General features: G+C 49.3%; 3 protein-coding genes and 1 pseudogene across 14 annotated transcripts in view; 2 read left to right on the top strand and 2 right to left on the bottom strand.

Moving 5' to 3' along the window:
* Positions 1–3,242, top strand: part of TINAGL1 (tubulointerstitial nephritis antigen like 1) — an 11,399-nt gene extending 8,157 nt beyond the window's left edge. For all 4 annotated transcript variants that reach the window (XM_074012894.1, XM_045376070.2, XM_074012889.1 and 1 more), the window contains 7 exons: positions 269–392; positions 477–627; positions 742–931; positions 1,031–1,076; positions 1,300–1,423; positions 2,261–2,306; positions 2,390–3,242. In XM_074012894.1, the coding sequence (XP_073868995.1) occupies positions 269–392; positions 477–627; positions 742–931; positions 1,031–1,076; positions 1,300–1,423; positions 2,261–2,306; positions 2,390–2,530 (822 nt within the window). In that variant the 3' untranslated portion in view covers positions 2,531–3,242. The remainder of the gene's footprint in view (positions 1–268; positions 393–476; positions 628–741; positions 932–1,030; positions 1,077–1,299; positions 1,424–2,260; positions 2,307–2,389) is intronic.
* Positions 3,243–17,362: 14,120 nt separating this feature from the next.
* On the bottom strand, positions 17,363–18,509 carry LOC102139935 (dnaJ homolog subfamily C member 8 pseudogene; annotated as a pseudogene).
* Positions 18,510–38,119: 19,610 nt separating this feature from the next.
* HCRTR1 (hypocretin receptor 1) lies at positions 38,120–50,104 on the top strand. Of its 2 annotated transcripts, XM_045376030.3 has the most exons (10): positions 38,120–38,303; positions 39,177–39,237; positions 39,461–39,801; positions 39,951–40,129; positions 41,261–41,504; positions 41,895–42,010; positions 44,246–44,472; positions 45,707–45,828; positions 47,511–48,599; positions 48,705–50,104. In XM_045376030.3, exons 3-9 carry the CDS (start codon positions 39,603–39,605, stop codon positions 47,699–47,701), a joined length of 1,278 nt encoding a protein of 425 aa, XP_045231965.1. In that variant the 5' UTR covers positions 38,120–38,303; positions 39,177–39,237; positions 39,461–39,602; the 3' UTR covers positions 47,702–48,599; positions 48,705–50,104. The 2 variants fall into 2 exon arrangements, with proteins under 2 accessions (XP_045231965.1, XP_073868932.1); XM_074012831.1 differs by lacking the exons at positions 47,511–48,599; positions 48,705–50,104 and adding an exon at positions 45,953–46,065.
* Positions 50,105–50,598: 494 nt separating this feature from the next.
* Positions 50,599–65,555, bottom strand: PEF1 (penta-EF-hand domain containing 1). 8 transcript variants are annotated; one of them, XM_065525923.2, is made up of 5 exons: positions 64,872–65,555; positions 55,929–56,226; positions 53,879–54,034; positions 53,222–53,365; positions 50,599–51,574 (listed from the first exon to the last, which is right to left on the bottom strand). In XM_065525923.2, exons 2-5 carry the CDS (start codon positions 56,041–56,043, stop codon positions 51,345–51,347), a joined length of 645 nt encoding a protein of 214 aa, XP_065381995.1. In that variant the 5' UTR covers positions 56,044–56,226; positions 64,872–65,555; the 3' UTR covers positions 50,599–51,344. The 8 variants fall into 8 exon arrangements, with proteins under 8 accessions (XP_065381995.1, XP_005544201.1, XP_045231976.1 ...); XM_005544144.5 differs by having other exon boundaries at positions 65,520–65,555; XM_045376041.3 differs by having other exon boundaries at positions 64,805–65,302.
* Between the last annotated feature and the right edge of the window lie 4,197 nt (positions 65,556–69,752).

The raw sequence follows: 69,752 nt of genomic DNA, 5'->3' as shown, positions 1-69,752 counted from the left end.
GGCCTGGCCACTTCCCTGTGCCTGGCCTCAGCTGCCTCATCTGGGAAGCAGGACTAGTCAACTCCACCTGATACCTGGGAGGCACTAAATGGTGCTTGGTTCTTCAACACAAGTCAAAGTTGGAGGCAGCTGGAATCCTGCAGCAGCAGGAGGGCTCAAGATTAAACTGCAGAAGGCCCTGGACTTGGTGGCCCTCCAGTGCCAATGGGCACCTGAGGGGCAGGCCAGGGCAGAGCAGGAGGCAGACAGGGCAACCTTTATCTTGCAGACAGTGCTGAACCCAGGGGAGGTGCTTCCCACGGCCTTTGAGGCCTCTGAGAAGTGGCCCAACCTGATTCATGAGCCTCTTGACCAGGGCAACTGTGCAGGCTCCTGGGCCTTTTCCACAGCAGGTAAGCCAAGGGCAAGGGCTGGCGCCTGGGAGAGGAAGGCCAAATCCTGAGACTCCTGACAGCCCCTCTGCCTCACCCTACCAGCTGTGGCATCCGATCGTGTCTCAATCCATTCTCTGGGACACATGACGCCTGTCCTGTCACCCCAGAACCTGCTGTCTTGTGACACCCACCAGCAGCAGGGCTGCCGCGGTGGGCGTCTCGATGGTGCCTGGTGGTTCCTGCGTCGCCGAGGGTATGCAGCAACAGGGGATGTGGGCAGAGAAGAGGGCGAGGGGCTCCGTGGGCATGGCCTGGGCCATGATGCACTGAGTCTTTCTGCCTTTGCTCCCTCTTGCTGCCTCTGCAGGGTGGTGTCTGACCACTGCTACCCCTTCTCGGGCCGCGAGCGAGACGAGGCTGGCCCCGCACCGCCCTGTATGATGCACAGCCGAGCCATGGGTCGGGGCAAGCGCCAGGCCACTGCCCGCTGCCCCAACAGCCATGTTAATAACAATGACATCTACCAGGTCACTCCTGTCTACCGTCTCGGCTCCAATGTAAGTCAGCACTTGGGTGAGGGCACCAAGGCAGGAGGGTTGTGAAAGCCTGTAGTCTCACCCCTGACAGATGCTGTCTGTCCATCCCCTGCCCTCCAGGACAAGGAGATCATGAAGGAGCTGATGGAGAATGGTCCTGTCCAAGGTAAACACCCCTCATCCAGCACCCTGGTTCCAGAAGCTTGTGCCTGCTTGAGACTGGGCACAATGGCACAGAAGGGACCTCCCCTCCCACAGGCAGCGCCTGGAGGGAGCACTTAGAGCTTTGGTACGGAGGGACCCTGGTGCCTGGGCACACCTCAATAGACTCAGGCACCAGTGCCTGTGCCAATGAGCTGAGCGGACCCAACCTTGACATCTGCCCACAGCCCTCATGGAGGTGCATGAAGACTTCTTCCTATACAAGGGAGGCATCTACAGCCACACGCCAGTGAGCCTTGGGAGGCCAGAGAGATACCGCCGACATGGGACCCACTCAGTCAAGATCACAGGGTGAGGCGCGTGTGGGCAGAGACGGCTGGGGACAGCAGGGTTTGTGCTAGGGGCTCTGGAGCCTGCCTTGGGTTCTTACAACCTCTCTAAAGAGCCAGGACTACTCATCATTTCAATAGGGGGAAAACTGAGACTCAGAAAGAGAAAGGACTTGCCCTGGGTCGAACTGGAGGTTGGGAGCCTCTGAAGGCTTTTTGGGAACTGTTCCTTCCTGACATTGGGATAAAATAACCCCAATGAAATATGAAGAGAGCCTCAAGAGTTTCTCAACCTCTCCCCACCTCAACACCTGTCCCAGCTCTGCCTGACCCACCGAGTGACCTGTGAGGTCGCTCCCCTGGCCTCAGTTTCCCTATCCAATTTAGGGAATATAGATGTCAGGGTCACTGACTTCAATGAACTCAGTGAAATGTGCTTTACGGTGGGAGTTGGGGGTCTCTAAGATACTCATATATTCTCAGAGTGTCTTCCTTCTGGCCCTTGGCACCTACACCTCCCTGGATCCCCAAGTGAGGGAGGGCAGGTGGATATGTGGTTCCACAGAACTGGCCCCCAGGAGGTGGGTCTCTGGAGGACCCAGGTTCCCTCCTCTTCTGCTCACCTCGCCTCCACTTGTACCCTTGGTGCCCCACCCCCTCCCATGCTGGGCCTGGGTGCACCGACCTACAGATGTGAGAGTGAGGGAGATGCAGAGAGGTACAGAGACCTGCCTGAGCCCTAAGGGTGTACCCAACCCTCCAAAGGCAACTGGGGGCTGGATGGGGCAGGTTTCCGGGATTGGAGCTCCTGAGAGCAGGTAGACCCAGCGCCCTTCCCCTTCCGCTGCTCTGCCCACAGATGGGGAGAGGAGACGTTGCCAGATGGAAGGACGCTCAAATACTGGGTGAGGCCGCTGACCCTTTCCCCGCCCCCTCTTCCCCTCGCCCCACTCCCATTCCCCTTCTCACCACCCCTCCTTATTCCCAGACTGCGGCCAACTCCTGGGGCCCAGCCTGGGGCGAGAGAGGCCACTTCCGCATCGTGCGCGGCGTCAATGAGTGCGACATCGAGAGCTTCGTGCTGGGCGTCTGGGGCCGCGTGGGCATGGAGGACATGGGTCATCACTGAGGCTGTGGGCACCACGTGGGGTCTGGCCTGGGATCCAGGCTGAGGGCCGGCGGAAGAGGCCCCTATGGGGCGGTGACCCCAGCCTCCCCCAACAGAGCCGGGGCGCAGGCCGGCGCCAGGGCGCTAATCCCGGCGCGGGTTCCGCTGACGCAGCGCCCCGCCTGGGAGCCGCGGGCAGGCCAGGCTGGCGGAGCCCCCAGACCTCCCAGTGGGGACAGGGAAGGGCCTGGCCTGGGAAGAGCACAGCCGCAGATCCCAGGCCCCTGGCCCCCCACTCAAGACTACCAAAGCCAGGACACCTCAAGTCTCCAAGTCTCCAGCCCCACTACCTACCCCACCCCACTCCTGTATTCTTTTGTTTTTTAGACAGGGTTTTGCTTCCTTGCCCAGGCTGGAGTGCAGTGGCCCATCAGGGCTTACTGTAACCCCCTACTCCTGGGTTCAAGTGACCCTCCCACCTCAGCCTCCTGAGTAGCTGGGACTACAGGTGCACCACCACACCTGGCTAATTTTTGTATTTTTCATAAAGAGAGGGATCTCACTATGTTGCCCAGGCTGGTCTTGAACTCCTGGGCTCAAGCGATCCACCTGCCTCCGCCTCCCAAAGTGCTGGGATTGCAGGCATGAGCCACCGCACCCAGTCCTGTATTCTTATTCTTCAGATATTTATTTTTCTTTTCACTGTTTTGAAATAAAACCAAAGTATTGATAACTACAGTGTCATGGAACCTCTGGGAGTGGAAAGTCAAGCCAAAGTTGGGGTGGCTGTGGTTAGACAGCAGAAAGGACTGCCTGAGGCATTGCTGGTTGACAGGGGTGGGGGGACTGGAAATCCTAACTGCCATTCAGCCCTAATTGTCGATGCCCTGGGCACTGACCCACTTGGGGGAGGGGCATGGATGGCATGGCCTTTGGCCCTAGAGAGAAACCTGAACCGTGGGAACCACCTTTCAGACGCTGAGTCAGCTGCTGCCTGAAGGGGGAGCCCTGCCCTCCTATCAGCTGAACCCGTGCCAGTGCCCAGCAGGCAAGGGGGGCACAGCCCACAGAAGCTGGAGCCTCTGTCTCTGTAGATCAGTCTCTCCAAGCCACCCAGACAAGGGGGGCCTCTCCTCCCCCTGCTCTTGGGCCAAGCTGAGCCTGCTTCTCATCCTACCTCCCCAGGTTCCCAGTGCCAGCACAATAAGCCAGGCCTCAGCCTGGCTCCAAGGCCATCAGAACCCACCCGCCCAACCTCGTCACCAGCTCCTTGCTGCCTCTCAAATGCCCGGTACACATGCAGACTGCCAGGCATTTGCTCATGCTGCTCCCCGGGCCAGATGCCCTTCCATGCCACCCACCCCTTGTCCCGCTCCAGGGTTCCTTCTCCCAGACAGTGCCTGTGAAGGGCCACTGATGTGCCAGAGGCTGTGCAAGGAGCCCAGGCCACCCCACCCCCATCTGGCGTGGGTTAGACCCTCCCTCAAATCGTCTGCACTCTGCCCTTCACCCAATATTTCAGGTATCTGGGATCTATTGACCTTCCCCATTGTGCTGGAAATTCCTAGAGGGGCAGGGATGGTCTGTTTCATTAGTGGGTCCTGGTACCCACACCGAAACCCTGGTATAGGGTGACCCTCCAGTGTATGGAATGACTGAGTGGATAAGGCCCATTCTTTCACCTCCACGCCCCTCCCGAGCCTCCACTGCGTCCTTCTGGGCACAGATGCCAGGCTGGTTCTCCTTCCTTTTTGGGAGCCCAAGAGCCTGTGCCTGGGAGGGGGATCCCCGAGCGCAAGGAATCCTCCCTGCCGCCACCTCCAGCCAGCGGGGAGTCAGGGGCACCCTGAGTCGCCGAGGGACTGCGGCGGGGAGGTCCCCCGGGGCCCCTGGCAGCCCCTCAGGACCGCCGCGTTCCCCGGGCCTCACGGGCATCACCTGAAAGGAATGCGGGCGCCCGATAAGCAGCCGCCTTTGTCTCGCTTCCTGTTTGCCAGGACGTCCAGAGCCCAGCTCCCGCGGCCCTCCCGCCCGTCCCCAGGGAACCAAGGCCGGCGGGGAGCCCCGAAGGGGCGGCGGCCCCTTCGCACCCCCTCCGTGGTCCCCGGACCCGCCCCGTCGGAAAAACCCCGTTCGGAGGCCCCGCAAGGCTGGAATTTTCTATGGGGACCTTCCAAGGAAGCTCTGGGGCGCGGGGACGGGTGGGCGCGGCCCGCCGGGTCTCAAGGCTGAGGCTAAGACTCTGGCTCCAGCTCCATCCGCCCTGGCGCTGCTGATCCGTGTTGTTACCAGAAAGGGGTCCAGATCCAGACCCCCAAGAGGAGAGTTCTTGGATCTCATGCAAGAAAGAATTAGAGGTGAATCCCTGCAGTAAAGTGAACACAAGTTTATTAGGAAAGTAAAGGCATAAAATAATAGCTACTCCGGCAGGGCGCGGTGGTTCACGCCTGTAATCCAAGCACTTTGGGAGGCTCAGGCAGGGTGCGGTGGTTCACGCCCGTAATGCAAGCACTTTGGGAGGCTGCACTCCAGCCTGGGCAACATAGCGAGACTCCATCTCAAAAAAAAAAAAAGGAAGGAAGGAAGGAAAGAAAGAAAGAAAGAAAGGCTACTCCATAGAGCAGCCCCGAGGGCTGCTGGTGTCCCATATTTATGGTTATTTCTTGATTATCTGCTAAACAAGGGGTGGATTATTCATGCTTCCCCTTTTTAGAGCATATAGGGTCACTTACTGACATTGCCATGACGTTTGTAAACTGTCATGGCACTGGTGGGAGTGCAGCAGTGAGGACGACCAGAGGTCACTCTCGTGCCATCTTGTTTTTGGTGGGTTTTGGCCGACTTCTTTTTCTTTTTTTTTTTTTTTTTGAGACGGAGTCTTGCTATGTTGCCCAGGCTGGAGTGCAGTGGCACGATTTCAGCTCACTGCAAGCTCTGCCTTCCGGGTTCACGCCATTCTCCTGCCTCAGCCTCCCTAGTAGCTGGGACTACAGGCGCCCGCCACCACGCCCGGCTAATTTTTTTGTGTTTTTAGTAGAGACAGGGTTTCACCGTGTTAACCAGGGTGGTCTCAATCTCCTCACCTCGTGATCCACCCGCCTCGGCCTCCCAAAGTGAGGTGTGAGCCACCGCGCATGTTGGCCGGCTTCTTTCCACATCCTGTTTTATCAGCAAGATCTTTATGACTTGTATCTTTTGCTGACCTCCTATCTCATCCTGTGACTTAGAATGCCTAGGTGTCTGAGAATGCAGCCCAGTGGGTCTCAGCCTTATTTTATCCAGCCCCTATTCAAGATGGAATTGCTGTGGTTCAGACGTCTCTGACGGTGGGGGGTCAGCCTGGCCCATCCTTAGCCTTGTTCCTGGGGCCATCGAGCCCAGGCCCACCTGGGCCAGTCCTGCAGTGGACGAGGGTGCAAATGGGGCTGGAGATGCCCTAGCCAGGGCCTCAGCAACCTCCACCAGCCACCCCTGCTCCTCCGATGTTGGGCATGGGTGTGTTGTTATAAAGAGCGAGGCTTACCTCAAGTGCCCCAAACCCGATTACTGCCCCTGAATCTGCCCCTAAAGAAACCCTGGCCCTGCAGCCCCTTGCTGTGTGTCCTGGGGCCAGTCTTTCCCTTTCCTAGGGCCAAGGGTGTGGGATATTAAGACAGAGCTGGGTTTGAACCTCTACTCTGTTCGGCTATGTGTATTATTGGACAGGTCTTTCCAACTTAAATGGGGGACAGTAGTACTCACCTACCTCCTGGAGTTGGTGGGAGGATTAAATGAGACAAACATGCTAAGCATTCAGCTCAGTGCTTGGAATTCATTAAGGGCTTAATAAATGGTAACAGCAACTGTGATGATCATTGTAAGAGATTAGACCTGATAATGTAAAGGCTTTTTATAATGAGCTAAACATTCATTGAGTGCTTAACCATAGGTTTCTGCCAGCGTGTTGTTCTCAATGCTTTACGTACATTGTCTCATTTAAGCCCCCCCAACCCCAAAAAAAAAAAACAAAACAAAAAACTATTTCCAGAAGCATAGAGAATAGCAAGTAAGTTGCTAAATGTCGTACAATTAATAATTGCGGCAGGATTCAAACCCAGGTCACCTAAATCCTCATACTCATTAGGTCTGTATTAAGATTAATAGTGATATTCCAGTGTCCTTCCCCAAGCCCTTTCCCTGTCTGGCAAGCTCTTATTCATCCTTCAAAACCCAGCTCAAACGTCCCCCTTCCGGAAAGCCTTTCCTGGCACCCATCCTCTGGATCTCCAGGGACCCCTCCATACACACCTGGCACAGAGGAAGCACCTGTCAACAACTTCTCCTCCTACAGAGGGATGGGGCGGCGATTTTTTTTCTTTTTCAGCTCCATCCTTTCCTGGCCACCAAATATTTCACTTGGGCATTCATTCTGGTCCCCCATGGGACTCTGCAGGGGTCCCTAGGCACCTGACTCTAATCTCTCAGGGGCTGCTAAGTTACATCCATTTCACAAGTGCTGATGCCTCACATCTTCTTGGGATCTTGCCAAACCCCCATGCCTGCCTGGTGCCCATTAAGGGAAAGGAATTCGTGCCTACCGAGCCTGCGTGAGCCACGCTTTGGGCTATGTGCTTCACTCACTTTAGCTCCTTCGATCCTACCCACATCCCTAGGAGGAAGTGTATCCCTAGACACCCAGTGCCAACCAGTGAGACAACTCCCAGGCTCCATGAGAGGGGTAAACCTCCAAATCGTGGGGAGGGCAAGTGGGTCCAGGCATAGCTGGAACCAGGGACCCAAAAACGGCCGGGACACACCCTCTCTGTCTCTGTCTCACTCTGCCTCTCTTTTCTCTGCTTTTCTAACTCTGCCATGAGGAAGGATTTGTGGCCAATGACAACTCCTGAGCCTCCCAACCCACAGCCATGTTCTCAGTTCTGATTCAAAATAGAGAAGTCTTTTGATTGGCCAGGCTCCAGTCAGGTGTCCACCTGTGGGACAGTCACCTGTGGCCGAGGGACAAGGTCATGGAAATCATGACAGCCCTTGCCGAACCAGTGTTTAGGGGAGGAGATCCTCAAAGAAGGAGGATCCAAGGGAAAGGAGGAATGCCAAACAGATTGAGGTAGGAGGGGAGACTTAATTCCAGGGATGGGGCCTCAATGATTACTACCCCTTCCCTAGAAATTTCTGCATAAACTGCCCCTTAATCTTCATACAATTAAAGGTGGGTATAAATGTGACTGCAAAACTGCCCTGAACTGCTACTCTTTGCCTACGGGGTAGCCCTACTCTGCAGGAGCAGTCACGGAGCTGTGACACTGCCTCCTCAATAAAGCCATTTTCTTCTACCTCTGGCTTGCCCTTGAATTCTTTCCTGGGCAAAGCCAAGAACTCAGTGGGCTAAGCCCCACTTTGGGGCTTGCCTCCCCTGCATCAAAATGACAGAAATGGGTCCACAACAGCTAGGGACTATTCTTACCTCCATTTGACAGAGATGGAAGCTCAGGGAGGGGACGTGACTTGTCAAGTCACACTGCTGGTAGGCGCCGGAGCTAGATGCAGACCTCACTGCATGAAAATCCGGGGCTCTGACACCAACACTCGAGCCAGTATCTTCCCAAAGTAAAACAAGCCTGAGTCTGAAGAGGACTTCTAGGGAAGCGTCCTGCTTCCTGCTCCAGGGGGCTACAGGCTGGTTCCCACCATGGGATGGGATGAGATGGTAAACCGAATATGCCAGTGGGCACAGCAGAGAGGTGGGTGCCAGGGGAGCCATACTGAAGATACTCACTGTAGGTAAGGGTTGCTATTACCTCCTTTTTACAGGGAGGAGACTGAGGCTGGGGTGGGGGAAGGTGAAGTGACGTGCCAGAGGACACATTGCTAGGAAGTCGTGGGGAACCTCATTTGTCAGACTCCAAAGCCCTTTTTCTAAGCCGTGTCTGGGTGTATACACAGTCACTCTTCATCTTGTACCCAAGCAGGCTCTTTGGCTTCCAGTTCTGTACACAAACGGCCTGGATCTGAAGTTTGGAGCTTGCAGAACTTGGTGATCAAGATGCAACTGAGGGGAGGGGCAGTGGTGGAGGTTATGTAACACTCAGGTGGGCTTGGTCTGGGGCTGCAGGGACGTGCTAGGGTCTGCAGAGTGCAAGCCGAATCACTGCTCCTCATCTTGTCAAGTTCAAAAGCCTCCTCCTCTGAGAAGCTGGGGTTTTTTTGTTTGTTTGTTTGTTTGTTTGTTTGTTTTTAGAGAGAGAGTCTCGCTGTTGCCCAGGCTGGAGTACAGTGGCAGGATCATGGCTCACTGCAGCCTCGACTTCCTAGGCTCAAGCAATCCTCCCACCTCAGCCTCCCAAGTAGCTGGGACTACAGGCATACCACCACACCTGGCTAATTTAAACAATAAAAAAAAAATTTTTTTTTAGAGATGGGGTCTCACTATGTTGCCCAGGCTGGTCTAGAGCTCCTGGCTCAAGTGATCCTCCTGCTTCTACCTCCCAAAGTGCTGGGATTGAGAAGCCTTTTTGACTCCCCAGGACAGCCCTCATCCATCACCCAGACTCCACTCTCACACCACTTCCTCCATCATAGTCCAGCATGGGAGCTGTCCACACCCTTCCTGACACGGGCCTCTGAGAGCAGGGCTGTGCCTCACCCTCTCTGCTGTCAGTGTGGCCTAAAACTATACTGGGCATGGAAGAAACACCAGACCCATTTGCTGGAGGATGGAGGAAGCCTGCGAATGTGGATGCCCACTCGGCGGCGCCTATCCCGGCAGTGTCAACCTCCACAGCAACCCTGCCCCCTGGTGGCTGAGTCCACACCTCCCCCTTGCTGCAGCCTAGAGAAGTAGTGGAGAGAAGCCACCTGTGCAGAATTTCAGACCTGAGCCCCTGCTATGAGTTCGTGTCTTACTCTTTGGAGCCAAAACTGTTCTGTGAGACCTGGAGACTGGCACAGGGGGACAAAGAAGGACTGGACAGAGCTGGGAATGGATCTCAGTCAGCCCGACTCCAGAGGCCAACTCATTGCTGTGGCCCCACGTGTCACCTCTCACCCAGATGTTGTGCTCCAGACTGTCCAGGAGAGAGTCTGAGTCTGGCTCTTTTTTTAAAAAGACAGGGCCTTGCTTTGTTGCCCAGGCTGGAGTGCTGGAATGCAGTAGCGTGATCGTGGCTTGTTGCAACCTTGACCTTCCAGGCTCAAGCAGTCCTCCTGCCTCAGCCTCTCAAAGTGTTGAGATTACAGGCCATGTCACCATGCCCAGCCCCAGGTTAGACTTTGAGGCACCCTAACCTTGTGGCAGTGTCCTCCACTCGGGCCTCCTTTCAGGTTCCTCATCTCCCCCAGCACACATACCTCCCTCAGCCTCTCACTCAGAACCAGGCAGACCCAGATTCAAGTTCCGCTGGATTCCCTGGAGTTCATTTTCCACTCTAAACCTTTGAATCTCTGTTCCCCAGTCTTTCTTTGTTTACATATTTATTTATTTTTGAGACAGGGTCTTATTCTATTGCCTAGGCTGGAGTGCAGTGGTGCAATCACAGCTCACTGCAGCCTCAACCTCCCATGCTCTGGTGAGTCTCCCACCTTGGCCTTCCAGGTAGCTGGGACCACAGGTGTGAGCCACCACCCCTGGCTAATTTTTTGTAATTTTTGTAGAGACGGGTTTCACCATGTTGCCCAGGCTGGTCTCAAACTCCTGAGCTTAAGCAATATGCCCGCTTCGGTCTCCCAAAGTGCTGGAATTACAGTTGTGAGCCACTGCACCCTGCTCTGTTTCCCAGTCTTTAAAAGGAGAATAGTGATTTCCGTTATTTCTGTGTGGGAGCTGCCCTTGATTGGGAAATTTTAAGAATAAGGAAATGCCGGCCGGGCGTGGTGGCTCACACCTGTAATCCCAGCACTTTAGGAGGCTGAGGCGGGTGGATCACAAGGTCAGGTGTTCAAGACCAGCCTGATCAATATGGTGAAACCCTGTCTCTACGGAAAATACAAAAAATTAGCTGGGTGTGGTGGCAGGCACCTGTAATCCTAGCCACTTGAGGAGGCTGAGGCAGGAGAATTGCTTGAACCCGGGAGGCGGAGCTTGCAGTGAGCTAAGACCACCCCACAGCACTCCAGCCTGGACAACAGAGTGAGACTCTGTCTCAAAACTAAAAATAAAATAAAAATTAAAAAAATAAGAAAATGGGAGAAACAAGCTTGCCCACTGAGAGCTGGACTGAAGAAATCAGTATCTAGGCCGGGCGCAGCAGCTCACGCCTGTAATCCCAGCACTTTGGGAGGCCCAGGCAGGCGGATCACAAGGTCAGGAGTTCAAGACAAGCCTGGCCAATATGGCAAAACCCTGTCTCTACTGAAAATGCAAAAATTAGCCGGGCGTGGTGGTGGTCACCTGAAACCCCAGCTAGTCAGGAGGCTGAGGCAGGAGAATCGCTTGAACCCAGGAGGTGGAGGTTGCTGAGATCACACCACTGCCCTCCAGCCTGGGCAACAGAGTGACACTTTGTCTCACACACACACACAAAAAGAAAGAAATCGGTATCTAATGAATGACAACAGGGATGTGCAGAGTCACCTTAAAAGGCCAGGCTACCTCTAACTCCCGAGAAAGATTCTTTGCTTGGCCAAACTTATTCAGGCTCTTGAATCTTCTCCTAAACTCATCTGAGCATTTCCTTGTAAAATTGGGTTTTAGCTAAAGAACCCCACTTAATCCCTTTAGGCAGAATACCTCATCTTCTCCACCTGATCATCCTTGATATCTGATCAGGTTCCTCGTCTTCCACCCTTCCGTAGGTGATGTCTGGTCACCCCGGCCTGTCTTCAGCAAGAATCCTGTTAGGTCAATTTACTCAGAATCCCCCTTAGTCCTGCTGTTTCTTCTTAGTAATTTTTCCATCCACTGGCCCCCACCGTCCTCCATGACTAAACTCCCACTTGCCCATTCTGTATTCAGAATCGAACCCACTCTCTCTCCCCCACTGCAAGACCCCTGTTGCCGTGGTCCCTAATACCTCTCAAAATGGTCCTGAATAAAATCTTCCTTATCATGTTTTCACAGGTATCACTGAATAATTTTTCCTTTAATGGTCCTACAGAAGTTGGCAGGCACCATGGTGGAAATATCGACTCAACTAAAATAGATGAGTCTCCGTGATCCCAAGATGCTGCGTGTTGTTCAGGGAGGGTCGGCTTGGCCATCGCACCAGTGACCAAGCTGAGCCTTGTGTTCGAATGGACGGGGGGTGTTCCTGATGGACTCTGAGGATGGTCCTTTCCCCATGGCAGGCTGGTGCTCTGGAGACCTAGGTGTGGTGGGTTTTCTTAGCCTGGGGCCATAAACTCAGGGTTTCAGCCTCTAATGCCGTTGGGACTTGGCAGATGCATGAGGAAGCCAGGAGTGTCAGAGAATAGGGAGTAACGGGGTCTGTGTCCAGCATGTATTGGAGAGTGTACGTGTGCCTAAATGCATTCAGAATCAATGACTTTTAAAAACATGATGCCATCCTGACTCACACAGGGTCTCCACAGGAAACAGATGGTGAACTCTAATTAGGAGAATTGGGGTAGAGTTTATTTTCAAAAGGATGAATGACAAAGAAGGGTCTAGGGAGGTCATCAGAGAGAGTGCAGAACTCTGGGTCTAGCGGTGACCTGGCTGTCACTTCCCCTAGGCCTACAAGGCCAAGGGGTAAGAGAGGTCACCAGAACTCTGAAGGAGTCATTTAAAGTAGAGGTGGCCTGCCAGCGAGGAAGCTGGGGAACAAACCCCTCAGCCTGGCTCTCCCCTCCCTCTCATCGGCTAGGCTCTGCACTTACCAAATCCCATGAGAAGCTAGAAGGCAAGGAATCACGGCTGTGGACTTTTACATGAACAAGAAATTAACTTCTGCCTTATTTAGACCTCTCTTTTCCAGGGTCTTTTGTAACATCAGCTGAACCCGTAACCTAACAAATATACTCATAACAGGAAACATCTGCCAAAAAGATATGATAATCATGAACTTACACATATCTCGCAGAACATGTTTATTTTGGTGAAACATATAAAGCAAATCTGGCAGAACTGCAAGAAGTTTATAGACAAAGTGGAATTGTAGACAAATTTATAGATAAAGTGGAAAATTTTAATTGAACTTTCTTAAAACCAATGGATCAAGTAGCAAAACATTAGTAAGGCTACAGAAGTTTGTACAATATAATTAAAGATCTCCAGCTACTAGATAAACAAGTTTTACACCCCCACCCACAGAATACCCATTGTTTTCAAGCTCATGTGGAACATTTTTCTAAAAATGCTGCCTACTTGGCAACAAAGAAAGTCTAAAATTTGTTCAAGGAATCAGTATCGTCAGTCACATTTTCTCATCCCAATATAATAAAATTAGAAATCAATAATAAAACGTTGGCCAAGAAAATCCAATATGTTCAGGAACTTAATGACTCATTTCTAAGTAATTCACAGGCTAGGAAGAAAATTATTAATATAATAGAAATTACAAGATATTTAAAACTGAATAACAATAAGCTAAAGTGAAACTTGGAGGGAAAACATGTTTATTAAAAACAGGAAGAATTGGAAACAAATGAATTAAGCATCCAACTCAAGACCCCAGGAAGAGATACCAGAAAACCCCAAGAGAATAAAATAAAGGAAATAATAAAGATAAAGCAGAAAAGGATGATACGGAAAACAACCTAAAGTTGAGATGAGACTTTTTAAAACCTTAATAAAATAAATAAATCATTAGCACAAAATAGACAATATTAGGAACAAAAAGAAGGCTATGGCTAGAGACGCAATCAAGGTTTTTAAAAAATCACAAGAAAACACCATGGGGACCTCCAGTTCTGGCAAGATATCAGACTAAGTTAATATGGAAAATCTAGGAGATAAACTCAGAAGGAAGAAGTGGTTTGTAAGAAGAAGTAGAGAATTAAAAAAATCGTTAAGTGTTGACAATTCAAACAAGCAGAAACTTCATAAAAAAATTTAAAAGACTGATTAAAAAGAAAAAGAAGGCGTGGCCAAAAAAAACCAAACAAACTGGGAAAACAATATAGTGACAGACAGGACACTATGATCAGAGTTCAAAAGCATTCTAAGGTTGTGCTAGAGGTGGAAATTGATTAACTTCAGACTTTAAAACTGAAGTATACATGTTAAAAATTTACGGATGACTGACCGGGCATGGTGGCTCATGCCTATAATCCCAACACTTTGGAAGGCTGAGTTGGGAGGATTGCTTGAGGCCAGGAGCTTGAGACCCACCTGGGCAACATTGCAAGGCCCCGTCTCTACAAAAACTAAGGAAGTTAGCCAGGCATGTGACGCACACCTGTATTCTTAGCTACTGGAGAGGCTGAGGCAGGAGGATCACTTGAGCCCAGCAGTTTGAGGTTGCAGTGAGCTACGATTGTGCCACCGCACTCCAGTCTTGATAGCAGAGTGAGATCCTGTCTCAAGAAAATAAAAATAAAAACAAAAACAAAACAACAACAAAAATACCTCAGTACCTCAGTTTGTTTCAGTCGCTGTAGTTGGCCTTTGTTTCTTGCAGCTAAATGCATCGGGCAAATACTAAGCAACAGAAAGCTGGTGTCACTTTATAAATATCAAACAACCTGAATACAAAGGTTTTTTTTTTTTTTCTTGAGACAGTCTTTCTCTGTTGCCAGGCTGGAGATCTCAGCTCACTGAAACTTCTGCCTTCCGGGTTCAAGCGATTCTCCTGCCTCAGCCTCCCGAGCAGCTAGGACTACAGGCTCACGTCACCCCTCACCAGCTAATTTTTGTATTTTTAGTAGAGATGGGGGTTTCACCATGTTGGCCAGGATACTCTCCACCTCTTGACCTTGTGATCTGCCTGCCTTGGCCTCCCAAAGTGCTGGATAAAGGTTTGAATATAGCTAAAGCAATCCTTGAGGGACTATGTGTGTTTACTCTTAAGTACATACATTTGATAAGAATAAAGATGACACATTAATGATTCAGTATCCAATTTAGGAAATCAGAAAAAGACAACATAATAACAGCACCCCATCCCCCACCAAATAGCAGGAAATAATAAAGAGAGAAATCAATAAAACAGAAAACAAAGAAACAATAGAGATGGTCAAAACAAGTGACTAATAAAATAGATCTATTTCTAGCAAGTCTGAGAAAGAAAAAAAGAAGGCCCAAATAATATTGGAAATGAAAAGGGGAGGACATGTGCAGTAATGTCTGTAATCCCAGAACTTTGGGAGGCTGAGGTGGATCACTTGAGGCCAGGAGTTCAAGACCATCCTGGCCAACATGGTGAAACCCTATCTCTACTAAAAATACAAAAATTAGCCAGGCGTGGTGGTGCATGCCTGTAAGTCCAGTTACTAGGGAGGCTGAGGCGGGAGAATCTCTTCAACCCAGGAGGCAGAGGCTGCAGTGAGCTGAGACTGTGCCATTGCACTCCAGCCTGGGCAACAGAGAGAGACTCTGTCTCAAAAAATAAATAAATAAATAAATAAATAAACAAACAAATAAATAAATAAATAATAAAATAAAATAAAAGAAAGAAAAAAGAAATGAAAAGGGGAATTTAAGTACAGATAATTTCAATCATAAGAAACAATATCATGGCCGGGCTTGGTGGCTCACACCTGTTATCCCAGCCCTTTGGGAGGCTGAGGCGGGTGGATCCCAAGGTCAGGAGATCCAGACCACCCTGGCTAACACAGTGAAACCTCGTCTCTACTGAAAATACAAAAAATTAGCCAGGCGTGGTAGCGGGCGCCTGTAGTCCCAGCTACTCAGGAGGCTGAGGCAGGAGAATGGCGTGAACCTGGGAGGCGGAGTTTGCAGTGAGCCGAGATCGCGCCACTGCACTCCAGCCTGGGTGACAGAGTGAGACTCCATCTCAAAAAAAAAGAAGAAGAAGAAGAAGAAAAAAGAAACAATATTACACAAATAAATTTGAAAATGCAATGTAATGGGTGTCTGTCAAATGTAACGTCAAACCTGATTTAAGAAATGGAAAAGTGGCCGGGCATGGTGGCTCACACCTGTAATCCCAACACTTTGGGAGGTCAAGGTGGGCCGATCGCTTGAGGTCAGGAGTTTGAGACCAGCCTGGCCGATATGATGAAACTCTGTCTCTACTAAAAATATAAAAATTAGCCCGGTGTGGTGGCATGCTCTTGTAGTCCCAGTTACTCCAGAGGCTGAGGCAGGAGAATCGCTTGAACCCAAGAGGCGGAGGTTGCAGTGAGCCAAGATTGTGCCACTGCACTCCTGTCTGGGGAAAGAGCAAGACTCTGTCTCAAAAAATAAAAAGAAAAAAGAAATGGAGGCCGGGCACGGTGACTCATGCCTGTAATCCCAGCACTTTGGGAGGCCGAGGCACATGGATCAAGACCAGCCTGACCAACATGGTGAAACCCTGTCTCTACTAAAAATACAAAAATTAGCCAGGCATGGTGGCGCACACCTATAATCCCAGCTACTCAGGAGGCTGAGGCAGGAGAATCACTTGAACCCGGGAGGCAGAGGTTGCAGTGAGTCAATATACCACCGCACTCCAGCCTGGGTGACAGAGCGAGACTCCATGTCAAAAAAAAAAAAAAAAAAAAAAAAGAAAAAGAAAGAAATGGAAATGAGAAATAATAACATTAAAGAAATAGTTGTTCAGATCATTCTGTTTTTATCTTTTCAATCTCTCCTGGACCTGTAGTTATCATATCATTTGCATTCTTAGTATTTATTAATTTGTGCCTTTCCTTTTAGAAGAAATCAGCCTTGGACGTTTGACTATTTTTTTAAATCTTCTCAAAGAACCGACTTTTGGCTCATTAATCCTCTTTGTTTTCTGTTTTATTAATTTTTGCTCTGATCATTTCCTTTGTTCTGCTTTCACTAGGTTTATTCTGTTGTTCTTTTTTATTTCCTAAGTTAGAGCAATATATAGAATATTTTCATAATTCCAGTCATAACCTCCCCCATATCCCCCAGAGGTAACCACTACTTCAACTTCTATCTCCATAGATTAGTTCTGGTCCCTTTTGAATTTCATACAAATGGAATTAGAGGGTATCTGCTCTTTCTGGCTTCTTTCACTCAAAATTAGGTCTGTGAGGTTCATCCCTATTGTTGCCCGTTTCAGTGGTTGTGTGTGTGTGCTTGTGTGTGATGTGTTTTGGTGTATAGCATTCCATTGTACAAATATATTACAATTTATTTTTTATTTTTTATTTTATTTTTTGGGGGGTATAAAAATTTATTATACATGCCGGGCGCGGTGGCTCACACCTGTAATCCCAGCACTTTGGGAGGCCGAGGCGGGCGGATCACAACGTCAGGAGATCGGACCACGGTGAAACCCCGTTTCTACTAAAAATACAAAAAATTAGCCGGGCGCGGTGGCGGGCGCCTGTAGTCCCAGCTACTCAGGAGGCTGAGGCAGGAGAATGGCGTGAACCCGGGAGGAGGAGCTTGCAGTGAGCCGAGATTGCGCCACTGCACTCCAGCCTGGGCGACAGAGCGAGACTCTGTCTCAAAAAAAAAAAAAAAAAAAAAAAAAAATTATTATACATAAAGAATATTACCACTAACAAATGCAGACAGGCTAGGACATGGTACTGGGTGGAGGACGGCTAGCTCTTTGGAAAGTGAAAGGTTTGGGTGGCGTGGACCTCATGCCACGCTGATTGGTCAGTAGATGGGGGCACATGCCAAACACCACAGGGCATCAGGGCATCAGATGCCGCTCTGTGTGCCCTGTCTCATCTGGGCCTTCGAAGGGAGCACACCCAGAAGCGAGCAACTGAAGCGAAGGGGCATCCTAAGGTGCCCCTTCCAGGCTTGTCTCTGAAGTCACAGCAACACCATTTTAAGCAATATGTTTAATCGGATGATTTCCACAAACTATCCACGAAGTTTCTAACCATCACAATTCAGTGAAGTACAAAACACTGAGTGACAGGCTGTGGGAAGAGAAGGCAGCACCAGTGGTGGCACCTTCCAATCCTGGTTGTTCTAGGGGCAGGGAGAGGGGAAGGTCTTTTTTTTAACCAAGCCCTTCATTTCAATGTACAAAAGAATTACTCTGATCAATATTAAATTGTATTGAAAACAAAATGGACTAAAAAGCAAATTCTACTCTATGTTGGGGTGGAAGTGGGAGGAAAGAATGAGTCCTTCGAAGCAGGAAGGGAGATAGCAGGAGGAAGGTTCTGTGCCTGTGACCTGGGTGGTCACTCACGCTGCTCCATTTTTACTTTTGGTGGTCTCAGGAAGGTCCGATTTTTCTTCTCTTTCTTCCCCTTTGTATTGGCTTGGAAGTTTCGCCAGCTGTCCACACGACCATCTCGACTTTCCTCAAAGTTTTTCTGCCACTCTCTTTCCCATTTGGCTTTTTCTTGAGCTTCAATCTCTTCTTCCCTTTGTTGTTTCCTTTCATGCATCTCTTTGGCTTCTCTCTCTTTCCTTTTAATTTCCAGCTCAGCAAAGAGTTTCATTGTCTGTTTATATACAGCTTGTTTGAACAGTTCAGGATCATCATATACAATTGTAGGTTTTCCTTCCTTCTTTAACTGTTTTTTTCGCTCTTTCTCAGTGTGTTCCACGTATTCTTTTCCTGCCTGAATTACATCCAGGGCCCTCTTCTTTTGCTCCTGATCCAGTAGCAACTTGTAAGCTTTGTCCACAGCTTCAAAATCCTTTTGTGCTCTGTCAGCATCATCTTGATTTTTGTCAGGATGCACCAAGATGGATAACTGCCGAAACCTCTTTTTTATTTCCTCATCTGTAACTTCAGGATCTATCTGAAGAACCTCAAATGGGTTCAAATTGAAGTAAGAGGAACCAGGACGGGTCAGTCTTTCAATCTGATTTTTCGATGTCAGAACCGAGTCTCTCTTCTCTATTTGTTTCACCTCACTGTAGAAGGTCATAAAGTCTTCCTCGGTGCTGCCTCCGCTGCCCGAAGTCCCGCTCTCTCCTGAAGCCGCCATTTCCCCGGCCCAGCCACCACGTCTATTTTTTTTTTTTTTTTGAGACGGAGTCTCGCTCTGTCACCCAGGCGGGGGTGCGGTGGCACAATCTCGGCTCACTGCAAGCTCCGCCTCCTGGGTTCACGCCATTCTCCTGCCTCAGCCTCCCGAGTAGCTGGAACTACAGGCGCCCGCCACCTCACCCGGGTAATTTTTTGTATTTTTAGTAGAGACGGGGTTTCACCGTGTTAGCCAGGATGGTCTCAATCTTCTGACCTCGTGGTCCACCTGCCTTGGCCTCCCAAAGTGCTGGGATTACAGGCGTGAGCCACCACGCCCAGTCCTACAGTTTATTGATTTATTCAACTGTTGATATACATTTGGGTTGTTTCCAGAAGTGTGTTTTTAAATTTCCAAACATGTGGGTATTATTTCTCTCTCTGTCACCAACTCTTAATGGTATTTTGACCAGAGAATGTGATGTGTATCACTGTGACTCTTGAAATTAAGACTTGCTTTATGGCCTGGCATGTAGTCCACGTCTGTAAATGCCCCATGTGTACTTGAGAAAAATAAGCATTGGGTGTTGGGTTCTCTTGTGTCACTAAATCGAGCTTGTTAATTGTGTTGTCCAAATCTTATACCTTTACTAATTTTTTTTACTGATTAGTCAATCAATAATGAAAAGAGCTGTTTTGAAGCATCTCACTTCTTTTTTGTTTGTTTGTTTGAGATGGAGTCTCGCTCTGCCGCCCAGGCTGGAGTGCAGTGGCCGGATCTCAGCTCACTGCAAGCTCCGCCTCCCGGGTTCACGCCATTCTCCTGCCTCAGCCTCCCGAGTAGCTGGGATTACAGGCGCCCGCCACCTCGCCCGGCTAATTTTTTGTATTTTTTTTTTAGTAGAGACGGGGTTTCACCGTGTCAGCCAGGATGGTCTCGATCTCCTGACCTCGTGATCCGCCCGTCTCGGCCTCCCAAAGTGCTGGGATTACAGGCTTGAGCCACCGCGCCCGGCCTGCATCTCACTTCTAAGAGTGTATTGTCAGTGTGTTATTTTTGGCTTGTCTCTACCATGTTGCTTTTTTGTTTTCAATTTGTCCCACTTTGCGGTTGCCTTCTTGCCTTTTTGAAAAGCAGACTGAGCTTTTGTTTGTTTTCTTACTTCACTTTTCTGTCTACTGGTTTGGAAATTATTGACTCTATTCCTATTCCTAGAGTGGTTCCCCTTAAATTTTTGCACTGCACACTTAACAAAGCCTAAATTTAATATTTCAACCCTACTTCCAAATAATACAAGGACCTTGGAAAACTCCAACTCCAATGGCCATCCCCTTCCTCCTTACATTCAAATTTCGTTTTAGTCCTGGCCTTTTTGTTTTCAGCCCCCCAAATTGCCATCATGATTATCATTATACTATACAATGTTTGTTTAGATTTATCTCCATGTTCATCATTTTTATTTCCTCAAAACTTGTTCTTGTATCTCAGGCATTTTTTCGATCATTTTTTCCTTTCTGAAATATATGTTTACACATTCTTTTACTGTAAGTCTGTTGGTAGATTTTATTTATTTTTTTTTTTGAGATGGAATTTCGCTCTGTCACACAGACTAGAGTGCAGTGGCTCGATCTCGGCTCACTGCAAGCTCCGCCTCCTGGATTCACGCCATTCTCCTACCTCGGCCTCCCGAGTAGCTGGGACTACAGGTGCCTGCCAATTTTTTGTATTGGCAAATACAAAAAAAATACACGCCCAGCTAATTTTTTGTATTTTTAGTAGATATGGGGTTTCACCGTGTTAGCCAGGATGGTCTTGATCTCCTGCCCTTGTGATCCGCCTGCCTCGGCCTCCCAAAGGGCTGGGATTACAGGCGTCAGCCACCGCGCCAGGCCATCTGTTGGTAGTTTTTTTTAAAACTTCATTTTGAGATCATTGTAGATTGACATGCTGTTGTAAGAAATAATACAAAGATTCCTTATACCTCACATCCCCTTTCCCTCAATGGTAACATTTTGCATAAATATAGTGCAATAGCACAGCCAAGAAAATGACATTGATGCAATCTACTGATCTTATTTAGGTTTTACCAGTTTTATATGCATGTGTGTGTGTGTGTGTGTGTGTGTGTGTGTGTGTGTAGTTCCATGCAATTTTAGCAAATGTAAACTTGTGTGACTGTCATCACAGTCAAAATACAAACTGTTCCATCATCAGAACTGGTTACCCTTTTATAGCCACTACTACTTCCCTCCCTCCAACATCCCAACCCCTGGCAACCAGTAATCTGTTCTCTATCTCTACAATTTTTTTATAACGAGAATGTTATATTACTGGAATCATAGTACATATAACCTTTTGGGACTGTCTTTTGGCTTTTTCTCACCCCTGCACAATTCCCTTGAGATCCATCCACATTGTTATGTGTACTGACAGCTCTTTCTTTTTCATTGCTGAGTAGTATTCCATGGTATGAATGTACCATAGTTTAACCATTCATATACTGAAACACTGGGTTGTTCCCAGTATTCCATGGTATGAATGTACCATAGTTTAACCATTCATATACTGAAACACTGGGTTGTTCCCAGTTTTGGGCTATTACAAAGAAGGCTGCTATGAACATTCATGTGCAAGTTTTATGTGAACAAAATGTTTCATTTCTCTGGAATAAGCACCCCAGACTGCACTCACTGGATCGTAGCCCTGTGCTTTCTAAATTTGCAAATGACTTTAATCCTCATTCTTGAATCATAGTCTTTACTGGGTTCATGTTTCTGAATCAACAGTTTTTTTCTCTAGGAATTTTGAAAAAATCATTCTTCTGACTTCTATCTTTAATGGCTATTGTTGCAAAATCTGCTGTCTGCCTAATTGCAGTTCCTTTGCACATAATCTATTTTTCCTCTCTGGCTGTCAATAGTTTTTATTCAGCTTTGGCATTTTCCAGTTTCAATTCAATATATCCAGGTAAAAATGTCTATTATTCTTGTCTTTCAGCAGTCCTCCATGCTTTCTATTCCCTCTTTCTGGAAATTTGCTTAGTAACATGTTAGATCCTATTATTTTTTTCCCCATATCACTTTCTTTTCTATTCTCCATCACCTTGTCTCTCTCTATTGAATTCTGGTTAATTTTTTCATATCTGTCTTTCAGCTTTCTCTTCAGCTATATCTAACCTACTGTGCTTTTCAAAACTTTTTTGTTTTGTTTTGTTTTTTTAAGGCAGACTCCCTCTTTCACCCAGGCTGGAGTGCAGTGGCACGATCTCAGCACGCCACAACCTCTGCCTCCCCGGTTCAAGTGATTATCTGCCTCAGCCTTCCGAGTAGCTGGGATTACAGATGCCTGCTACCACACGCGGCTAGTTTTTGTACTTTTAGTAGAGACTGAGTTTCACCATGTTGGCCAGGCTGATCTCAAACTCCCGACCTCAAGTGATCCACCCATCTCGGCCTCCCAAAGTGCTGGGATTACAGGCACGAGCCACCGTGCCCAGCCTCAAATTTTTTAAATTGTGAAATATAACACAATATGGAAAGGCATATCAAATACAATTGCACAGCTTAAACAATAATTATAAAGCAAACATCTACGTAATCCTCATGAAGTAGAAGATGATAGGCAATCCTAAAAGCTCCCTGTATACATCCCATCACAATCCCTTACTTTCTCTCTTAAAGGAAACCATTACCCTCACCTTATGGTAATTACTGTCTTGCTTACTTTTTCTAGCTTTGTCCTCTCTGCATGCCTAAAGATGTGTTTTAACCTGTTTTTGGATTTTATATAAATGGAATCTTACAGTGTGTATTATTTTTGTCATACTTTTTTATTCTACATTGTGTTTTTAAAGATTCATTCTTTTTGTTATGAATAGCTATCATATGTTTAGTTTCACCACTGTATACTATTCCATTATATGAATATACCACAACTTACTCATACATACTTTTGTTGATAAATACCTGATTGTTTCCACCTTGTGGCTACTATAATGTTGTTTCTCACCTGATACCTAGCCCAGACATCAGGTTTTCTTTCTTTTTTTAAATGTCAGCATCTCGGCCGGGCGCGGTGGCTCAAGCCTGTAATCCCAGCACTTTGGGAGGCCGAGACGGGCGGATCACAAGGTCAGGAGATCGAGATTAGCCTGGCTAATACGGTGAAACCCCGTCTCTACTAAAAAATACAAAAAACTAGCCGGGTGAGGTGGCGGGCGCCTGTAGTCCCAGCTACTCGGGAGGCTGAGGCAGGAGAATGGCGTAGACCCGGGAGGCGGAGCTTGCAGTGAGCTGAGATGCGGCCACTGCACTCCAACCTGGGCGACAGAGCGAGACTCCGTCTCAAAAAAAAAACAAAAAACAAAAAACAATAATGTCAGCATCTCATTTTCCTTTGTAGTGTCTCTATTTAGTTGTTTTTTCCACATCTGCCTCATCACTTTTTTTTTTTTTTTGAGACAGTGTCTCTGTCTGTTGCCCAGACTGGAGTGCAGTGGCATGATCATGGCTCACTGCAACCTCTACCGCCTGGGCTCAAGCAATTCTCCCACCTCAGCTTCCTGAGTGGCTGGGACCACAGATGTGTGCCGCCATGCCCAACTAATTTTTTTTTATTATTATTTGTAGACACTAGGTCTCGCTATGTTGCTCAGGCTGATCTCAAACTCCTGGGCTCAAGCAATCCTCCGGCCTTGGCCTCCCAAAGTGCTGAGATTACAGGTGTGAGCCACCATGCCCAGCCTGCATGATCATTTTTTAGAGTATCTTTTTGCTTCTTCATTTTTGTAATTTGATGTTATATTTACTAAAATATTTTATTCACAATTATGGTGTTTTATGTTCCATGTTTGATAAATCCAATATCAGAAGTCTTTGGGGTCTAAGTTTATTATTTATGGTTTCCAGCTGGCTCTCAGTCATGGTGACTTGATTCCTTGGGATTTTTGTTAACAGTGTGATACAGGTATGTATTTATCTTTCTTCCACATGGAAAACTAGTTTTCCCACCACCATGTATTGGAGGGAATTTATTTAAATGCCAACTCTGACATAGGTTGAACTTCCAGTTTGCATAGCTCTGTTTCTGAGCTTTCAATTCCATCCCAACCGTTTATTTGTACATCCCTCTACCAATATACCTTCCTACCTTAATGACTTTCATTGTATACATCTTGATATGTGGAGGGTGATTCTCCTCATTTTGTTAATTTTCTTCAAAATTACCTTGGCTACTCTTACCTATTTGTTCTTTCATATGACCTTAGGATAAGCTTGACATGTTTCCCAAGATATTAATTTTTAAAAACTCTTCTTTGAACCTCTTATTGAAAGTAAAATAAATTTATAGGTTAATTTAAAAATAACATTTTACAATTAAGTATTTTCTTCTATGAGCAAGTTATACTTCTCCATTTATCTGGGTCTCTTGAATGACCATCAAGAAAGTTTTAGGCCAGGCATGGTGGCTCACGCCTGTAATCTCAGTACTTTGGGAGGCCAAGGTGGACAGATTGCTTGAAGTCAGGAGTTCGAGACCAGCCAGGCCAACATGGTGAAACCCCGTCTCTACTAAAAATACAAAAATTAGCTGGGTGTGGTGGCGGGCTCCTGTAGTCCCAGCTACTTGGAAGGCTGAGGCACAGGAATCTCTTGAACCCGGGAGGCGGAGGATGCAGTGAGCCAAGATCGCATCACTGCACTCCAGCCTGGGTGACAGAGCAAGACTCTGTCTCAAAAAGGGAAAGAAAAAGAAAGTATAATTTTCTCCATAAAAATTTTGCATATCTCTTAGGTTTATTCCTAGGCATCCCATAGTTTTTTTATGCTTTTATAAATGGTGTCTTTTATAAATAGCATTTTATGTTTGTTGCTCAACAACTGGGATGTGTTCCGAGAGAGGATTTTATTTGTTGTGTGAACATCACAGAGTGTACTTACCCACACTTAGATGAGATAGCCTACTACATATACACCTAGACTATATGGTACAGCCTGTTGCTCCTAGGATACAAACCTGTACAGCATGTTATTATACTGGTTACTATAGGCAATGCAATGGTGAGTATCTGTGTATCTAAATATATTTAAACATAGAGAGGTTACAATAAAAATATATTATGAAAGATTTTTAAATGGTACACCTGTATAGGGCACTTGCTATGAGTGAAGGTTGCAGAACTGGAAGTTGCTTGCTATACACTACTATAGACTTTATAAACTGTACACTTAGGCTACACTAAATATATTTTTAAATTTTTCTTTAAAAATAAATTAACCTTCACTTCAGTCACTTTTTAAATTTATTAAAACTTTTTAATTGCTAAAAACTTTTTGCCAAGCACGGTGGCTCATGCCTGTAATCCCAACACTTTGGGAGGCCGAGGTGGGAGGAGGCCAGCCCAGACCCTTAGCTGTCACAGTATTGTGGATGCTGGCAGAAGACTTGAGAGTCTTGGGTCAGAGACAAAGGACTTTATTACTCATGGCCCAGGAAGCAGCATCAGCTTCATGTCTGAGTCAATAGTTTCACTTGCCCCCAAGTCCCACAGTGATGCTGAGGGCAGTGGGGGTGGTATAGACGGATGACGCACATGCAATGAGTTTGCATAATAGCAGAGGAACCCTGAGTTTAGGAAACGGAAATCCCTGACCTTTGCAACTGTAAAAGTTATCAGAATCAAAATGGAGTCACTAATATGTTAAAAGTGACAAATAGAGCTGGAGAAGGTCATGAAGAGACAGCTCTCATGTACAAGTTGCCTGATCACAAGAACTATCCCAATTAGCCAGGCGTGATGGTGCATGCCTGTAGATCCAGATACCTGGCAGGCTGAGGTGAAAGGATCACTTGAGCTCGGGAAGCAGAGGTTGCAGTGAGCTGTGATGAAGCCGCTGCACTCCAGCTTGGGCAACAGAGGGATACCCTGCCTAAAAAACAACAACAACAACAAACCCTATCCCAAAAGACTGCAACAACCATCACAATCTTACACACAAAATACTGCAAGGCTATCTGCCCAGAAATTGCCTGTCCATCCTCAGACTAGTGCCACCCTTATTATTGATCCTTGTAGCCAAGGATAATTATCTTGAACAATGATGGATTCCTCCTCATTTTTCCCTCAAAATCTTTTGCCTTTACCTTCATGAATATGCATATGGTTTACTATGGCACACATATTCCCATTGCAATGCCTATTCCCAAATGGATATCATTTTCTTTTAGAGAGCCTCTTTCTCTGTTTTTTAGGTTGACATCACAAAGGGAGACATTATTAGGCTGGACAGTAATCAGTCTCCTGTTCAAGAAGGAGACACTAACTATATGTTCCAAAGATGGTTAATATACCAACATCCTTGAAAAGACAGACCAGAACAAAAGAGCAGTTAGTGCCTCTGTGTGCAGGGCATCCAGAAATGAACCAGATCCATGGAAAATTCTCTCTCAACATGAACCTTCTCAACAGTTTTAATAGTTTGCCTGTAGAATCTCTTAGATTTTCTATGTAGATGATCACATGATCTATAAATATAGAATGACCATTTTATTTCTTTCTTTCCAGTGGTTTATACCATTTATTCCTTTTTTTTTTTTTTTTTTTTTTTTTTTTTTTTTTTTTTTAAGACGGAAGCTTGCTGTGTCACCCAGGCTGGAATGCAATGGCGTGATCTCAGCTCACTGCAATCTCCATCTCCTGGGTTCAAGCAATTCTCCCGCCTCAGCCTCCCTAGTAGCTGGGATTACAGATGCACGCCACCACATCCGGCTAATGTTGTATTTTTAGTAGAGATGGGGTTTCACCATGTTGGTCAGGCTGGTCTCAAACTTCTGACCTCAGGTGATTCACCCACCTCATCCTCCCAAAGTTCTGGGATTACAGGTGTGAGGCACCGCGCCCTTCTGATGACCAAGGTTTTCTGGGCCAAGCTCTCAGGTTCCTGCTCCTTGGTCCATAAGAAAAATTCTCTCTTCCAGTAGTCTCTTCAGCTCCTGCAAAAACTCAGGCCACTCTGCCAATGAGGTCAGAGATACCGGGACTCCAGGAGTGGTCAGGAGAGGCATGACCGAGGCTGCGAGCCCATGACATGGGGCATGGAGTCAAGTCATGCTTGTTAGTAGGTAGTGAGGCTGTGATGAAGTTCAACTGGGAGGACTCTAGCTCTTGCCCTCCACTAAGGACCCCACTTTATATCATCAACAATAAAAGGGATATTGTTCTTCCATAATCAGTCTTTTGCTTTCTTTCCCAGCATGTCGGAATCTGGGTGAGGAGGAAAAGGACTATTTAAAGGAGACCCCCTTGAAAACTGGATATCCATATGCAGAAGAATGAAACTAGACCCTTATCTCTCACCATATACAAAAATCCAACCAAATGGGTTAAAAACTTAAATCTAAGACCTCAAACTATGAAACTGCTACAAGAAAATTCCCCAGGACATTGGACTAGGAAAAGATTTCTTGAATTAAATCCCACAAGCACTGGCAACCAAAGCAAAAATGGGCAAATGGGAACACATCAACTTAAAATGATTCTGCACAGCAAAGGAAACAATCAACAAAGTGAAGATACAACCCACAGAACAGGAGAAAATATCTGCAAACTATCCATCCAACAAGGGATTAATAAGAAGAATATATAAGGAGCTCAGCCTGGCGCGGTGGCTCACACCTATAGTCCTAGCACTTTAGGAGGCCGAGGCAGGTGGATCGCCTGAGCTCAGGAGTTCGAGACCAGCCTGGGCAACACGGTGAAACCCGCCTCTACTAAAATACAAAAGAAATTAGCCGAGTATGTCATCTTGCGCCTGTAGTCCCAGCTACTAGGGAGGCTGAGGCAGGAGAATAGTGTGAACCCAGGAGGCAGAGGTTGCAGTGAGCCAAGATCAGCCACTGCACTCCGCCTGGGTGACAGAGCGAGACTCCTTCTCTATTAAAAACAAACAAACAAACAAAAAGGAATATATAAGGAGCTCAAGCAACTCTATACATCTAATAATCTGATTAAAAATGGGCAAAATACCTGAATAGACATTTCTCAAAAGAAGACATACAAATGGCAAACAGGCATATGAAAAGTTTCTCAACATCAGCAAACAAAGTTATCCCATCTTCATTCCACCTGCCTTGTTCTAGCTGCTGGCAGCCGACAGGATGGCGTTCACCCACACTGAGGGTGGGTCTTCCTCTCCAGTCCACCGATTCAAACATCAGTCTCCTCTGCCCACACCCTCACAAACACACCCAGAAACAACACCAGCCATCTAGGCATCCCTTTATCCAATCAAGTTGACACCTAATATTAACCATCATATCATACATAAGTACATAACAATAAAGTAGCAAGAAGATGCTACAAAAATTGAGATGTGGTATAAGATAACAAAAGTTTAGAAAATACTCAAGTAAAAGCCTATTTAGTGAGTAACAAACCAGTATTCGCCATCAACACCCCACCCCCTAACAAATGCAGACATCTGGAACATACAAGGAGGGGAGAGATTTTTAAAGAGAGGGAACTGCTTTCTGAAAAAAATTAAGTGATCTTCGACAGTCACGATGGTTCACACTTGTAATCCCAGCACTTTGGGAAGCCAAGACAGGCAGATCACCTGAGGTCAGTAGCTCAAGACCAGCCTGGCCAACATGACAAAACCTCGTCTCTACTAAAAATACAAAAATTAACCAGGCATGGTGGCACGTGCCTGTAGTCCCAGCTACTCAGGAGGCTGAGGCAGGAGAATCGCTTGAACCTGGGAGGTGGAGGTTGCAGTGAGCTGAGATCGCACCACTGCACTCCAGCCTGGGCGACAGAGTGAGACTCCGTCTCAAAAAAAGAAAAAAAAAGTGAGTGATATTTTTCATAAGGACTAGAGTGCCTACAGGGAGTGTTGATGTCTAGAGTAAATCCTTCCTTATGTGGCCCAGGGTGGAGGCTGGAGTGTCTGTTTGCGTGTCTGCCCCCCTGCCACGTACCCTAAGCCTGCTGGTTCATCCTCCCTTACTCAGTCCGTGAAAGGACAACCTAATGACATTTTCAGACATGCAAAGATTCAGAAAGCTTTCCTTCCATGTACCCCTTTTTAAAATGCTATTTGAAAATATACTTCAGATAAAGGGACATAATTCGAGAAAGAGAGACATAGTGGATTCACAAAACAGTGGAATTAACCCAGTAGCACAGTGAATAGAAATACCAGAGGTCCATAAAGCCATCCGTCAAAATTAGAACAGGAAGTCAGAAGGTTTGGAGAAGAACGTCTTTAGGAAGAAAATGGGCTCCATTCAACAAATAATGTAATTAAGAAGCTGGAAGATTTTAATGACTTGACTTAAAAGGCATATGTTTCTTGTCTCAAGGAGAAAAGAGGAAAGCAATTACAAACTCCACGAGAACAAGAAATTGTGTAAGAAAGTCATGGTCCAAATATGAAGTGAGTTAAAATGTCATATGACTCTGAATAGCTGAGGGATTGGAGGAGAATAACTTCAGCTTGAAGCCTGGAGCGTTTCCCTTTGAGTAGCATTTAAACCATAAGATTATAGTTCCTTCTCTATGTGTCCCAGGATTCTATTTGGCTCTGTAGAGAATAATGTTTATAGAATCATCATATTATTTAAGAACACGTTATTGATTTTCAATATTTGAAATTCAGAGATAGACAATACACAAAACTAGAACATTTCAGTTATGGATATAGAACTACATGCAAATGTAGCGGTTTAGCAAAAGGAATTAGGAGAGAAAGCAAGAGTGATGTCTCATCTTACACAGTGGGGAGTTAACAGATAGCTCATGAAATTAACGGCACAAGAAAAAAGAGCTGGAAATACTTGTATCTAACCAAACTCTGGAGGGAAGTTACCTTTGCTAAATTCATCTCATCTTTCTTTTCTTTCTTTTTATTTTTCCTTTCTTTTTTTTTTTTTTTTTTTTTCAGGCAGGGTCTTGCTCTGATGCCCAGGCTGGAGTGCAGTGGTGCAATCACAGCTCACTGCAGCCTCAATCTCCTGGGCTCAGATGATCCTCCCACCTCAGCCTCCCAAGTAGCTGGGACTACAGGCACCTGCCACCAAGTCCAGCTAATTTTTTGTATTTTTTGCAGAGATGGGGTTTTCCCATGTTGCCCAGGCTGGTCTTGAACTTCTAGGCTCAAGTGATCTGCCAGTCTTGGCCTCCCAAAGTGCTGGGATTACAGGCATGGGCATTACCGGTGGGAGCCACAACACCTGGCCATAAACTCATCTTTCATAGTAGGAATTGTTTCAGACGCTGTTAGTTCTTCAATAACCACCCCTTCCTCTACCTTTAGTCACAGAACCCTTACATCTCAGCTGGACACCACCTGACATGGCTACCCAGACAAAAATTATATTTCCCAGCCTCCATTGCAGCTACATGTGATCAGTTGACCAAATTCAGGTCAAGTTGATGTTAGCAGAAGTGATGCGCCTTTCCGCTTAGTTGAATTATGGACGTGACCAGCCATCTCTGACCTAGGTCGAGAGTTTTTAAATTTTTGTGACAGAGTCTTGCTGTGTCACCTAGGCTGGAGTGCAGTGGCATGATCTTGGCTCACTGCAACCTCTGCCTCCCAAGATTCAAGTGATTCTTATGCCTCAGCCTCCTGAATAGCTGGTCTTACAGGTGTGTACCACCACACCTGGCTAATCTTTGCATTTTTTTTGTTTTTGTTTTTGTTTTTGTTTTTTGAGACGGAGTCTCGCTCTGTCGCCCAGGCTGGAGTGCAGTGGCGCGATCTCGGCTCATTGCAAGCTCCGCCTCCTGGGTTTACGCCATTCTCCTGCCTCAGCCTCCTGAGTAGCTGGGACTACAGGCGCCCGCCACCGCGCCTGGCTAATTTTTTGTATTTTTAGTAGAGACGGGGTTTCACCGTGGTCTCGATCTCCTGACGTTGTGATCCGCCCGCCTCGGCCTCCCAAAGTGCTGGGATTACAGGCGTGAGCCACTGCGCCCGGCCAATTTTAATAGAGACAGGGTTTCACCATGTTGGCCAGGCTGGTCTCAAACTCCTGACTTCAAGTGATCCACCCACCTTGGCCTCCCAAAGTACTGGGATTACAGGTGTCAGCCACTCCACCCAGCCTAGGCCAAGAGTTTTGTCATAAATATTATAGTAGCTAACAGTTACATACATGCTAAGTACCCATGGGGCACCTTTCAAAGTGTTTTGCATGTATTAACTCATTTAACTCAATGGGGATGTGTAGTCACTTCCTATTGCTGCTGTAACAAATTAACCACAAACTTAGTGGCTTAAAGCAACACAAAGTTATTCTCCTACAGTTCTGGAGGTCAGACATCTAAAATCAGTATTTCTTTCCTTCTGAACACACAGGAAAATCCATTTCCTTGCCGCCTTCATCTTCTACAGGTTACCTGCATTCCTTGGCTTGTGGGCCTTTCCTCTTATCACCACAACCGCTTGCTTCCATCCTCACATCTCGTATCACTACTCTGACCTCTTGCCTCCTCTTATAAGGACCCTTGGATTTCATGGAGCCCACCCAGATAATCCAGGTTAACACCCCCAACTCAAAATATTTAGCGTAATCTCTTCTGCAAAGTCCTTTTTGCCGCATAAGGTAACATTCAAAGATTCTAGAGATTAGGACTCGGACATCTTTGGGGAAATATTATTCTCCCTACCACAGATGGGTGCTATATCATCCGCTTTTAGAGATTATGAAACTCAATGTTTCATGCCCAGGATCACATAGCTAGTAAGTGGCAGATCCATGGTTTAAACCCATACAATATGGTCCTAGAATCTGTTCATGTAACCACCATACTCTTCTATCCTGGCAGAATTCTGGCTTTCTGATGACCGTGGAGTCGCCCGAGCAGCCCTGGATATCCTGCAGAGAGAAATACACTTTTTTTTTTTAAGACCAAGTCTCATTCTGTCGCCCAGCTGGAGTGCAATGGCACGATCTCGGCTCACTGCAACCTCCGTCCCCTAGGTTCAAGCGATTCTCCTGCCTCAGCCTCCCGAGTAGCTGGGCTTACAGGCGCCCACCACCACACCTAGTTAATTTTTGTATTTTTAGTAGAAATTTTTTTAGTAGAAAAATTTAGAAGAATTTTTTTATTTTTGTACTTTTAGTTTCACCATGTCGAGACCAGGCTGGTCTCAAACTCCTGACCTCAAGTGATCGACCCGCCTTGGCCTCCCAGAGTGCTGGGATTACAGGTGTGAGACACCTCACCCAGCCAATAAAAACACTTTCAACTTTTGAAGCCACTGTCATTTGGTGGGGCTCTTTGTTACAGTCGCTATATTCAAATACAGGAGTTAATAGGTAATCCACAGAAATAAAAACAATGCTTTTCATTTTTTCTGAATGGTTTGAATATTTTACAAGGAAAATGTGTTATTAATTTCAAATAACACAAATTTTAAAATCAAATCTGCTTAAGTTGTGGGACAAAACTGCCGACCTGTCTACGTCGCACCTGGGTTAAACCCTCCCAACATCTTTGGGATAGATTGAGTTCAAGCACCTCAGCCTGCCCTGGAGGCCAGCGTTTCACCCATCTTTTTATTTCTCATTGCTCCTCTTCATGGGAAGACTCTCAGGCCAAACTAGTATTTGTTGCATACTAGTTTGCAACAGGCCTTTCACCATGCCCACTCCTTGCCTGTGCTCATGCTGTCCCCTCTACTGGGAATACTGCCCCTTCTTCCTCTCCCACTCCTGTCTAGCATGTCTCATTCAAAGCCTAGCTGTGAGCTCCTATTCATCCCTCAATACCTAGCCCAAATTGCCTCTGGAAATTTTTTCTGTTTATCTTGGTCTTTCTCTGCCCTGCTAAATATTTTCCCCAAATGTCTGGTGATCCAGGTTATAGTTTGAAACCCCAGCTCCCCACCTTTCCCACCATACACACACACACACACACACACACACACACACACACACACCCCTCCCAGGAAGAACCGGCCCCTCCTTCTTTGCCTTCCCCCACTTGTGTGTCCCTGTGTCAAAATAATCACACCAGCACACATTTACTATGACCATTGTTTATTATTAATATTATTTATTATTTTAGGATTTAGATCTTTAGCAGCTCCCAGGACCAATACATGGCTCAAAACAATACCAAATGTCTACTTATGTCATGATGTCTGACAAATGATGACCACTCTGACTTCTTAAAATGTTAAATTATTTTTAAATATGTGCATGTGTATGATTATGTCTGTCTCTGCCCTGCTGGTGCCGCAGCTCCTGATGCCCTGCACACCTATCTGGTCTCAGAGAATCCTTACAAACTCTGTATGGCAAAGGTCCTTGTTAGTTTCCTCTTATAACCAGCAAAGTGAGGTACAGAGAAGCTGTTAGTTTTCTATTGCTGCTGTAACAGATTACTACAAATTTCGCAGCTTCAAACAACACAAAGCCGGGCACAATAGCTCACGCCTGTAATCACAACACTTTGGAAGGTCAAGGAAGGTGGATGGTTTGAGCTCAGGAGTTCGAGACCAGCCTGGGCAACATAGCGAAACCCTATCTCTACAAAGAATACAGAAATTAGCCAGGTGTGGTGGTGTGTGCCTGTGGTCCTGGCTACTTGGGAGGCTGAAGCAGGAGGATTGCTTGAGCTGGGGAAGTCGAGGCTGCAGTAAGCCATGATTGCTCCACTGCTCTCCAGCCTGGGTGACAGAGTGAGGCTCTGTCTCAAAAAAAAAAAAAAAAAAGGCCGGGCGCGGTGGCTCAAGCCTGTAATCCCAGCACTTTGGGAGGCCGAGACGGGCGGATCATGAGGTCAGGAGATCGAGACCATCCTGGCTAACACGGTGAAACCCCGTCTCTACTAAAAAAAATACAAAAAACTAGCCGGGCGAGGTGGCGGGCGCTTGTAGTCCCAGCTACTCGGGAGGCTGAGGCAGGAGAATGGCGTAAACCCGGGAGGCGGAGCTTGCAGTGAGCTGAGGTCCGGCCACTGCACTCCAGCCTGGGTGACAGAGCGAGACTCTGTCTCAAAAAAAAAAAAAAAAAAAAAAAATATATATATATATATATATATATACACACACACACACACACGTGTATACATTATATGTATATATATATGTGTATATATACACAAATAAAAACAACATAAGTTTATTCTCTTATGGCACTAGAAGTCAGAAGTCCAAAATGAGTCTTGTGGGGCTAAAATCCAGGGGTTGGCAGGGCTGCATTTCCTCTTCATCATCTTGTCTTCTCTTTCGGACCCTCCCGGCTCCCTCTTATAAGGACCATGTGATCACACTGGGCCCACCTGCATAATCCAGGATAAACTCCTCATCTCAAGACCCTTAATTTAGCCACATCTGCAAAGCCGCTTTTGCCATGGAACATAGCCACAGGTTCTGGGGTTTAGGACGTGGACATCTTTGGGGGCCATTATTCAGCCTATCACAGAGATGAAGGAAGTGACCAGCCCAAGATCACCCAGTAGTAAGCAGCAGAGTGGCGGTCTAATCCCAGTCTTCCTGACCCCAAATCCTGGCTCCTGACCTCCCCTCAACACCAGGGGCGGGGTGGGGGCGGGTGGGTGGAGATGTATTTTCTGTGGTTTCCACGCACTGTTGTTTGTGCTGTCCCATTCCGCCCCCACCCTGCCTCCACAAGCTCCATCCTGATGCATTTCACACCACCCCTGTCCACTCGTCTCCATGAGGGTCTCCCTAGCCTAACCAGGAGAGTCTCCGTCTCTGCAGCCTACCCAGTCTCCAAGTTTGTTGAGTGAGTATGTGGGTAAGGGGACAGACAGAAGGCTGCCGGCTCCAGTCCCTTCTCCCTGGCTCCTGCCACTGACTTGAAGATGTTCTCTAGGCCGGGAGCGGTGGCTCACACCTGTAATCCCAGCACTTTGGGAGGCCAAAGCAGGAGAATCACTTGAGCCCAGGAGGTGGAGGTTGCAGTGAGTCATGATCATGCCATTGCACTCCAGCTTGGGTGACAGAGCAAGACTCTGTCTCAAAAAACAAAACAAAACAAAAAGGGAAAATGATCTCTAGCTTTGGGAGTCACAGAGAAAGCCTGACTCTGGGTCCCGGGCTCCTCCTCTCCTAGTGGCTGCCTGTCTCCTTCAAGTCACCCAGACCCTGAAGGAGGGGGCCCATCCAGAGGAGAAGAGGCACAAAGGCTGAGGACCTGGATATGGGGAACAGGAGGTCTCTGTGTCCCTTCCTGGGCATGAGCTCCCAGAGGCCACTGCTGTTGGCCAAAGACCAAAACACTGCAGCTGCTCAGTGGTCTCCCTAGGCTCCGCCCTCAGAATCCCCCTTTCCCACAGCACAGCCCATCTCTGCTGGCCTCCCCTCACCCACCCCACACCTCGGCCTGCGCCTGATCTTTGCTCTTCTACAAAGCACCTCTGCCTTCTCCAGAGTTTTCCTATCCACGTTCCCAGGTCTGTAGCGGCATTAGCAAGAGGAAACCCAATTACATTCCAATTACTCTAGTCTTAGCCAGACAGAGGTTACTGTAAGTCACAGCAGGATTGGGAAGGAGGAGGAGGTAGCACCTGGGGCCAGTGCCTAGGGTGACACTTGAAGATGGATATGACAGGGACCTGTGGCTCAGAGGCTCAGGATTAGATCAACAAGGCTGAGGCTGGCTGGTTCCAGGAAAGAGGTCGTGTGGGCCCCTGTTGACAGACAGCTCAAGCACAGCAAAGCCTTGAGGCCAGTCCTCCCTGGGCAGAGGAGGCGCCAGGGCTGGGAGCCCAGCCTGGACATGGAGGACCTGAGGTCCCTGGGGCCCTCCCTTAGACATGGGCATTTTGCCAGAGTTCCCAGAGCCCAGTGCTGTTGTGCTGAGGACCAAAATCCAGCAGCTTCTTGTAGGTCTTCTAGAGCACTGCTGGTTCCCACTGCCCTGCCCCCAGGATTTTCTCTGAGCATACACCCACTCTCTCTCATGCCCATCTAGGCCAAATAACTGGTCTCTCCCACCCTTAGGCTGTGGCGAAATAGGCCAGATTCAGGACCAGAGGGGCTGCGAGGCCTAGTGCCTCCAGGCCACAGCCCTGGCTCCTGCTGCTGACTTGAAAATGCCTGGCCAGGGTCTGCTAGGGGAGACAGGGAGATCTGTTGCTTGTGATGGCAGGAATCTCTCAGGATCCCTTGACCTGGGGAGCAGCCATCTTCGGGGTACCAAGGGATAAAGGGTGGGGGAAGGTTAGCAATTGAGATCCCTCTTAAGTGGAGATGGGACTGACTCTGTGAAATTGTATATTGGGGGGAATTCCCAGCTATGATTTCCTCCCTACATAGACATGCACCACCCTGTATCATGACTTGGGAGAACCTGGCGAGCCCCTTGCCCACTCCAACCCGTGGTATCTGTGAAGCCCTGAAATATGGAGATCTGCACTCTGGGCTAGGTTCTAAGCCTGGGCTGTGCTGGGCTTGGCCGGTGCCTACCGCCCGCACAGAAAAACATGAATCTGTACCTTCCACACCGCTGGCTGCACCTTGTTTGCCGCAGCTGTCATTGGAGTGTCCCCACACGATCTGCCTCCCATCCCCCCCACGTGCTGCAGCCCCCTCTTCAGCCCCTACATAGCAAACAGTCACAGCTCCAGGTTGGGGGGAGAATGTGGGGGATAAGATGAGTCACTGCTGTAGGAACAGATGTACGAAGTTCCACATACGCACACTCACATAGCCTTGCACACAAAGGCATGGCCACACTCACATTCCCTCACTCACAGGGAAACACACTGGGGGGCCAGTGCTAGTCAAAGCCACAGTTGAACATTCAGATCCACACTGAGAAACAGACATCTCCTCACACATACACATTCCTCACAGACACCAAAACACAGAGACAGATCAAGACCCAGACAGACACATCCCACCCAGGGTGACCTCCAGTCATCAACCCAGAGCCCATCCCCTGCTCATATGCACAGTCAGACACAAACACACTGGATTCCCTAGACACACACCACTGCCCTTACTTGAATTCAAGACTCAAACACAAACACACACGCATGCATACATATGCAGACATGCACGCACACACACACACACACACACACACACACACACACACACACACACCCGCCCCTCTTCTGAGTCTCTTCACTCATTCTCCTACCTTGGCCAGCACCTAGGGCAGGCAGGATATCACCCACCATGCAGATGCCATACCTGCCCAAGGACAAAGTTCTGCCTTGAGTTTAGCTTCAGTCCATCCTCCTGTTCTGCAGAGGTGAAGGTCACTGGCCCCCTCCCTTAGGCTGCTCCAGTTCCTCTCCCACACCTCTTATGCCTAACAGTGCATCTCCAGAGCCTTTGAAAAGGGCTTTGGCTGCAACGGGAAAGATGGTGGTTACATCCCAGGAGTCACCTCCCAGGAGGGAAAGAGTGTGAGTTTCAGAGGGTGACGTGTTAGGAAGGTCCTATCCTGAGGTAAGGGATGGCCAAGGTGACTGCATGATGCTCAGGCAGTCACCCTTCACCTACCTGTGATTTCCAGAATCCCCAACCTTCAAACCTTTGCACCTGCTGTTTCCTGACCTTGAATACCTTCCTCAAATACCACGATCCCCCTTGCAGGGCTACCTTCTTATTCTTCAGGTCTCCATGGAGATGCCCCTGCTCCAGGAAGCCTGTTCTCATGCCCTGGCTGAGTCGGTCTGTCCTCCCGTGCCCCACAGTTCCCAGGGCCCTCACACTCTCCTCACACCACAGGTTAATTGCCTGGGTGTACACCTGCCTCCCCCAGCAGCCAGAGGGAGGGAGGGAGCCAGCAGGTGAGGGAGCCTCTGTCTGGTGAGAGAGGCTCATAGGCCTGAGAGGGGCAGAGGCTTGAAGCCCCGCTCTGCCTCTGCTGTGCGACCTTGGGCAAGTCATTGCCCCATGTGGGTCCAGTGTCCTCATCTCTAAAATGGGGACAATAACGACCACCTCACCAGGCTAATATGAAGATTAAATGAGATCAGGCATCATGTGCATTATACAAATGGTAGCTGTATTATTATAACTCATTGCCTGGCACACAGCTTAATAAATCGTTATTTGTGGAATTAACGAACCCCTACTTCTGTCCCCATCAGTGTCCTTGTTTTTTGGGGGCAACAGTAGGTATAACAAAAAGAAGAATTGGGGGCAGATAGGATGGGGGATTGGGAGATGGGAGAGAAGGGCTCTCTGGCATCGTTGGGAGCTAGCTGTTCCAGCAGCATCTGGAGCTGGGCTGGAGGCGGTGCAGGCGTCCTCTCTGTCTCATCCCTGTGACCCACCTGTGCCATCCTCCTCCTCAGTTATGTCAGGCAGCAAGGAGAGGCGCGGCTGGGCTCCACCTCTGCACTGTGGCCCTCCGAAGCTGCCAGGCCCGCCGGCACACACTAAGTGCGCCCAGAATGCGGGGTGGCCAGGGGCATAAATGTTGAATGAATGAGGATGGAATGAATGAACGGATGGACGCATGAATGGAGGTGGGATGGAAGCGTGAAGTGGGAGACGAGAAGAAACGAGCGTCTCCCTCCGCCCTGCGGGTCTCGGGGCTGGAAGACACGGAGCCAAGACCGTCTGGGGGCTCCCACCCCGCCCTGCCCCTCCCGGCGGCCCTCCCTTCCCGCAGCGCGCAGCCCGGCGGAGCCCGCGCCGAACCACAGCCCGCGCAGTTGCCGGGGCTCGCGCTCAGCCCCGCGAGCCCAGGCAGCGCAGCCTAGGGAGGGGGCTGCCCCGGCCCCCTCCCGCAGCCCCGGCCCCCAGAGGCTCGGCCTTCCTCGTAGGAAGGCGAAGTCCCCGATGCCAGGTCCGGGTACCAGCAGCTGAGAACACCCGGGTCCCGGAGCCAACAGGTGCGGGGTGTGGGGGACCCCCAGGCCCGGGATGGGGGTTCCAAAGGACCCGCGGCGAGGGATGGGAGGAGCCAAGAGTCTCGGGGGGTAACCTGGGTGCTGGGAGACTGGCTCCTCGGCCAGCGCTGCTCTCCTCCAGGCAGGCTCCGAGTGCCCTCGCTCCCCGTGCCTTCCAGGAGTCCCCGTAGCCCCCGAGGTGCAGGAAGGTCCCGTGGACGGGGCGGGCCTGCCGGAGTTCAGTGGGGTATGAAGGCGTCCCCTCACCCTCCCCAGGGGTCTCCAGGGATCCGCAACCCTCCGGCACCCGGCCGGGGTCGTCTTAGCCCAGCAGGGGGAAGGAGGGGCTGAGTGCGGGAGGAGGGAGGGGCGGGGAGCTGGGCTGGCTGGATTTATGAATGGAGAGCGGCCCGCGCGCCGGAACAGCGCCTCCTGGCGGCCGTCGGGGAGCGTCGCGGCCCTGGGGACCCAAAGGGGGCTTCTTAGCGGCCTGGACGCTCCCCTTGCTCCCAAGGGGTCGTCAGTCCCTCCGCGCACCACCCACATTGTGTGTGTGTTGTATGTGTGCGTGTGCGCGCGTGCCCACCGGAGGGTCTGGCAGGTATGGCGGGTGGGGCTTGGGTCTCTTAACACCTCCTTTGGCCCGTTTTCCCAACCCAAAGTTAAAGCTTGTGAACTGGCTCAAGAAATATTTGCAATCGGGATGGCTTATCCTCTCAAATCTGTGGTGTTTGATGGGTTCGAACAGACCTGGCTTAGGAGCTTTGTGACCTTGAGCAAGAGACTCAATCTCACTGAGCTTCCCTCTCATCTGCAAAGCAGGGTACCCTAATAATGGTAACCCGAAACGTCCCCTAAACTACCTTCTTGTACCAGGTTCTTGGTGAAGCACTTGGCACGCATCGGAGCTCATTACTCCTCATCCCGGCCCTGTAAGGTAAGTAGGGCTGTCACCCCATTAGACAGATGGGGAAGCCAAGGCTGAAAGAGGCCAGGTAAGCTACCCAAGGCAACTGATGTGGAATTGGGATGCAACTCAGGTCTGTCTTCTTCCACCAATTTCATGACTGTGAGAATTAAGAGGGAACTTATATGCAAAGCACCTGGCACACTCCCTAATTTCCTTCCTTCTCTCTCTCTCCTTTCCTTCCTCCCTTCAGGAAGTTTGGGGCTGAGATCCAAAAAGAACTGGGTGCAAGCCTCCAGGCACCCTGAGGGGAGTGGGCTGCGGGCTGGCCCAAGTTCCCTCCTCCCCCTCTGCAGAGCCTAGGATGCCCCTCCGCCGCAGCAGCTCCTGAGCTCATGGAGCCCTCAGCCACCCCAGGGGCCCAGATGCGGGTCCCCACTGGCAGCAGGGAGCCATCCCCTGTGCCTCCAGACTATGAAGATGAGTTTCTCCGCTACCTGTGGCGCGATTATCTGTACCCAAAACAGTACGAGTGGGTCCTCATCGCAGCCTATGTGGCTGTGTTCCTCGTGGCCCTGGTGGGCAACACGCTGGGTAGGTCCAGCGCTTGCCCTTCAGTGCTGCTGGCTTTCCCTGGGGATTGAAGGCGGCGGGTGTATGTGGGGAGGGGCTCACTGATTGGGCAGAACTAGGATGGGTGTGGCTCTGCCATCAGCTTCACCTCACCCCGCTGCACCCTGCAGTCTGCCTGGCCGTGTGGCGGAACCACCACATGAGGACAGTCACCAACTACTTCATCGTCAACCTGTCCCTGGCTGACGTTCTGGTAACTGCCATCTGCCTGCCGGTCAGCCTGCTGGTGGACATCACTGAGTCCTGGCTGTTCGGCCATGCCCTCTGCAAGGTCATCCCCTATCTACAGGTGAGCTCTGCCCAGGCACCCCTCACCACTCCTTGTCACACCTGTACAAAAACGACGGCCTTGCGTAGGTCTCAGTGACCCTCAGACTTGCCTTTCAGACAGGTCAGTGGCTCGTGACCCCTGAAGTGTCATCCTCTGCTGCTAGCAAGGGCAAGCCACCAGATCGGACACTCCAGGACACAGACACAACCCCACACAATCACAGAGATCCCCTCCTGGTCACAGCCACAGACGTATACATAGGCACGTGTGGACACATAGAGTCACCTCCAGGTACACAGGCACACAGTCAAGGAAAGAGGCATCAGCCCACAGTGACACATACACAACACCCTGGGCCTGCTCCCCAATCCCAAAGGGGCAGACGTGAGGAGCCTGATGGAAACAGCCTTCTCCTCTCCCTCCTGCACTGGCCAGGAAAGACCCCAGTGGCGGAAACCAGGATGTCCAGATGGGGTTAGTGGGGTGGAAGAAGGCTTCTCTCAGTTTGTATCCTGTGATCCACTTCCTGCACCCCAGAGGGCAGGGGGTACCCCTAGAGGCAATGCCTACACACCTGTGGCCCAGACTCATCTCCGTCTCCCAGAATGAGGGTTTTTTCCTAACAGCCTGGGGTAGGGATTGCATTCCATGGCAGAGATAAATGCCTCTTGGATTTCCCAGTTTTGAGGCTTCCCACTCAACCGGTTAACTCTGGTGACCCTGAGCATAAAGACAGATGGATGAGGGAATTCTGTGCCTGTTTCCTCATCTGTAACAGGGGGGCAAGAGCACTTACTTTGTGGGATTGCCATGAGGATGAAGAGAACAGTGCCCAGCACACAGTAAGTTACACAGGTACAAGTTATTATTCACCCGAGGGGTCCACCTACCATGTGCCAGCTCTGAAGCTGGACATTGTTTACACATGATTTCACTTACTCGCACAACAATCCTGCCAGGTAGATGGTATAAATCCATTCTGTAGACAAGGCTCAGAGACGGTGAGTGACTTGCCCACATTTACACAGCCAGTAAGTGGTGGAGTCAGGATTTGCACTGCCCTGCACCTGCCGTCAGCCTCCTCACTCACCTACTCTCACATCTCTGGGTGGCCCCCAAAATGACTGACATTGTGTCCCCGTGGGGCAGGCCGTGTCCGTGTCAGTGGCAGTGCTGACTCTCAGCTTCATCGCCCTGGACCGCTGGTATGCCATCTGCCACCCACTATTGTTCAAGAGCACAGCCCGGCGGGCCCGTGGCTCCATCCTGGGCATCTGGGCTGTGTCGCTGACTGTCATGGTGCCCCAGGCTGCAGTCATGGAATGCAGCAGTGTGCTGCCCGAGCTAGCCAACCGCACACGGCTCTTCTCGGTCTGTGATGAACGCTGGGCAGGTAATGGTGGAAGCCTCAAGCAGGCATCCCCTCAGGTGGGCACTTCGGGAGCACATACCCCAAGGGCAAGCATCTAGCAGGGTCCCTTCCAAAGTGGGAAATCGCAGGGCAGGTATTTCCCCAGGGGACACCCTAGAGTGGCTCCTACCAGGGATACTCCCAGGGTGGGTGCCTCCCCTCATGCAGATATCTGCTCTAGTGTAGACATCCTTCCAGGAGGGATACCCCAAGTTGGACAACTCCAGGGTCTCTGTCTGTCATGGTGGCTGTATGGGGTCCAGCTGCTCCTAGGCCTTGCTTTGACCCTAGTCAGGACAGGGTGGCATTGCTAACCAGGGAAGGGTGGGGCTCGCGGATTGGGCCTGACTCTGCATCTCTTGACCCCTGCAGATGACCTATATCCCAAGATCTACCACAGTTGCTTCTTCATTGTCACCTACCTGGCCCCACTGGGCCTCATGGCCATGGCCTATTTCCAGATATTCCGCAAGCTCTGGGGCCGCCAGGTGAGGCCCACTCTGGTGTCACTGTGTGGGCTGGGGGTGGGGGTGCTACTGGTCTGAGTAGACAGTCCTCTGCCATCAGCATGTGCCATCTTGGCTGCAACCAAAGAGAGGGGAAGCCCAGAGACACGTCAAACTCAAGGCCAAAAGCACCAGTGGCTACCCTGGAATGGAATAGTAACACATCCTTCTAATATTAGTGGCTGCTGTTTATTGAAGTATCTACTCCCAGATAGTCTTGCATCCTCTTAGCCACCATATATTACCCACATTAAATATATGAGAAAACCGAGACCCAGAAGATCAACGTAACTTCCCCCAAACCACTCAGCTAGTGAGTAGATCAGGAACTAAAGCCCAGATCCGTGAGCTTCCACTGCTGAGTTTAGTACCACTGCAACAATAATAATAGCAACTCCGTGTTGCTTGCCAAATTAGGCACTTTGCATCCAGTGTCTTAACAACTTCTAACAAAAGAAGCAACGTTACCCACGTCACAAATGCCAAATAAGGGCAACCAACTTGCCAGATTCAATAGCAGCAGAGCCTTCTGGTTCCAGGGCCTGTCTTCTTTCCTGCATTACAGACTGACCCTCGGTGGGTTTCCTCGGTTTTTTTGGGGCAGGGGTGCTCAGAGGCCCTTGGCCTAGTGAGTGGGAGTCCTGGACTGGTGTCTGGGCGGTAAGAAAAGGCAGGCCAGAACATGACCAGGCTCAGGAAGGGACTCTCACACCTGGGGACGTCACCTACATTCCACAGGAAGTACTGGCTTGCGCCCAGGCCATGCCGGGCAGTGGGTGGGGACACGGACTGGCTGTGACCCAGGTCCTGCCTTGGAGGAGCACCCAATCCAGCAGGGCCCTTCCTGGTTGGCCAGCCCTGCAGTCCACCAACACTCATCACCTGCTCCCCACAGAACCCCCAGCCAAGCAGGACACAGGCACGATCCTCCTCATTTGACAGACATGAAAGCAAGGCTTAGAAAGGAAAATGAGGGCCGGGCGCGGTGGCTCAAGCCTGTAATCCCAGCACTTTGGGAGGCCGAGACGGGCGGATCATGAGGTCAGGAGTTGGAGACCATCCTGGCTAACACGGTGAAACCCCGTCTCTACTAAAAAATACAAAAAACTAGCCGGGCGAGGTGGCGGGCACCTGTAGTCCCGGCTACTCGGGAGGCTGAGGCAGGAGAATGGCGTAAAAACCCGGGAGGCAGAGCTTGCAGTGAGCTGAGATCCGGCCACTGCACTCCAGCCTGGGCAACACAGCGAGACTCCGTCTCAAAAAAAAAAAAAAAAAAAAAAAAAGAAAGGAAAATGAGGTGGCCAAGGTCACATAGCTCACAAATGTCTGAGCTGGCTCTAGACCCGCGTTTCCAGAACTCTAGCCCCATGCCCCTCTGTGGTGGGTGATTCGAGTGTCCGGTGGCAGGAGAGGCTTCTCCAGGAGCCCAGAACCACTCCAGGCTTATAGGCACTGGTCCAGGCCATTCCATGCTGCCCACCTGCCCACCCCTTGCCCAGAGCTCCTCACAGACTGGTATGACCCAGAGGAGGCACAACTCACCCCCACCCCTACTCTCAAAGACAGTGTTGGAGATTTAGGGAGGATGGATGGGCAGTTGAGAGGATGTGGCCTGGGGCCTTGTCAAGGGTCCCCACCTCTTTGAGTCTTAGTTGCCTCATCTATCCCTAAGGACCAATAATATCTTTCCACAAGGCATGTTGTAGGGGGTTTCACAAAGAGCTAATGGAAAATGAAAGTCTAGGCTGGGCACAGTGGTTCACACTTGTAATCCCAGCACTTTGGGAGGCTGAGGCGGGCGGATCACCTGAGGTCAGGAGTTCAAGACCAGCCTGGCCAATGTGGTGAAACCCCGTTTCTACTAAAAATACAAAAATTAGCCCAGTGTGGTGGCACACACCTGTAACTCCAGCTACTCGGGAGGCTGAGGTTGAAGAGAGCCAAGATCGTACCATTGCACTCTAGCCTGGGTGACTAGAGCGAAATGCCATCTCAAAAAAAAAAAAAAAAAAAAAGAAAATGAAAGTCTATCATTCACTCTCAAGTCCAGAGTGTTAGTCTTTATCATAAACATCAGATTCCTTCCTCTCGCAAAGGTTGTATCCCTTTGCCCATCTCCACCCTGCCCAGGGTCCAGCCTGGAGTGGGCCCCATAAAAGGCAACCACCCTCCCAAGGTGCTATACCCACCGCTGCTGTCTTTATGTGTGCTGGACAGATTCCCGGCACCACCTCAGCACTGGTGCGAAACTGGAAGCGCCCCTCAGACCAGCTGGGGGACCTGGAGCAGGGCCTGAGTGGACAGCCCCAGCCCCGGGCCCGCGCCTTCCTGGCTGAAGTGAAGCAGATGCGTGCGCGGAGGAAGACAGCCAAGATGCTGATGGTGGTGCTGCTGGTCTTTGCCCTCTGCTACCTGCCCATCAGTGTCCTCAATGTCCTTAAGAGGTGAGAGCCTGGGGTATGGTTGGGGTGGGGAGAAGTTTGAGGTTGGGGAAGGAGCTCTCCTTGCTTGGGAGAAAGACCTGGCTCCACCCCTTCTCCACTATGTGACCTTGGGCAGGCCATTTCTCTTCTCTGAGCCTCTGTCTCCTAGGGCTATTGTGAAAATTTATTCACTTAATCATCACATTTTAGGGGGTTGGAAATACAGTGAACAAGTGCACAAGACAGACAAAGTCCCTGCCTTCATGGAGGCTGCATTCTAGCGGGAGAGAAGGGAAGTAAATAGAAAAATCAATGTATATTATAATGTCAGGAAATGACAACTGCTGGGAAGAAAAATAAAATAGGACAGAGAGTGACAATGACAAGGGTTGGTGGGTTTTTGCTTTTGCTTTAGATATAATGGTTTAAAAAAGCAGGGGGCCAGGTGCATTGGCTCACGTCTGTAATTCCAACATGTTGGGAGGCCAAGGAGGGAGGATTGCTTGAGGCCATGAGTTCAAGATCAGCCCGAGCAATATAATGAGACTTCATCTCTATTAAAATTCAAAAAATTAGCCGGGCATGGTGGCATGTGCCTGTAGTTCTAGCTACACAGACTGAGGTGGAAGAATAGCCTGAGTCCAGGAGGTTGAGGCTGCAGCGAGCCATGATTGCACCGCTGCACTCTAGCCTGGGTGACAGAGCTGTCAAAAGAAAAAAAAAAAAAAAAAGCTTTTCCAAGGAAATGACCTCTGAGCAGAGACTTGAAGGAAGTGAGAGAGCTAACCATGCATGTGTCTGGAGGGACAGCAAAAGAGGGTCACAGGGCGCCGGGGAGAGAATGCAGGCTATCGGACAGAAGACAGTCTCAAATTGAGACTGTGCTTGGCCACCTCCTGGTTGTGTGATCTTCGGCATGCCACTTTACTTCTCTGAGCCTCAGTTTCCCTCATAGAAAAATGGATGATGTCTATGACTCATCATGTTGCTGTGAGGATGGATGAGAAAGTGGATGGGAAGCCCTAGGGGATCCAATGGCCAGGAGGCTAGAGATGCCCATCGTGGTGCTTGATACCCTCCATGCTTGAGAACCCCAAAGCCTGGCCAAGACCTCAGGTACAGAAGGCAGGAAATGTGGACGGAAGTGGGCAGCAGGAACTCTTGCCCTTTACAGCTCAGGTTCTGTGAGCAGCACTCCCCCAACACACGCGCACACAGCTACTCCACTTCTGACGCTCCTCTACCCTGGGCCTAGGGTGTTCGGGATGTTCCGCCAAGCCAGTGACCGCGAAGCTGTCTACGCCTGCTTCACCTTCTCCCACTGGCTGGTGTACGCCAACAGTGCTGCCAACCCCATCATCTACAACTTCCTCAGTGGTGAGCAGGCTGGGGATGCAAACTCACTGAGGGTGGCCAACAGTCCACATGACAAGTCTCCCCATCCCCAAGCCAGGGCCCAAATAAAGGACGGTGGGTGAGGATGTATCTGCTGTGGGCACAGTGATCCTGCTCTGGGAGGACCCACCCCGAGGAGCCCTGTCCTGAGTGGGAGACGGGCCACACTCCCCACGGTGGCTGGCACCCAGGATCCAGTTGTGCAGATTCTGCAGACCAGTGAGTGAGTGGAAGGGCAGGGGCTAGGTCAGTTCACCCCCCACTCCCACCACGGGTGCAGGCACAGCAAGACCTCCAATCAGCACAGGCAGAGGAGTCCACCCTCCCCAGAGGGAGTCAGACCTGTGGGAGGAGGGCCCTGGAGCCCCTGCCTGAGGAAGGATTGCACAGTCCAGGTGTCAGGGCTAAAGGAGGGTCACTGGCAGATAGGCCAGGCCCAGGAAAGGGCTTCCCCCGCTCAGCTAGACACACTGGCAGAGCGACCAGAATCTCAGGGGTTGTCCCCTCTGGAAGTCTTCCTCCCCTGCCGCTCCCACTCCCACTCCAGGCCTCTCCTCTCTGCTGTCCCAGTGCCCACTCCCTCCCTCTACCTCCCAGTCTCAGGGTGGTAATGGCCCTGAGGCTGAGCTCAGCAGAAGTGTGACTCACCAGCCCTCTGACTTTGGGACTAGACTTCTAAAGAACAGGTCCAGATGACTGTTCGAGCCTGGACAGAAATAATCTTTGAGGAACTATTAAAAGGTTAAAGAAGGGATCCGGAGTCAATAGTATAACCCTCATTGAGACTCAAGAATTACTCAACAAGGCTGGCTGCGGGTTTCCAGCTCAGAAAAGAGAACAGAAGATGAGCTCTGTGGGGAGGGGAGGGCAGACAGACTTACTGATACATATGCCTTTGTTTGGCCTATGTTTACTGAGCACCTACTGTGTGCCTGGCCCTGTGCTGGGCACCAGAGAGGCTGGCAGGCTAATGACACATGATCAAAGGGGCTTCAGCCTGACAAAATCTGTTTCCGTGGTATACTTGGGCTGAACAAGGTGGTGTGGCAGTCCCTCCTTCCCTCCTCCCCCTTGAGAAGGGCTTTGGAATTAGAATTGGGTTCAGCTTCTGGCTGGGTGGCCTTGGGCAAGCCACTGTACCTATGTGCATCTCATCTGTGAAGTGAGGATAAAGGACTCCAGTCTTTCAGGGTGCTGGGATGCTCTGGGGAACAGAGGCTGAGGCGCCCGGCACAGCGTGACTGCCAAATGCAAAAGGGCTGCTGCCACTGTCATTTTCATCATCAAAGGGCAGAGAGGGCACAAGCCTAGCAACAGATAGTGACCCCCATGTACACACCAAGGAGAGCAGAGGTGACCTGAGGCCCCTAAGCCAGACACCACGTTTTGAGCCAGCCTCTGAGCCAGAGCGCAGTCAAGGAATCAGATGGCAACTGCGTCTCTCCTTGGGAACCCGCTCCAGGGCCTCTGTCCTCTCTCCCTGGCGGTGCTGAGGTTGCCTCAGGGCTCTCCCTCCCAGCTCTATCCCTCCCAGCTCTATCCCTCCCTCCCTCCCCGCCTCCTCACAGGCAGCTTGGCTGGAGCTGCGTGGGTGTCCCTGGGCTCAAGGCCCCTTCCTGCTGCATCTGTCTCCTTATGGCTGTGTCTTTTGTCTCCCAACCAAGGCAAATTCCGGGAGCAGTTTAAGGCTGCCTTCTCCTGCTGCCTGCCTGGCCCGGGTCCCTGCGGCTCTCTGAAGGCCCCTAGTCCCCGCTCCTCTGCCAGCCACAAGTCCTTGTCCTTGCAGAGCCGATGCTCCGTCTCCAAACTCTCTGAGCATGTGGTGCTCACCAGCGTCACCACAGTGCTGCCCTGAGCGAGGGCTGCCCTGGAGGCTCCAGCTCGGGGGATCTGCCCCTACCCCTCATGGAAAGACAGCTGGATGTGGTAAAAGGCTGGGGCTTCAGTCCTGGGTTTCTGCCTGTGTGACTCTGGATAAGTCACTTGCCCTCTCTGAGCTTGTGTCCCCTAAGCAGGGTTGATGTGAGGATTAAGCATGCTGAAGCAAGTGGAAAGCTCCCTGTAAACTGTGAAGTGTTGTGGACACGATTATTGTTGTACTTCTCTCATTTGGCCATACCCCACAGTATAATCTGTCCCCATCATCCTTCCAGAGCTTGGCCATCCTCCTAAAGACCGCTTTCCTACCCAATTACCGGCCTTCCCTAGAGTCTGCCCTAAAGGTCCCAGCAGGCATTTCCATCTGGTTCCGTGGCTCCCTGAAGCCCAGGGCTGCGCTTGGCCAGCTCTTCTGATGCCTGTGTGAACTAATCTGGGCCCAGCCTTTCTCCAGTGGGCCATGAGCACAGCCCCACCCTAACCAGGTGCCAAGGGCACACACCACAGACCTGACCTTGTTGGCTTTGTGGTGTGATAAAACACTCTCCATGGCCACTTGGCACAGAGGCCAGCAGCCCGAAGCAACTGTAATTAAAGCCTGGCACTGAATGTTCCCTTTCCTTGTCATTGCACAAAATCTGTGCTGCTGAGGTTAGGAGCAGAAGAAGGTGGGGAAGCTAGGGGGAGGGAAGACAAGAAGGCACTAGAATGCTCTTATCTGCTGACCTCCCACCCCCACCACACGGGATCCAAGATGGACTCAGCCAGGCCTCGGCACACGTGGTGCTGCCTCCTCATGCGGTGCCAATCCTGTGACGCCAGAACCTCGCCCCTTGACACAACTGTCTGCTCACAGGCCCAATGGCCTGGGGAAGGTAAGGGGGGGCTGGGTGGGCAGATAGCGGGTTAATGGGCTGATTTACTGTTATCCTCATCTTCTTGGAAACCAAGGCTTGCGTCTATTTTCTATGAACTCACAGGATAGAAAGAGAAAGCCACAGACTTGGCCAGACATGCTCCGTCTGCCACCGAGATGATTTTAAGGCTGCCAAAGGCTCTGAGCCTTGTTGCCAGAGCAGGACGTGGAGCGCAGTCTGAAGTGCTACTCTGCTGAGAGGAACAAGGACATCTGGCAGGGGCCAGCTCTGCTATGCACACCACCAGGTCTGCTTAACTTGATTAATGGAGCTGTGGGCTCCCTCTGACCTCAACCGTCAAGAAGGTGGGCAGAGCCTTGGTGCTGCCAGGGGCCCGGCCCAGGAGTGTTGAAGCACTGCTCATCCTAGGCACCCCGCTTTACCCAGAGCAGGTGGAATGTGTGGCCTAAGTATGCCACCTCCTCTCCACACGACTTACCAGCCCAGCTCTCTGTGGACGGCGCAGAGCTCCAGCTGCTGCCACGATGGGTTCTCCTGCCCATTCCACACTCCCACTGGGCCATAGGATCCAAAGCGGTTGGCACAGTGCGTAGGCAGGCTTGCAGGTGAGTGTGCAGGATGAGGTATGACAGCTGGCCCCCAAGCTCAGAACCAACCAACCATGCTCATAAGATCAATCCAGGTCTTGGGCTCCTCAGCCTCAGCTGAGCACAAAGGTGAGAGACTACAATTGGCACCATCGGGTTTCAGCAGACACTTGGTTCAGTGGGAACAAAGAAACAACAGGCGCTGCTCCTAATGGCTGCAGTTCTACTCCACACTCTGCTGGCTGCACCCAGCACCATGGGGGGCCTCAGCCCTCCACTCTGGGGGACTCAGATAAACTGAAGAAAATTCAGGGGAGGTGAACAGGATGCCGAGGGGAGAGATGCTCAGCGAGGGACTGCTCAAGAGCCCAGGGCTATCTGGCCTAGGGAAGGGAGGACTTGGGGAAAATGTGGTATATAGGGCAGGCTCCACTATGTAGAGGGTTGGCATGCAGAAAGGGTGATGTATGTCTTGAGTGGCCCACAGAGAAAACCACAGCCAATGGTGGTGTCTTCAAGATGGCAGGATTTAGAATCCACACCAGGAAGATGTTCTGCCAGTCATGGAGGAAATGGGCTGCCTGGAAAGGCACTGGGTTCTTTGCCTTTGGCGAAGCAGAGGCCAGACTCACATGGGGCCTATGAAGGGAATTATAGCTCTGGATAGGGGCTGGCCTCTGGGAACCGGATTTCATCTAATGCTGGGATTCTAGCACTACAGCAGCCCAGAGGAGAATGCAGCTGACCTGGCTAAGCCCGACACACTGCTGGGCCTCACTGACCTGCAAAACAGTCATAGTTACTTCCAACTACCCACTGCAGGGAGGAGAGCCCTGCACAGGGCCTCAGAGCTCTTTATCTCAAAAAGCCAAAAGATAATCACCATTACCCAGAATAAAGCCCCCTGGCAAACTAGAATGTCTGGTGTCTTTGGCTTTTGATTGAAATGTGGTCAGCTCATTACAGACACTCGGTGTAGACTGGGTATTATGCTGATCTAAAGATCTGACTTGCAAGTACAGATGTCTGTGCTTAATAAAAATGGGGGGAAAGTTATGACTTAATAAATGGAGTTTGTCTGGAAGATAAAACTAGGGCCTGAGAAAACAGAAAGGCCAGGCTATGAAGTTTGAGGTAGCTGCTTTCAACCCAGAATGCCTGCCCTAAAACTGCTATGAAATAGCTTCCTGAATAGACCTTCAGGCCATACTGAACTGAACCCGGCAGGGCCCCCAGCTGGCTACCCTACAATTCACTTCCCTCTGGCAGTGGATAGGAGCCCCACATAGGCCATGTCCCCACAAGCTGCTGCTTTCCGCATGGCTGGTGTATAGGATGTACTTAAATAGTCAGTGAAAGAAGGAGTGGATGGACCTGTAGCTGAGAAATCACGGTGGAAAACATGGAACCCCAGAGTTTCATCCTTTTATTGAAGCTTACAATTTCACTGGACTTTTGGCCCCAAATGAAAAAAAATGCAAATTAAAAAAAGTATTGGCAGAGAGAGGTGCCCACTGTCCCCTGGAGACTGAAGCCGAGCAGGGCATGGCAGGCAAGTGAGGGGTCCCAGCCGCGGAGGCAGAGCCTGGCCAGAGGGGCCCAGGGAGCAGATTTGTCTGAGCAGGGCCAGCCCCAGGCAGTTAGAAGTTAACACACAAGGATTTATGGGTGTGGCGGAATCTAAGCCACTGGTCCCATGGGCAGATCTCTCTCATGCTTGGTCAGATTCCACCTTGGAGAAAATGGGCTCGTGTGACAGGATGGCCTGGTGAGGGAACACAGGTAGTAACGATAATGGGCCAATTAACACTCACCACTGGCATCAGGGTGGAGCTCAGCTGACTGGACACTAACTCCATTACAAGAACCTGCTCCCGGTGCCAGGCTGTGCCACTCAACTGCTCATGGCCATCAGGACATTCAACTTCCATCCTCTCCTCCATCAGGCCCCTATCTGTGTGGCCTTAGCCCCGGTCCTCACTATTTGGTGGCTATGATGCAGGACTCTCAACCCTCTTTTGGAACAGTGTTGCATCAAGCAAGGGAGAATGTTCTTCTAAAGGGACAGGAAAAGAAGAGATGTCCACGTACTTCTCTCACTCTAAGAAGCCAGGAAAGGTCCCTGGTGCACTCCACTCTCCACAGATGGGTTGGGTCATAGCATCCGAGAAGCTGTCATGGTGACGAAGTCCTCGAAGCTGAGCCGAATGTTGCCTTGTACAGCTGTGTCCTTCTCCCGGAAGGCCTCTGTCAGCACCTGCAGCTGGGTGCACACCTGGATGAAGCGGTCCAGCTGCATGGCAGGATTGGCAGAGCGTGGGCAGTAGCGGGAGACCAGAAGCTGGGTGAACTGGGGGCTCAGGTTGTAGCCCATTTGGGACAGAGCTGGAGAAGAGGGGCACACAGACCAGACACACAAAAACCTGCCATGAGCACCTCCATCAATCAGCAATACTGGATCACAGCAGTTCAAGGAACTTCGAGAGGACGGGCATAGAAGCATAAAGAGGGCAGAGAAATCCCAAGGGTCTAAGATATCAGGAACACAACAGGGGCCCTGTCTGGATGCTACCCTTAGGTAGAAGGCCCTCATCCCTCTTTCTCCCAGTCTCCATTATTGTCTCTTCAACTGAGGCTCATGGGATTCCAGAGATGACAACGGACTATCCACAATCATCTCTGACTCATTTGCATTCCAAAAGGAAGCCTGAGCTCCCAGGACCACCCTGCTTGGGGCGGACATCAGAGGCAGCACAGCAGAGGTATGAGGACCCGCTCTGGAGTCAGCCCCTGGGCAAGTTGCTTAGCCTCACTAACTCTATCTTATCATCTCTAAAATGGGGATAATACTTAACTTGTAGGTTCTAGCAAGGATTAAAATGGGTAAAGCTACTTAGCACAGTGACTGGCACATAAAAAGCACTCAGTAAGTGCTATTTTAATAAAGTCACCGCCACTCCAAGGTCTCTTGGAGCATCCTGTCTCTTCACTGGGATGCTTGCTTCCTTCCTTCCTCTGTTCATAACTTACCAGGCCAGGCTAAAACCTCAACTCTCCATTTGTTATGCAGGCCCTTAGGCAGGTTACCCACACTAAACCTCAGTTTTCTCACCTGTAAAAGGGAGATAACAAGGGATTCTTAATTGAAGGGTGTGGAATTATAAATAGTACCTAGCACATGGGAAGAATGAATCACATAAGCCTATTAAAAATAGCAAGCATTCAGTAAATATCTGTTTTGCTGTGGTTACTATCACCCTTACTAATATCCATGGCAAAAGCTGGCAAGAGTAGGTCATTACTATAGGCCATCTCCCCTCCCTTCTGCTGGGGGCAGATGTGGTGCACTCACTCCTGTCCACAGACCTCCTTAGTCTGAATGAAATCCACAGCCTGGGCAAAGGACTAGACTCTCTGGGGAGCCCTTTCTCCCTCCTGGGTGGCAAAGCTCCCTCTTGGGTCCTCCCCCCCAACCTCTTACTAACCTGCCTGAGTCCAAACTGTGGCCTCCTGCCTTACAGAGTCAGTTTGGAACCAGACCTGGGGCTGTGGCCTCAGGTCATCTTCCCCAACTGCAACTTTTAGAGTGCTCGGGGTCCCAAAGTTGGGAGAGAAACTGCCCACTAGCAGGGGTGGCAACAGACCCATCTTTCTGAGCCCTGTTCAGGGCTCTTTCCATTCTACATGCTAGAAACTGGAGAGGAAGGAGTCACCTCAGCCACACACACTGGTCTCATAGCCCTTAAGGTGCCAATTTTCCATCCTTAAGGCTCCCTGTGGCTGGGCCCATCTCACCCAGCACTCCAGGGTCCAGCCCTGATTCTGGACCCAGGTGTTTCCTTGCCCTGGATCTTGGCTCAGTGCCCCAACTGGGTCACAGAAGGGGTGAGGGACGCAGGCCTGCACTGAGAACAGCATTCTGTAGTGCAGGTGGACATTCGGTAGCAAGAGGAAATCCCTTTGTGTATCTTAGGGTGTAAAGAGAAGAGTCTAGCTCTGTCCTGCCCATCGTGCCCCAGCCATGACCCGCACCTTGCTGCAGCTCTGTGTAGCTAATGGAGCCCGAGCGGTCCCGGTCATACTGCTGGAAGAGGTTCTTCCACTGCTGGATGAATTTCCACAGGGCTGAGAAGCCGTAGACATCGATGCGGCCTGACTTGGTCTTGTCAAACATGTCTGAAGGTGAGGAGGGAAAGGAGGGAAGGAAGGCTTCAAGACTGAAAGCCAAGGGTCCCCCTCAGGCCCCATTGAGGCAGCCCTTCTCCCCAGGCTGGAGTAGGCGACTTCACAGAACCAAGGCCTAGGGCCTAGATGCTTGCACCTGAGACACCCACATCAAGCGTTGCACCGTCCTCCTACTCTGGACACCTTTAGCCCCACCCCATCCAGAACTGCATTTTCTCTGCAGCCTTGGCACCTGACCCCTCCCTGCTGTTTCCTACCAGGGGAGGGAGTACCATTCTACAGAAGAGGAAACTGAGTTAGCCTGTAACTAGGCAGGGTCTAGAACTTAAGAAAGATCTCAGGAAAAGAGCTCTCAGTCTAGGGGATCTCACCCTGAACCTAGCTTCCTCCCCACAGTCCTCCCTGGTCAATGAATTTCTCTTCAGAATGTCTACCTACCCAACTACTGTACACTATCAGGTGGCTCTGCCCCAGCTCGGGCCCAAGGGCAAGGCGGAGACTCACTTATCATCATAAGGCAGGTCTCATCATTGAATGAGGACCAATTGCAGTTGACCAGGGCCTGCTTTAGCTCCTTCATGGAGATATAGCCACTGTGATCTGAGTCCACCGACTGGAACCAGGAGTAGGCCTCAGGATCCACACTGGGAGGGGCGCCACCTGGAGGAAGGGGTGTGAAGGCCATCAACAGAAATGCCAGGAAGGGCCAGCCTCAGTAACTTCCTGGCTACAGGTTTTTCCTACACACAAAGCCTCACAAATTCACCTTCCCTGTCTTCCACCAAGCTGACATTCTTACTCTGATGGAAGAGGACTTTCAGTGAAGATTCATGAGTATTTGCAGTTGATTTCTATTCCATGAGTCCTCTGGAGTTCTTGTATAATGTTCCAGACACTACTCTTAATTGATTTTATGTTTTTAAGGAACAGGGACCTATACTCCTGTAGCATTTCAAGAATTCTCTGGAAAAGGTGAACTGCGAGATGGTGGGGAATGGGTGGTAGATAAAAGTGTAGAAGTGGCCAGGTGCGGTGGCTCACACCTGTAATCCCACCACTTTGGGAAGCCGAGGCAGGCATATCACCTGAGGTCGGGAGTTCGAGACCAGCCTGACCAACATGGAGAAACCCCGTCTCTACTAAAAATACAAAATTAGCCAGGCGTGGTGGCGCACGCCTGTAATCCCAGCTACTGGGGAGATGGAGGCGGGAGAATCTCTTGAACCCGGGAGGTGGAGATTGTGGTAAGCCAAGATCACGCCATTGCACTCCAGCCTGAACAACAAGAGCGAAACTCCATCTCAAAAAAAAAAAAAAAAAAGGTGTAGAAGCTGGTAAGTCTGTCTATCTTAGGACACTGAGTTAACTGGCCACAATAAGGGTCCCTTCACACAAAGACAGCCATGGGCAGTTGTGGAAGACAGAAACCACTGCCTAGTACCAAAGTTCAGTAAGGACAGACGGAAAAAGATCTGCTTGACTTAGGGATTAGTCTGACCTCCTTGGGAAAATCCAGGCAGGTTCTACCCATCATCCTAAAACATCGGTGTCATAGGGGAGCAAGGGCCACAGCCCTGGGGCAGGAGAGATTCTGTAACATGTTTGATCTGTGTAGTTTGTATAGAAGAGCTCAGGCTTTGGAATCAAAGCAGACCTGGATTCAAACCCTAGTTCTGATCTTTACTAGCTTATGTGACGTTAGGCAAAATGTTTAATTTTCTGAATAATGACTTGCACGTTTCTAAAACGAACCCATTTCCCCAGAATCGTTGTGATGATTAAATGAGATAACAGTAAAATAAAATCCTCAGCAAAGAGCCTGGAATGTGTGTATTCTGAGATATTTTCACAGAAAAACGGATATTTAAACTGAGTTTCTCCCCATGGTAGGCTATATTATCGTCTCCTGGCTAATAATCTCTAGCCAGGAGACACAGTCTGCACACCCACAGACATTGTACTAATATGGTACAATGGTTGAAAAGGCCAGTTCAATAATCTATTATTAGATTATTTGCTAATCTCCCCTTCCCTATAAGAGCATTGTACATCCTCTCCCACTGCCTGGTGGCTTGCAGAGGGGCATCCATTCCCATCCTACTGATGTCAGTCTTGATCAGGGGGTGCTCTGGCCAAAAGAATGCGAGTGGGCAAGACATAGAGTACTTCAGAGACACTTTTAGAGGCATTGTGCATTCCTGCCAGCTCTCCTGCTCTTTCTCTCTGCCACAAAGATAACATATCCCAAACAGGAGCTGCTCCTTCAGCATGGATCCCTGAATGAAAACACACACGGAACAGAAACTTAACAGCCAACTAACAGTTGCTGACATATAAGCAAAAGAAAGTAAGCATGAGCAAGTAATACAAACAAATGCTTGCAACAAAACTAGCTGACAGACTTCTCATTTTAAGGACACACACTGAAGCTGGAAGCAAGGTGCTAAGGTGCCAGAGACCAGGCTGCCTGCACACCCACAGGAAGGACAAGGGCTGGCCATGGATAACTCAGAACCACATCAAGAGGTACCCAGAGTCCAAGATCACTACTTACCCTGTCCATAAGGCCCAGGCTGCTGGGCACCATAGGAACTTAGAGGTGGCTGACCATAGGGGCCCCCTGGAGCTGCACCGCCATATGGTCCTCCTGGAGTTCCAGAGGGGAACATGCCAGGACTGGGGTGTCCATAAGGCCCTCCACCAGCTGGTGGTCCATAAGGCCCTCCAGGGGCAGGACCCCCATAACCACCAGGGGGTAGCCCACTGCCATACTGCCCTCCACTATTGGGGGGTCCAGGGTAGTAGCTACCCGGAGGGGCTCCTGGTGCTTGTCCTGCAGCTCCTGGGCAGCCCTGTAGGAAGAGCAAGATTATCAGTCAGAATGATGAGGCCAGAAACTAGGCAGAGTATGGCACTTCACAGCCATAAAGCACTTCCACCACCATCCTTTCAACTGATCCTATAGGCAGGGTTGGAATTACGATCTCACTGCTCAGGTGGGTAAACTGAGGCTTCCAGAGGAGCAACAAGTTACCCAAAGTCACACTGCCAATGACTTGCAGAATCAGGGTTGAAATCCTCCTTTCCTGCACACCAAAGGGTGGGATCCTGTCTAGTTTGTTACTTTATCCCCAGCTCCCAGTGTAGAATGGATGCTCAGTAAATATTTCCTGTATGAATGAATAGGCAAATGAATCAAACAGAATTCTAAATGTCCATCCTGTGGTACTCCCATCTCTATTTGCAGAACTCATGGGGCAAATGTAGTCTCTAACACACACCCCTGACCCTCATCAGGGACAAATGACATAGCTATAGCATGGATTCATCCACAGCATGTCTTCCTTACCCTAATGTAAAAACATTTCCCTATCCTCACTCACAACTCTGTGAGGCAGGCAGGGGAGACCCTATTTCTAAGGCAATATGATACAGTGGTTTAAACGGCCAGTTCAACAGCCAGGCGTGGTGGTTCACACCTGTGTAATCATAGCACTTTGGAAGTCTGAGGCAGGCAGACCGCTTGAGCCCAGGAGTTAGAGACCAGCCTGAGCAACATAGAAAAACTACATCTCTACTAAAAAAATACAAAAATTAGCCAGGTGTGGTGGTGTACACCTATAGTCCCAGTGACTCAGGAGGCTAAAGTGGGAGGCTCACCTGAGCCTGGGAAGATCGAGGCTACAGTGAGCCATGATCGCACCACTGTACTCCAGCCTGGGTGACAGAGTAAGACCCAGTCTCAAAACAAACAAACAAACAAACAAAAAACAACCAGTTCAAGAGTTCAAGTTCAGGTTCTGCCACTTACTAACTGGACTGACTTATCCTCTCTAAGCCTCAATATCTTCTGCTGTAAAATGGGAATAATAAAGCTACCTCTCAGGTTAGTTTGTGAATGAAATGAGGCCAGTCATGACACACGGCCTGGCACAGATTAAGCACTCAATAAACACTATTAATAATAGCCTCCTACAGAGGACAAGACTCAAGTCCAGGAAAGTCACACACAGGCTGTGTGGAGGGGCTGGGACCAGAACCTGGGTCTCTTGGCTCTATGTCCAGGGCATCTGTGCATTAGAACATACACGGGGGCATTCCCTCTCTCATCCATCTTCCCACACCAATAGCCAGGGATCCCTGAGGCTCGGAGTGTTCCACTCCATCTCCCTAAATGGCTAGCACAGGATGCAGCAGAGCACAGCCCCAACACATCTGCAGACAAGCTGAACTCAAGGGCACAGAGAGCAGCTAGGCCCAGCTCCGAGGATGGCACCATCTAGATATGTTCTAGATCAAGCTGTGAGTGCACCAGTGGCCAAGCTGCCGAGAGCCTGCGCTTTCTCTTTTTGTTGTGTTTGATAGCTTGAGATAATTACTCTTAAGGCTAAGGCCAAATTCATGAGGTTTTTTGTGGGGAGAGCAGGAAGCAGGCCCTGTCACCTCCCCAACTCAGCAATCCTTGGGAGCTTTTCCTCCCTAGAAGCTGTCAGAGCTACTATACTAGCAAGACTCCTTCACAGACAAGAATGGGTCAGACAGATCTCAATTTAAAACTCTGCTCCCATCAGCTGAGTTCATGACTGTGGGCCTGTGGCTTCATCTCTCTGAGCCTGCTTCCTCACAAATAGAACAATTCCTTCCTCATTGGACTGTTCTGCAGAGTATAAGAAATAAATGCAGCAAAATTCTGTTTAATTTTTAGCTAAAGAATCCTTTGATAACCAACCTGGGCAACACAGTAAGATCCCACCTCTACAAAAAAATTTTTTAAATCAGCCGGGCATGGTGGTACACCGGTAGTCCCTGTTACTCGGGAGGCTAAAGCGGGAGGATCACTTGAGCCTGAGTTGGAGGCTGCAGTGAGCTGTGACTGTGCCACAACACTCCAACCTGAGTAACAGAGAGAGACCCTGTCTCCAAAAAAGAAAAACGAAAAAAGAGAAAGAAAGAATCCTTTGATAAAATAAATAAAACTAATACAAGAAAGTTGCTCTGGCTGAAGTAAGGTAGGGGCTCCAGAGCCCTACCATATGGAACCCCCTTCCCTTGTTAGATTCTGAGGGGCTCTGAAGAACCCTCACAGCGACTGAAAAGACAGTCTGAAAACCACTCACATAAGAAAAATAGTTTTTACAACAGTGCCTGGCATAAAGCAAATGATCAATAAGTCATAGCTGCTATTGTTATATTAATTACTATTATCAGCAAAATCCTGGGCCAGGTGAACTGTGGGGGGTGGGGTATAAAGGAGAGTGAAGCAATCTGAAGGAGCTCACAGTTAACAGGACTTAATATGTAGACACTGTGTAATGTCTAACAAAACAGCATAAGGAAAATAGGTGTTTGAAATGGAGACATAAGTCATGTGCCACAGGGCTGCAAAGGAAGGAGAGCAAAATCAGGGAGTGTTTCCATGAGAGTGGCATTTGAGCTAGGGCTTAGAGAATGAACAAGATTCCCAAGGGGTTGGAGAGGTGTGATAAGAGAAATACCCAGAAGACAAGTCACTTAACCTAACCCCCTCATTTGACAGACGGGGAGGAGGGAGGGACTTGCCCAAGTCATGCTGTGAGCTGGAGGCAGAGACAAGGCTGGACCACTCCTCTGCACCCAAGGACTCCCCCTGCCTCCTGCTACAGTGCTCTTTCCTTAAGCAATAGGGCTCAGGATTCTAGCATAGGATGGAAAGGGAGTGGGGACTTTACAGAATCTGGGCAACCCAAAGAACAGGCCAGACACGAAGCCAGAAGTAGCTGCCCCACTATAAGCCCTGTGAACAAAGCTATAAACTGCATCTGGCACCTAGGAAACCACCTATAAACCACCCAAGAAACACCCCCAGGCCAACAAAGCAGGTGCGCCAGGCAGGTCTCCTGCCCTTCCGGCTACTGTAGTCTCGCAGCAATTAAACCCTTTCCTTTCCGTCCCGCATTAAAGACCTCCTCTGTAGTTTACAAAGTACTTTCACAAACACAAACACTACTGGCAGAATCTTGCCAATGACCTCCTAACAGAAAAAAGGAAGATGTTAGTTGGCCTCTTTTACAGATGAAGAAACTAAGCCACAGAGCTGTTAAAGGACTTCATTTGGAACACATTTTCAGAGTGACGATATCGTACTAGGCTCTGTGGTAGATCTGAGGACACAACTAAATGAAGTCCTGTCCTTAAGGAGCCCACAGAAAATTGTGATACAATCTGATCAGTGCTATTCAGAAAAATCTACTTATGTGCTATCAAGGAAGCTTAGATGGAGGACTTTGTGCTGTTTGAAGAATGAATAAATAAACAACACATGAGGTGGATCAAGGAAAGCTTCCTGGAGGAAGTGGCAGTGATATTGGAATTGGTCCTTGAAGGATGCACAGGCATTCTCCAAAAGGCAGGCAGGGAAGGACACTCCAGACAGAAGGGAGAAGAAAGACAAAGGCACAGACTTCAGAGTGAGCATAGTGCATTCAGGGAATGAGTTAACCTGCAGAGCCAAGAATGCCTTGTGAACCCAGAAAGGCAGGCCCTTTATACACTCCTTGACCAAGCACCTCTCCCACTGCATTTCAGTTAGCTGTGAGGTATCAGTGTCTAAGAGTAGTTTCTGTCTGTCTAGCATCTTCCCCATCCAACAGTAAGCTCCCCAGGGACAGACACTGGGCCTCACTCATCATGGTACCCCAGGGCCCAGCACAGTGCCTGGCACCTGCAAGTCTCCACAAATATTTGAACAAATGAACACCACTCTAAAGAGTTTGGTTGGGGCTTTATGCCAGAGAAAACAGAGCACTATAGAAGGGTTTCCAATAGGAGAGGAACGTGATCAGAACCTTGGTTTAGGGAAGTAGCCAGCAGCGGTGTGGAGGATGAGCCAGCGAGGGAGGCAGTAGCCCAGGTGTTGGGCAGGCAGGGCATGAACCAGACAGCACACTGGGGGATGAAGAGAACGGAATGGATTCTGAAGCTATTTCAGAGATAGACCAGACATGACTTGGTGACTAATTAGATTAGGAAAGAGATGGAGGAGTGAGGAAAGTGTTTAGAATGACTCGGGTTTTTCTAGCTTGCACAAGATGAAGGAGGTGGAGCCAACTGAGACAGAATCCAGGCTACACAGGAAGTTTGGGGAAGAAGATGAGGTGGTCCCTGCCTCACAGAGGGTCACCCAGTGTCACTGAGTTGTCAGCAAAGGTCTGAACCAGAAATGAAAAACAGCGTCCCTGACTCCATGTTCTTTTACACTACTCCATGCTCCCAGCCCTTTTCAGAGCTTTTCCAAGAGTTATTTCATACCGATAAACACAAGATTGTGAAGTGGGAGAAAAAAGACAGGAAGAGTTCAGTAACTGCAGCTTCTGAAGCAACACAGAAAAACTATCTCTAGGGCTCTGGCTGATTGCAAATAAGCTACATCTGACGCCCTGGGGGAGCGGGGGGCAATGAACATTTATTGAGGCTCTGCTAGGGGCTTCCAGTTCAATCAGCTCTCACTGATCCTCAGTCCTGTGAGGTAAACACTATCATCTCCATTTTGCAGATGAGAAAATTAAGGGGCAGAGAGTTTAATACCATACCTGAGATCATGTAGCTAGAATGGGTGAGTTGGGATTCCAGTCAGGGTCTGCATGACTCTACACTACCCCCTCCTGTTTGTTCACTCAATAAATGAGTGAGAGCCTAGCATGTGTCTGTGCGAGGGATTGTGCTAAATGTCTTTGTCAAATATAATGAATTTCTACCGCGGACAGAGGTAGAGGGGGAAGGCTGGATTAGGTGATCTCTCAGAGCCTTCAAGCCCAGAAATCAGGGAGTCTCAGGAAAATCTTATTCTTTCTCATCCCAGCACCTAGACCCAGTTCGAGAGCCACATTTTGTAACACCCCAAAGATTCTTCAGTCCAACCTCTCAGTTAATAATGGAATCTCTGCAGCACCACGTGGAATCTCTACTTGCACTCGTGCAAGCAGTAGGGAGCTTACCTCCTCCCAAATAACCACCTCAGAAAGTCCTGGGTTTTTTTTCTTTTTTCTTTCCAGTTCTGAGGACTCACTCTTCTAACCTCAAGACCCTGTAAAGCTCAAAGGTATCAAAGGCTGTTCCAAGCTGAGCCCTGACGACGAATGGAGGAGGGAGCATTGCAAAGACAGGTCTGCACCCCAGAGCTACTCTTCAAGTGCATGGGAGGAGGTGGGAAGCCCAAACTAAGGGGTTAAACAATCACTAGACAAAAGGAATGGTTCAAGCATTCACCAGCAGAGCCACTTGAAATAGGAGAGAAGTATGCAACCAATAAACAATGAGCCAAGAACCATCCCCAGACTTCAATTACCTCTGTGCTCACACTTTCAAATCTTTCCAGCTTCATCACTCCGGAGCTACAGACCAGCAGCCTCCTGGACCTTCCCTCCAAACCCATGCCTCCCTGTGTTCTCATCTCAGTGAATGGGGCCCCCTTCCGCCTAATCATACAAACCTAAAGCCTTAGTGCCCTCCTGGGAACCTCCTCCTTCTTCCTCTCTGTCACCTTACTTAGGCACCAAGTTTTCTCAACTCTACCTCCTACGTGCTTCTCAAATCTCCTCTACCAGGTCACAGTTCTCTTTAGCCTAGATTACCTCAATAGCGTCAAAACCGGTATCCCTGCTTCCTGTTTCTCCTGCTTCAATCCATTCTCACAGCACCCCACGGTGAGCGCTCTGAAGTACAAATGGGACAAAACACTTCACTGGCTCCCTCCCTACTCTTAGGATGAAGCCACACTCCCCCAAAACGCACACAAGTCCCTTTGGGATCTGGCCCTTGCTTACCTTTCTAGTCTAATTTCCTATCCCTTTCCCCCACATCACTACAACTACACTGAACTTCTTAAAGTTCCTCCAAAATCCTAGGCTGTCTTACTTGCTTCCTGGGCTTTGTGCAGCTATTTCCTCCACTGGAATATCATTCCTTTCTTCACTCAGCTAAGTTCTACCAGTGATTCAGTTTTTGGCTTAAATATCACCTCTTTTTAAAAAGGCTTGATGTACCCCTAGACTGAGTTAGGTATCTCACTCTCCGGTGCTGTACCTTACACTTACTCCCATTTAATACTTATCACATTGCCTCTTCAATCTGCATAACTGCATTACTCCTCCACTTGGGAGTATTCTACATGCCCAACACCATACCTGGCACTTTACATGGATTATCGTATTTAATCTTTAGAGTAATTCTGAGGTATATACTATTATGACTCCATTTTAAAGAAGGGAAAACTAGTCCAGGCATGGTGGCTCATGCCTGTAATCCCAGCACTTTGGGAGGCTGAGGCAGGTGGATCACCTGAGGTCAGGAGTTTGAGACCAACCTGGCCAACATGGCGAAACCCCATCTCTACTAAAAATACAAAAAAAAATCAGCCAGGTGTGGTGGCGTGCGCCTGTAATTCCAGCTACTTGGGAAGCTGAGGCAGGAGAACTGCTTGAACCCGGGAGGCAGAGGTTGCAGTGAGCCAAGATTGTGCCACTGCACTCCAGCCTGGGCGACAAAGCGAGACTCTGTCTCAAAAATAAATAAATAAATAAAAATGTTTTTTTTTAAAAAAGGGAAGACTGAGTCTCAGATTTTTGCAACAAACTTCTGCAAAGGAGTGGCAAAGCAGGGATTTGACACCAACTCTCTCTGGCTTCAGAAACTAAGCTCTTAAGCACTGAAATCCACCAAGGTGGTTCCCCTATAAGACCAAAGGGTGCCTGAATTTTACTACTCCAATACCCAGTCCCTGCTTGGGTACCCTGGACTGGAAGCAGTGGAAAATTACAGGAATTCTGACTCCTAACAATAGGCTGGAATCCTCCAAAGCTATGTAGTGGGTGGAGGGGAGGCAGCACTGACTGAGATGCTCTAAAACAACCGGTTTCCTTTCTTAGAACACCTGAGACCAGGAGGCGGACAAGGGTATGGTAGGAAAAAAAGCAACATTTCTTTTTCTATTCCAGACTCCTCTCTCTGTGCTCCTTTTCAGTATTTCACTCCAAGAATAGCCCAGGCAGCATAGCTTCATGAGAGCAGTCATAGCAGCAAGAGCTGCCACCAGACACTGGCATGTACTAGGCACTAGCAACGTGCCAGGCTCCCTGCATTTCAACCTCATTTTAGCCCTTTTCACAGGTATTATTTCTCCCTTTATATAACAAGTGAGGAAGCAGAGGCTTAGAGCCCTTAGTTTGTCCAAGGGTATATAACTATTAACACAGCTAGAATTCTAGCACAGTTCTGTCTAACCTGTCACTGTTTTTAGGATGCACACAAATTGTCCCTAATGCTTATTAGTATGTAGATTCCTGGGTACAGAACAGGTCTGAAGCGGGACCCGAAAGCGTGCTTTCTTAAACAAGCTCTCAGGTGATTCTGTGGCAGAAGACCAGCACTGGGAAACAAGGCACTATGAATGTTTTCTCAGCCTGTGTTGCTCAGAAATACTAGAGTCACAAAAAGTGACCAGACATCTGAAAAGAAAGAGGGAAGGGGGAGTTTCTATGGTTAAATGTGTTTAAGAAATACTGCATATTATATTCCTTTCTGGAAGATTTACCATGTACATTAGCAAATTAAGAATTTTGAAATTGTTTGTGGTCAACAAACTTATTCAGCTATACTTAAAGAAGAGTATTTCCAAAACTTTAGTTAACTACAGAATCCTACTATATTAACAATATCTATTAACACCTCACAAGACTCAGCAAACGGAACGGACTTTAGGAAACAACTGCTATGTTACACTTTCTCCTAACTCCAGCCTGCAGTGGCCCCTTTCCTACCTCTCTCTACGGATGCAATAAGAGAAGTCCTAAGCTCTGGTCATGGCCTCACCCTCACTTACTACATGTGACTTTTGGGAAGCCACTTAACCTCTTTGGGTTTGTTCCTTAGCAGTTAATTAGGGGTAATAATACCTGCTTGCCGATAGAGCCTTCGTGATTAGGATAATGGAGGTCCGAATACTGTGTAACCCGTACAAGACTGCACTCTTTGGAAGGGCTGTTACATCTTTTGGCATGTGACTATACTCAGCTGAGCACTGTGTAATATACCAGTTGACCTTGTTTTCCCAAATTTCCCGCACGGGTTTCATCTCCTAAATAACTGTGCGATCGCAGGCCTCTGTGGGCTTCATTTCCTCCTCTGTAAAATGAGGGGTCTATTTTGAGGACCCTCCGGGCACTGGCCTTTTAGAAGTCTAGTAAAAATCAAAATGCTAAAGGGCAACACTTGTTACACCTCACTATGTACCAAACGCTTCGTAAGCATCACCTCCTGACTCTCCACAATAGCTTTATGAGGCAGATCCTATTATTCGGCCCTATTTTACAGGAGGATACTTGGACTCAGAAAGGCAAAACATCTTGCTCAAGGGCTCACAACTATTTAGGTAGTAGAGCTAAGGTATGAACCTACCTCTGACTCCAAAGTGCACTTCAACACCCTACTATCACCCAACAAACAATTCTGGCCACAGAATCACCTTGCTGTGGTATTCCTCACTGAATATACGCTGGGGAAGAGGAATCTGAAGGCAGCCCGGGTTCTGACCTCGGCCCTGCTGCCTAACTGCCTGGTGACTTCAGGTAAGTTCTGTGTCTTCTCGGGGTTCACTTTTCTACATGCGAAATGGCGGTGCTGAACTAAGTCAGTGGTCAAACCAGCTCACTTGTGGCGCCTGCTACGACCAAAGTTTCCTGATGACTCTGATGCAGTGTGGGGTGGGTCTGGAAGCCTGGATTTTTATCCGACGCCCCAAACTAGATCGACGGAACCAGAACTCTAAACGTCCGGTCATGGCTGATGCCCCCGCCCAAGGCCCCCGTGGGGGCCTTGGGAGGCTGTGGAGCCCAGGCCAGCGCCAGCCTGGACCTGTGGGGTCCAAGGTCCCCAAATCCTCGCGTGAGCGACGTCAAAGGGGACGCGACACGACCTCGCGAATGTGCGGTCCTTCATGACGTGAGCCGGGCGCGACCGACGGTCTCTTTTCGGTTCTCTACAGCGCGAGGCCTCGCTGAAGCGAACCCATCGTGGGAAGGGCGCGGAGAAAGCGGGGGAAAAGAGCAGGGGGGCGCCGGGCCTGCGCTTGGTACGGCCGCTACCTGGATTCGCGGGTCCCTCACACACTCACCTGCCGGTACGGATAGCTGGCCATGGCGATTCTGACGTCACACGCAGGCAAGGGGTGGGGCTTTCCGCTCTCAAACCCGCCCCTCGCCTCGGTTTTGGGGCTGGGCCCGCATCTGACTGGACGTCCGCGCCTGTCAATCTTGGGCGCAATCGGCCGACGGAAGTGACGATCGGGCGGTGGGCGGATGCCTACCCGAGAGACCAGGGGAGCTAAGTGACTGATGGAGCTTCCGAAAGTCTTGGCCGCTGTGCCGGCGCTAATGTTCCTCCCTTTTCTGAGCTGGAGTGGGCCCAAGCGGTGGTCAGGTTGGGATATTTAGTGAGAAGCCTGGGTGGGATGTCGCTGCGGTAGCCATGTTATAACCTGGCAAGTGGGACGCATGATAGTGACGTAGTTGCTGGCGTAGCTCCTGAGTTTCCGCAGAGGAGCCGCGGGAAAGGAGAGGAGGGGGGCGGGCGGTTCCCCTGACAAGGTGGGAACCCACCGACTCTTCCCGGTAGGGAGAGGCAATGGCGGAATTGCTTTTCTAATGTCAAAACACTGGGTACCAGTTAGTAGCCTTGTAGTGAGATACAGATCTGTGGTCTTTGGAGAAAAAAATCCCAGACCGTTAGAGTTGAAGGAAAATTGAATTATCTAGTGCCTCTTTCTTCATAAATGGGGAAACTGAGGTCCAGAGAGGCAATTGACTTGCCCTAGCTCACAGTGGGTGGCCTAGAACCGGGGTCAATGGATGTCCAGTTCTCAGCAGGGAAGTCTAGGTCGTTCCCCATCGCAGGTCAAATCCTGGTGACTGAGTGATCTCAGCACCATGTACTTGCCACTCAGTGGTTCCGGTTGTACAGTTATTTGTGTGCTTATTTGATTACTTTGTCAAGTTCTTCCAGGTGGGCTAGGGTTTTGTCTGTTTTTGCTTGTCATTATAACTCCAGTATCTAGTACAGCGACTGACACGATTATTACGAAGTGTTATCCAGCCTAGCCCATCTATCTAACCAAGTGCACTTTCCAAAATCACAGTGCTGATCATGCCACTTACTCATTGCACAGCCTACAACGGATGCTGTTCATCCACGCCTACAAAATAAGGCCCAGTCTCTTCATTCTGGCACTCCAGGCCCCTTCAGAATCTGGCCCAACCTCACCTTTCCAATCTTACCGCCCCTTCTGCTACTCTGTATTTCTGTGCTCAGTTCCACCATTCAGCACTTCTGCTTTGGAGGGAGGATCTTTGTTTTATCACTTTCTAACCGTATCACCTTTGGCAAGCTTTGTTTTTTTTTTTTTTTTTTTTTTCAAATTTCCAACTTTTATTTTAAGATCAGGGGTATATATGCAGGATGTGGTTTGTTACATAGGTAAATGTGTGCCCTGGTGGTTTGTCGCACAGATCATCCCATCACGTAGGTATTAAGCCCAGCATCCATTAGCTATTCTTCCTGATGCTCTCCCTCCTCCCACCTCCCCCTACCCTCCGACAGACTCCCGTGTGTATATGTGCTCTCTTCATTCAGCTCCCACTTATAAGTGATAACATGCAGTGTTTGGTATTCTGTTTCTGTGTTAGTTTGCTGAGGATAATGGCTTCCAATTCCATCCATGTCCCTGCAAAGGACATGATCTCATTCCTTTTTGTGGCTGCATAGTATTCCTTGGTGTATATTTACCACATTTTATTTAGGCAAGTTATTTAACCTCTCTAAATTTCAGCTTTCTTAGCTGACAGGAACACATGTGTAAATTTGAAAATGAGCTTATTGTACCTGCTCATGCCCTAGACTTAGGTTCAAACCACTCCTTTCACCTGGACCAGCAGCCCTCCCATCTCCTGTCCTGCAAGTCTTAGTTCCAATTCCATTCTCCACCTAACCCTCCCACATTCCCCTTAGCTCCAGAGTTAGCCACTCTCTCTTGCCACTCCCCCTTTGCACTTGGTACTGTCACTGTGCCATATTCCAGCCTACCTTGTATAAGGGTTTTCTTTTGATGTTTTCCCCAAAACCCATTCCTCTCCATCTCAGAAAATCCACCCAGTCTCTCAGGCCAAAAACCTAAGATCATTCCTGTGTGTCCTTTTTTTCTCCATACAATCCCCCACCTCCCTCATCTCCATTAGCTCTAATTCAAACATGTACACATCTGCTCTTTTCTCCCTGTTCGTACTATCACTATAGTCCAAGACACTATCATCCGTGCCTGGATCACTACAATAGCCAATTGACTAATGTTCCTGCTCTCACTCTTCTCCGCACACTTCATTTTCTCCACAGGCAGCCAAAGTGGTTATCTTATTCCTTGACTTCAACTCCCTGGGGACTTCCCATCACTCTTACAACAAAAGCTAAACTCATCCTAATGACATTCATGGCCACACATACCAGCATCTCCAGCCTCATTTCTTGCTGTTGCTGTCCCCCTTGCCTCATTCCAGCCATGCTGGTCTGGTTGTGCCACTCCTGGAATGTACAGAGCTCATTCCTGGATGTTGGCTTTGGCTGATCTCTGACTGCCTGCTCATTCCTGCCTCCAGGTCTTTGGACTAGCTCTTCCCTCTGTCTGGGATATTCTTCCCTTGACTTTTCACCGGTTGGCTTTTCCTTATCATTCAGGTCTCAGTTAAGATATCACCTGGGGTGGGGGGCATTTCTTGACACTGTACCCCACACATTCCCATCATCTATCTTATTTTTTCATAATACGTGTCACTAGTTGAATTGTCCAATTTGTTTACATGTATATTGTAGAACTGTCATTTTCTTATGTATTCCTTTAACCTCAGCACCTAGAATAGTGCCTAGCATGAATTCAGCGTTAGTAGTTATTATCATCATGTATTGAGTGCTTACTAGGTGCCAGACATTGTGCTAAGTACTATGTGTTGTTTAATTTTCACCACAGTCTTTTGAGATAGACACTATTACCCATTTATAATGAGGAGCTGAGGCTCAGAGAGGTTAAGTGACCTTCCTGTTATCAAAAAGGTAAATGGAACCCAGGCGCAGTGACTCACACCTATAATCCCAACACTTTGGGAGCAGAAGGGAGGACCACTTGAGCCTAGGAGTTCAAAACCAGCCTGGACAACATAGTGAGACGCTGTCTCTACAAAAAAATAGTTTTAAAAAATTAGCCAGGCATGGTGGCATGTGTCTGGAGTCCCAGCCACTCCAGAGGCCAAGATGGAAGGATTGCTTGAGCCCAGGAGGTCAAGGCTGCAATGAGCTGTGTTTGCATCACTGCACTCCAGCCTGGGCATCAGAGAGATTCTGTCTGGGGGGGGTGGTGGGAAAGATAAATGGAGAAGTAGGACTTGATCCCAGGTCTGCATTTTTTTTTTTAACTACTCAGTATTTAATAGTAAGTCGTGTCTTCTTTACCTTTCTAACTCCCCAGTTCAAAAAATATTGGTGGAATTGAACTGCAAAACTTCAGAAGGGAAGAAGGTTGAAGGTCAAGGGGGTATATTTGCCTGAGAGAGAACAGTGACAAGCTGGCCTGCAAACTGGAGTCATGTGACACACACTCACTTATTCCATAAACATAGTATCCCATTGAGTTCCCACCTCTTGCCAGGCTCTGTTCTAGGTGATGAGAATCCAGCTCCTATGAGAATTATTTGCCCCCATTCCCCTATGCCCAGCAAAGGGCTTAGGAGAACTATCTGTGGGAGGTCTGTGCTATTTCATGGATGGGGCATCCACGTCTTCTCTTAGGGAGTCAGGGACCCGCCAAAGCCAACAGCCGGGGCTGTGCCCCTGAGGACCCACATAGGCCCAGGTATGTTTGTTTTGGAGGGGGCTGGATAAAAGAGAGATCAGGATCTTCCTAAGACTGAAAAACAATCAACTCGCTTCCAAAACCTCAACTACCTGAGGCAGACAGAGGTGGGTGGAGAAGTTCCTGTTATTGTTTCACTTGTAGCCCAAGGGGAAAGCATGGATTCCAGCCTTTTTTTAGAGCACAGAGCACTTTCCTGAGTTGGTGGAAGCCCTGCGGTTGACCCATTAGAGGTGAGGCAGAGCTTGGTAATGAAAGGCCCATCCACTGGAAAATATTGCCTCCCCTAGAGACACAGCCTCCCAAGAGCCACTTGGCTCTGCACCAAGCTTCTGTATGGCTTACTGAGAAGGAATACCAACACCCACCTAATTATTATGGAATTAATTCTCTTTGATTCCAACTAGATCCAGTTCTGAAATTTAAATTCCAGTTGGATGCTGTGGATCAGAGGAT

This window comes from Macaca fascicularis, chromosome 1 (genome assembly GCF_037993035.2).
Source record: "Macaca fascicularis isolate 582-1 chromosome 1, T2T-MFA8v1.1".
In the NCBI taxonomy this organism is placed as follows: domain Eukaryota; kingdom Metazoa; phylum Chordata; class Mammalia; order Primates; family Cercopithecidae; genus Macaca; species Macaca fascicularis.
This window is presented reverse-complemented; position numbering and strand designations above follow the sequence as displayed.

Coding starts and splice junctions, on each gene's coding strand:
- HCRTR1 (XM_045376030.3), top strand. CDS start 39,603: ATGGAGCCCTCAGCCACCCCAGGGGCCCAGATGCGGGTCCCCACTGGC. Junction 40,130..41,260: donor AGGTCATCCCCTATCTACAG/GTGAGCTCTGCC, acceptor CCCGTGGGGCAG/GCCGTGTCCGTGTCAGTGGC. Junction 45,829..47,510: donor CATCTACAACTTCCTCAGTG/GTGAGCAGGCTG, acceptor CTCCCAACCAAG/GCAAATTCCGGGAGCAGTTT.
- PEF1 (XM_005544144.5), bottom strand. CDS start 65,543: ATGGCCAGCTATCCGTACCGGCAG. Junction 54,035..55,928: donor GCCTGGGCCTTATGGACAGG/GTAAGTAGTGAT, acceptor CCCTTCCTCCAG/GTGGCGCCCCTCCCAGTGTG. Junction 53,366..53,878: donor GACCTGCCTTATGATGATAA/GTGAGTCTCCGC, acceptor CCTCACCTTCAG/ACATGTTTGACAAGACCAAG.